Source organism: Eucyclogobius newberryi, unplaced genomic scaffold (assembly GCF_026437365.1).
Source record: "Eucyclogobius newberryi isolate DKJ021-1_F unplaced genomic scaffold, fEucNew1.0.hap1 SCAF_14, whole genome shotgun sequence".
Taxonomy (NCBI): domain Eukaryota; kingdom Metazoa; phylum Chordata; class Actinopteri; order Gobiiformes; family Gobiidae; genus Eucyclogobius; species Eucyclogobius newberryi.
Window position 1 is genome coordinate 16,880,444 of NW_027315768.1, and position 66,953 is coordinate 16,947,396.

General features: G+C 39.7%; 5 protein-coding genes across 8 annotated transcripts; 1 reads left to right on the forward strand and 4 right to left on the reverse strand.

Annotated features, from left to right (window-relative positions):
* Positions 1-2,556: 2,556 nt before the first annotated feature.
* On the reverse strand, positions 2,557-3,434 carry tmsb4x (thymosin beta 4 X-linked). Its single transcript, XM_072444576.1, has 3 exons — positions 3,357-3,434; positions 2,964-3,075; positions 2,557-2,845 (listed from the first exon to the last, which is right to left on the reverse strand). Exons 2-3 carry the CDS (start codon positions 3,061-3,063, stop codon positions 2,820-2,822), a joined length of 126 nt encoding a protein of 41 aa, XP_072300677.1. The 5' UTR covers positions 3,064-3,075; positions 3,357-3,434; the 3' UTR covers positions 2,557-2,819.
* Positions 3,435-4,659: 1,225 nt separating this feature from the next.
* On the reverse strand, positions 4,660-7,750 carry LOC140359582 (toll-like receptor 8). Its single transcript, XM_072444573.1, has one exon. It carries the CDS (start codon positions 7,666-7,668, stop codon positions 4,678-4,680), a length of 2,991 nt encoding a protein of 996 aa, XP_072300674.1. The 5' UTR covers positions 7,669-7,750; the 3' UTR covers positions 4,660-4,677.
* Positions 7,751-8,300: 550 nt separating this feature from the next.
* Positions 8,301-11,746, reverse strand: tlr7 (toll-like receptor 7). Its single transcript, XM_072444572.1, has 2 exons — positions 11,557-11,746; positions 8,301-11,450 (listed from the first exon to the last, which is right to left on the reverse strand). The coding sequence occupies exons 1-2, from the start codon at positions 11,575-11,577 to the stop codon at positions 8,310-8,312; spliced, it is 3,162 nt and encodes a 1,053-aa protein (XP_072300673.1). The 5' UTR covers positions 11,578-11,746; the 3' UTR covers positions 8,301-8,309.
* A 362-nt stretch (positions 11,747-12,108) lies between these two features.
* frmpd4 (FERM and PDZ domain containing 4) lies at positions 12,109-43,007 on the reverse strand. 4 transcript variants are annotated; one of them, XM_072444567.1, is made up of 17 exons: positions 42,902-43,007; positions 24,164-24,280; positions 20,508-20,668; positions 20,111-20,213; positions 19,764-19,809; positions 19,065-19,169; positions 18,797-18,904; positions 18,590-18,721; positions 18,174-18,293; positions 17,908-18,044; positions 17,524-17,650; positions 17,061-17,150; positions 16,799-16,981; positions 16,521-16,653; positions 15,470-16,441; positions 13,910-15,037; positions 12,109-13,707 (listed from the first exon to the last, which is right to left on the reverse strand). In XM_072444567.1, exons 1-17 carry the CDS (start codon positions 42,970-42,972, stop codon positions 12,581-12,583), a joined length of 4,860 nt encoding a protein of 1,619 aa, XP_072300668.1. In that variant the 5' UTR covers positions 42,973-43,007; the 3' UTR covers positions 12,109-12,580. The 4 variants fall into 4 exon arrangements, with proteins under 4 accessions (XP_072300668.1, XP_072300669.1, XP_072300670.1 ...); XM_072444568.1 differs by lacking the exon at positions 42,902-43,007 and adding an exon at positions 38,726-38,916; XM_072444569.1 differs by lacking the exon at positions 42,902-43,007 and adding an exon at positions 33,505-33,937.
* Positions 43,008-46,449: 3,442 nt separating this feature from the next.
* LOC140359585 (rho GTPase-activating protein 6-like) lies at positions 46,450-62,317 on the forward strand. The gene is made up of 13 exons (XM_072444577.1): positions 46,450-46,734; positions 53,483-53,642; positions 54,053-54,124; positions 55,114-55,376; positions 56,686-56,869; positions 56,950-57,005; positions 57,100-57,250; positions 57,332-57,480; positions 58,562-58,741; positions 60,188-60,285; positions 60,354-60,583; positions 61,138-61,209; positions 61,291-62,317. The coding sequence occupies exons 1-13, from the start codon at positions 46,510-46,512 to the stop codon at positions 61,866-61,868; spliced, it is 2,418 nt and encodes an 805-aa protein (XP_072300678.1). The 5' UTR covers positions 46,450-46,509; the 3' UTR covers positions 61,869-62,317.
* Positions 62,318-66,953: the final 4,636 nt, after the last annotated feature.

Here is a 66,953-nt window from a genome sequence, read left to right on the forward strand (position 1 = left end):
TCTAAACCCTCACTAGAAAACATCAAATAAATGATTGACCTTTAAAGGGCGACAAAGCCGTTTTACTACAACTCTTTTGTGGATTTTAGAGACAAAGGGAAGATTTGAAATAGGTCTGTAATTTACCAATAGGTCAGGATCTAGATTATGCTTTTTCAAAAACTGTTTAATGACTGCATGTTTGAAGGACTGTGGAACATAACCACTTTCTAATAAAGTATTGATCATATTAAGAATAGAGGAGTCTATAATGGATGTCTTTGAGGAGTCTGCTTGGAATCGGGTCTAGGATACAAGTGAGGACATAATGGCTGAAGTTATCTCTACTTGATCAACAGCAGTGACCCTTTCTAGTGTTACTTATGGATTTTATATTTATATGGGACACTAGCTTTACAGCTTGGTCTTGTTCAGGGCTGGTAGTTGAGTAATTTCTAATATCTAATTTATCTCTGATTGTTTTTATTTTATTGTTAAAAAAAGAAGAAAATCATCAGGGCTGAGAGTAGCTGGGATTGGGGCTCTACAGTGCTATAGTGCTGAAAATAAATCCAGTGCTATTTTTGTTGACTTCTATTAAATTTTAATAGTATCTGGTTTGGAAAATTTGAAAAACAAGCTTCTGGATTTGTTGTCCAGATCACATCATCATCCTTGTAGAGGAGGTGACTGATCATGGCCCCATTCCTGAGTCTGTACCCATTGCCAGTCTTGTTGATTATTTGGCTCAAAGGGTTCAGACCTATGCAGAACAGCAGTGGGGACAGGGCGTCTCCTTGGTATATGCCACATTTGATGGACACTTGTGCAAGTGGTTTATCATCGGTCTCAAGGGTGGTTTTCCACAGCCGCATCAAGTTTGCAGTCAAGGCTATTGATGGGGCGTCTCGGAGGGCAGGATACAGAACGTTTTTTGGGGAAGATTATTCCTGAGCTCCTTCATTATCGAAAGAGCACATTGTCTGTGCAAACCAAGAACAGCAGCTGATAAATCACGAGGCCTGATAGTGAGGTTTCTGAATGATCGTGTGAAGGAACGTGTCTTAAAGGCTGCAAGAGTTAAAGGAGTCCTCCCAAGTTTCGTCAACAACGGCAAAAGTTCCACCACATCTGTGAGGAGCTCTCTTCTCATTCCCTGCAACTTTTCTGGTGACGTTTGAAGGTAAAAAACACATGCTCAGAACACCAGGAGAAGCAGAGGTGCTCCTGAGGAAGATGCAAAACACTGAGAACTAAACAATATGAGAGATGGAGCCACCAGCGTGGGGCATGTGAGTTCGGGTTGTGGTCACATGGTGATACATTTCTGTTAATTTGAAGAGACTGATGACATGACTAATTTGTTTTTAACTTCAGACCCATGTTGGCTGTCTGCTTTAGTACATGAACTTTGTGTTTAAGTACATTCCCTCATCGATGTACCAAATGTAGGAGATTGGATTTGTGGGAAATTGGAAAATACATGCATGGTGTGGTGTGCTAAGCAGGTCAAATATCCAGTTCCTCCTGAGGATTGGTTTCGGGAGTGCCTGGGAAGTTTCTTGGGGGGCCCTTCATTACGATTGGACTTCCCTCCCTTTTACAATCTTTTTTTGATCAGGTTTTGGGTTTGATGCCTCTTTCCAGCATGAACCCATTTGTTTTTCTTTTTACACTTGGTTTTGTGTTCCTATAGTTCTTGTGTATGTTTGTTGTTTTCGACCAGAGATTAAAAACATTCAAGAGTTATCAACGGTAGTACGGTATGAACAATACTATCAACCCAATGGCCAAAGGCATGATTTTATTTGTTCAATCATTTTTTCTTTCATTTCTTGGATGTCTGCTGCTTTTATCTATTTTTGTTAAATATGTTCTTTAATAAAACTAAATACATTTTAAAAAGTACAATGTACATGATAGGACACGTTACAGGTTTTTATGATTTCCCAGAGGCAACAATTCCTGCATTCTCTTGAAATTCTTTTCTCTCTTCAAACCACCATTATACATCATACGTATCATTGCTACGACAGGCAACTTTGAGGTGCTGGGATTGATTACAGCAAGGACAAGATTGTGCAAATGAGATGGATGCAGATAGATGGTTCTGGTATTGTAGGGATTGCTCAAACATGCTTTGTTTTCCGCTGCATAGTTCCCTTTTAGAAGATAGAAGGGTTTGCGTTGTTAAAGATGTTTAATGAATATTTTAATTTAGCTTTCTACCCCAAGAGTATGATATTAGAATAGGCAGTTTTATACAGAAGTTGCAATATGTCACTTTAACCCAAGAAGTTGTGACATTTCCTATTGACAAAAACCTTGTACTTTGCACAGATTCCTTTAACTGTTTTCATGCCTCATGTCATTACCTGGCTCAAATCCTTTTCCCACACTTGTGCATGTCCTGAGCCACTTGTATATGAACATACTTGCGTAATCCTCACTCTCCACTCCAGTGTTTTTATTTGAAGCTAGCAAATTATAGTGTTGCATTCAAATTATGGAGCCAAGCTGCAAGTTTCGGCAGGTTGTAAACAAAACATTTCCATACAAAAAAAAAAAAAAAAAAAACATTGTTCAATGCATTTATTTTATTTGCGTATACAACATGTGCATTCCAAAGAATAGAACTCTACAAAATGGCTTGCTTGTGGCCAGAATGCTACATCTCATTGAGTGTAGGTCCTCTGAAGTGTTAGACTCAAGTCCCAGCCACACTTCCCCTTCTGCACAGCGCGGAGAAGAGGAAGACGTAGAGCAGATTTGGACACTCTGCGACGTGATGAAACATGGTGAGGAGGTCGGGGAACAGCAGTCTGGAATGTTTAGTCACTTTATGCCGACTTCTCCTGTTCGATTGCTGCAAACGAGAGGAGTAATTTAATCCTCATCATTTACACCTGGGGTCAGTTCTAATGCATGGACAGACATTTTATTTTAAAAAAAAAAAAAAAAAAAAAAAAACACACATGACGTACTTTCTTTGGTTGGGAGCGTGTTCTTTTCGTTCGTTTCAGTTTTCTTAAGCTTCGTCTTGTCGAAGTTTTCCACTTCCTTCACGTCGGGTTTGTCAGCCATTTTTGATGAGTACTAGAAAAAGGAGCAAAGAAGCATATTTAAAAAGACATTTACAAGAAATTTATGTTCGTGAGCTTTGACTGGCTTAGTTTAAGGAATTTAGCGATTGAAAACGGAAGAACCCACGCCCTGACTTGAGCTCTACTTCAGGTGGTGCGCACGTTAAAACGATCACACTAATGAGCTTTGACTGCAGCGCTAATCACGCACATTTCCCCCCAACGACAAAGTTGTTGTTGTGACGCATTTAAAAACAAGATTGGAACAGTTCAATTGGTTTTGCGTAGGCTTACCAGACGTGGGCTGCGGCGATGCGGACCGACGTCTCGAGGACCAAGTTACAGAGTGACGTACGGTCTCGCCCGCAGACTTTAAATAGCGTGCTGTATGCAAATGAGCTGATATGACACGCCCAATGTTGAAAAAAAAACTAGTTCCTAAAAGTTTCGCCCCTTCAAATATGTAACATACTTGACGGAGAGGGTTGAGTTTTGGTTGAAAAAGGCAAACTCAGGAAGCCATTCTGTCCATCATAACAGAGCTATCATAAGATTTGAAGACAAAGCTCACTCTGCGTAAGCTAATGTAGCAGGCCTAATGTGTTATGAGGTCACAGCGACACCAAGTGGCCAAACAATATAATAAAATGACAATAATAAAATATTGTTGTTGTTGTTGTTGGCATCCAAGTGTTGCATTACCGCCAGACTTTATTCTTCAGACTTCATTTTCCCGAGTCCGACCGACTTCATTCCAGGACTGACTCTTCTTCATCTTCCTCTCCTTCTTTGATGTTCGGTGCTTCCGCTGTACAGCTTTATTCTTCATTCTTTAGGCTTAATTCTTTAGGCTTTATTCTTTAGGCTTTATTCTTTAAGGCTTGATTCTTTAGGCTTTATTCTTAAGGTTTTATTCTTTAGGCTTGATTCTTAAGGCTTTATTCTTTATGCTTGATTCTTTAGGCTTTATTCTTTAGGCTTGATTCTTAGGCTATTATATTATCGACTATTAAAGGGGACATATTATGCTAAATCGACATTAATGAGCTTTTTACCTTTTTACCTTTAACAGTGTTTCCTCATCATTCGTTTACTCAAAGCTGTATTTTTGTTTAATTTACATGTTTGAGTAAACCTGTATCATCCTGCAAATGAGGCTTGGAGGCTCAGAATATTATTATTATTATTATTATTATTTGCCGCCTAAGGCCCGAAGTCACTGGGAGTCACCCGCGACCCCGAAAGGGAACAAGCGGTAGAAAATGGATGGATGGAATTATTATTTGAAAAAATTAAGACTCAAAATGACACATAGAGTTCTGAAATGTCATGTAGCTGCTTTTCAATAATACAAATCTAATTATGTTATGGTTTAATACAAACTATCTGAAAAAAGCACAATATGTCTCCTTTCAAATGAAGTGTATACCATAACAGTTGTAAATGATATGGTCTAGACTCTAGGGTTTTATTCTATCATGTTTATTATCCATGCTGTGTGATTGTAGGCAGTAGTCAATTAGAAAACCACAATAAATCTGTACATTATTTTATTGGAGCAAATACACAGTTACACAAATTTACAATTTTCAAATCTTCTGGAATTCCCCAAACACTATCTGCTGGTGAAGTAGTTGGTGTATGTTCTGTTGTACAGAACCTCATTGTCTACTGTGATTATATTCTTCAGATTCTGCCAGAACCAGGACTGGGCCGCTGCAGTTTTGGGCCACTCCAGGACACTTTTGTCACACAGCCTTTTCCTCAGGCGCAGGAAATGAGAATGTTGCAACACTGGCTCCAGCATCAAGACCAAGATAACATCAACATTCTCATCCAGTAATCTTTGGTGAGCGAGATATATGGCCAGTTTGAACATCCCAGTCTTCACATAATCCTCTGTTAAAACAAAGAGAGTTTTCCGACTGTTTCTGATGCTGCGACTTAGGTTCTCCAGAACTGGTGTTCCCGGACACCAGTCCCGCTCCTCCAGACACAAAGGATGGTCTTTCATTCCTTCCCCCTCCAGTTTCACCTGCAGTTTCTCCATCACCCACTTGGAGACATATGGGTCACTCGTGTCATAGGCCACAAAAGCATCATAAGCACTTTCAGGTGAGTGCAGACGGCTGTATCCCTTTAGTTTAGCTTTTAAAATGTACAGAATGTAGAACGCATCCCAGTAGAACAAATGGGAACCCATGGTCACAAACAAGAAAACAAATATAAAGAGGGTAGTGACAATATAGAACTTAGAAGCCTCATTGTCGTTTACACATTGCTGAATGTCAAAATAGATTAAAAGTGGACTTTTTGGCATCTTTGGCGTGTCACACTTCACATCAGTCAAAAGTTTGGGTATTTTTACAGTGCTGCTTTCTAACCACAAAATGAAATCTAAAGAATCACAGGTGCATTGAAAAGGATTATTATCTATGTACAACGTTTCCACCTCACTTTGTTGATCGGACTGAGATTGGTTGATTATAGTTAACTCGTTGTTGTTCAGATAAAGAGTCTTAAGGTTATTCCCGGCTGCTAAAAGCCCTTTGTCCAGTTTCACAATCTGATTGTAGCTCAGGTCAAGCACTTTCAACAAAGGAGCTTTGTCTGAGTTGAATGTTAACGTAGATAAAGAATTGTGACTTAAGTTTAAGATTTGAAGTTGTTTCAAAAGATTAAGATTGTCCCATGCGTAATCTGTAAGCAAATTGTAGCTGATGATTAGCTGAGTAAGGTTTTTTGGCAAGTTTTCATACATTTTCGGAGGAATCACTTCAATGCCATTGTACGATATGTCCAATATGCTCAAATTAGTCAGATGAGTGAAAATATTATGGTACTCATCATCTTCCCAAAGCTCCCCAAGATTATTATGTTGAAACTGTAGTTCTGATAGTGAGTGACTAAGCATCTTTTTTGTTGTTAATGATATAATGTTGTTAAAACTCATGTTTAAAACTCGCAAAACAGGCAGGTTTACTGTGAAGTGCAGATTATGTGTTATTCCAACTGCTTCAAAATAATGCGAATTGTAGCTTATGTCTAATACTTCTAGTTTGGGCAGATCTTTGAATGCCCAGTTATAAACCAGATCAATTTTATTGAAAGACAAATCCAGGTAGGTGAGATTGGGCAACAAGGAGAATTCAGTCCCATTAAGTGCCACGGAAAATCCATTATGTGAGAGGTCCAAGCATGCTATGTCTTTGTAACCTTTGAATTGTTCCTTAGAGATAAAGAAAAGATTGTTTCTGCTTATAATAAGAACGTTCCCGGCGTTATAGCATCCCTCTTTGACATGCCTATGTACTTTATAGTCTGGAACTCTTCTAGTGGGAAGTGAAGTGGACATGCTCGCTGACATTTGATCATACTGAGTGTCAATACACTCTGGGGGATTGTTGTCCACAGAGACTGGATAGAGCCGATTTTCAGAAAGTAATATCAATTTCATCGGTGGAAATTTGTTGAAAACATCAGGGGCAAGGTGAATAATAAAGTTAGTCGCCAAGTTTAGCGATGAGAGAGTTTTGATTTGATATAAAGGTTCAAGGGTATGAGGACAAATTTGTTTAAAAACCGCTGCTTCCAAATGCAGAGTGACAAGTGACTTAAGATAGACAAAATCCCCAGAGAGATTCAGTGTCGGAGGATATAACATCAGCCCATAGTTAAATGAGAGGTCCAGTATGTTTAGTTTTGGAAGCCATTTTAACCACTCTTGTTCCCCTGTAATAGAGTTGAGCAAGAAGTTAAACGGTAGCAGAAGTGTTTTGAGATTTGACATATTTTTAAACCAACCATAATGCAAATACTTGAGAGAATTCCCTCCCAAGTTAAGTGTGTGCAGCATTTTAAGATCTCTGAATGCACGAGGATGAATTTGAAGAGAAATGTTTTTGCACGGGACACAAGGATAAGGAGAATTCCCACACCTTGGGCAGTTTCCTTGTATCATTAGGTGTGTTAGATTATGTAGTCCACAAAAATCTTTCTCATATATATACTCTATGCGGTTGGTCTCCAAGTCTAATTTCAAAAGAGAATTGGGTAGATTTTGAGGAACTCTGCTTAAGTTATTGAAGGCCAAATCCAACTGCTCCAACTTTCTCATAGTTTCAAAAGCATCGTCCGTGATTTTGAAATATTGACCACATTGATTACCGCTGAAGCAGTTTTTGGATAACCATAGTGTTGTGATGTTTTCCAAGGCAGAGAGTTGGTGTCGGTTCAGAGAAAAAATGTGATTATAATTGAGCACAAGGATTTTCAAACTGACCGGCAAGTTTGCAGGAATATGATCTAGTTCAATACCATCCAGTTTCAGCACTTGCAGATTTTTCAGCTCCTTGAATGTATTTTCATCAATGATCACTCTTTTGTTTCCGTTGACCCATCTGAGATCCAAAACTGAGAGGTTCAGCAACTTTGAGAATGTATCTTGTGAAATGTTTGGAATGGCATTTTTTGTCAGATTGAGCTCAGTTGCATTTGGAAAGAAGTGTTCTAAAATGTCGGATATGTTCTTCAGATTCCTCATTGAACAATCAAATGTGACGTTAGATCCACACTCAGTTACATCGCAGGGAAATTTCCGTGGCATCCAGATGGTTTTACATGTCTGGTTTCCATCATGGCACTCATATGCTGCAATTAGACCGATCAATAAGTAGAGCCAAACAATCACTGCCTGTAAATGGATGAGATGAACAGTATTAATAATATATCCACTAGGGGGCAGTCTCCATTTAGTTACACTGCGTTAGAGCGTTACATTTTATGCAATTTATTCTGTTGCAAGATTGAATTTAACAATGTTGATTGTGTTGAATTTAAATTTTCCTACCAAATGTACAAACACATTGTAACTACATTGTCATAAAATAACATACATTTTAAAGATGTTTGGTTCACATTTATGTTTTGTCTAATTGAACTAGTGTAGTTATGTTAAAACTATATTTTAAGATCAAATCTACAAAACCTACCATTGTTGCAACGTATCGGTGTCCGTCGCCAAGTGTTGTTCGGAGTTTATACCTGCCAGACTGACATTTGGCGTTTGAAAGAAGTTCATGTGAATATAAAGAAGTCAAACAGTTTCACTTCCACATTTTATTTGACACGTTTCAGGAGTTACTTTCAAACTTTTCCGTACAGCCCACAACCAATACATTTGACTAGAATGGAATATATGACTCTATTTTAAGTAGAAATACAAGTTTTATTGTTAGGTATAAAATGTCACAAAGTCTCTTTAAAGAGGTTGTTGTATTGTTTGTGACTTTCCGTTGCCAGCACGTTTCTTAGACAAAACCAGAAATAGGGCTGAGCCAGAGGATTATTGGGCCAGTCGAGCACGGACCTGCTGTACAGTCTTTTCCTCAATCTCAAGTATTTCGAATTACATGCCACTTTCTCCAAGAAGATCAGCACTATAACATCATCCTTTTCATCCATGAGTCTTTGATTGGCCATGTAGAAAGCTGTTTTGAAATTCCCACTTTTGATGTATTTGTTAGTGAGAATAAACACGGTCCTCTTGCTCTTGTGGATGCTCTGGGAGAGGTTATCGATGAGCGGACATCCAGGTATCCAGTCTCTCTCCTCCAGGCACAGCGTGAGCCTGCGATCCCCGCGACTCTCCAGCTGAACGCACATCTCCTTCATGACCCACTCAATCACGGCCGTGTCCTCTTTGTCGTAGATGACAAAAGCGTCATAAACAGAGCTCGGGGAGGACAAGCGCCTGTAGCCTTTGAGTTTAGCCCTGCAGAAGTGGTAGATGTACCACACGTCCCATAGGAAGAGGTGGCTGGAGACAGGGAGGGTGATGCAGCACAGCATGAAGGATGTCATGAGTATATAGAGGATGATGGACAGGGAACTGTGCTGGCAGGCTGACAAGTTCACTGAAATAACCAGGTTGCCATATTGTGCCTCTGGAAGGACACACTTTACATCTGTAGCCAGCTTGGGAATTGTCACCAATGTCTCGTTGAGCCATTTAATAAACCTGGTTGCATTACACGTACAGGTAAATCTATTATTGTGCAAAAGCAGCCTATCCATCTTATTTACCACATCATCTGGAAAGCTTGATACCTCAACATGCTCAATAGAATTAAAACTAAGATCGAGATATTTTAAATTGATAGCGTCTTTGAGAAAATTTACCGACAGTCTCACTATTTTGTTCTTGTGTAAAATAAGCTTGGTAAGAGAGCCACTGCAGTTTGACAGGACATTTGGCACTGTAGTTAAGCTGTTCCCACTCAGATCTAAAACCTGCAGTGAATGCAGATGCTGTAGCTCCTTCCAGTTAAAAGATTTGAGCTCATTGCCTTTTAAGTAAAGTTCGGACAATATGCCAGGCAGACCCTCGAACAGACCAGGAGGGAGAGAGCGGAGGTTGTTGTGGGAGATGTCAAGGACTTCCAGATTGACTAGTTTACTAAAATAATTAACATATCTTGTGTCACCATCCCTCCACATAAGGTCCAAACGGTTATGTCTGAACTCTAACCTCGCCAGAGATTCACTTTCTAACTCTGTGTTTGTGGAAGTCGAGATCTGATTGTTGTTCATCAGCAGAGTGGTCAGATTCTTCAGGTTTTTGGTAAAATTTAGCATGTGCGTTAAGCCTTCCGATTCAAAGTAATGATTGTTATTACTTATATCTAAAATCTCAAGGTTTTGTAGCTCTTGGAAGGCAGTTGGATAGAGCAGGTCTAGGCGGTTTGAGGAAAAGTCGAGGTATTGTAAATTGGGGAGGTTAGAGAATTCAGAGCCGTTTAGACTTTGGCTCATCAGGTTATTGGACAAATTAAGGCACCTCAGCTCCACAAGATTTAAAAAGCGAGAATGCAAAAAGAAAATGTTGTTTCTAGACACGTCCAGAGTCTTTCCAAACTTGCTGCACCTTTTGTCCACTAAAGAGGTGACCGTCCCTAGTTCTTTGTCTTTGTGTTTGCAGCTGCGCGCATACTCGTCAAACCTGAAATAGTGGATTTCTCTTTCGTCAGTGCTGTCGTACTCAGCAGCAGACGACATAGGAGACCAACCTCCTGATTCAGCCACAGACACGCCCAGGGCCCCATCAGAGGGGGACGAGATTTTATTATCAGCCAAATTGATTATTTTAACGCTTTGTAATTCCATCAGGATGCTTAGATTTGTGATTTTAATAAAGTTTGTTCCAAAATCAACAACCTCTAAATTTTGTAAAGATTTTAAAGGTGCAATGCTCGCCCTTATTAGCTGCTGGAAAATGAAACCCCTCATTCGGAGAACTCTTAAAGATTTCAGTTTAGAAAAGTGTTGGCTTAAATGCAGAGTCTGAGGATATCTCTGCAAGTCATAGTTAAACGAAAGGTCCAGTTCTTCTAATTTGCCAAGAAAAAGGGGAAACTCAAAGTAACCCACAGCCTTGGATAAAAAGTTTGATGAAAGATCTAATACTCTGAGATTCTTAGTAGAGGAAAACCACTCTTTGGAAACACTTGTCAAAGAGTTGCTATGGAGACGCAAGATTGTTAGTTTTGTCTGCATTTTAAATGTATTTTGGTGGATTTTTAGAGGGGAGTTGTTTGGGCACGGAGTGCAAGGAAAAGGTGCATTGTAACAGCGAGGACAGTTGCCGCTTATATCTAAAGTCTCCAGATTGGTTAAGTTTTGGAAATCCTCTTCTGTGACTTCTCTTATGTTATTATTGTATAGGTACAATTCTTTCAGATGAGTGGGTAACTGGTGTGGTATATAGGATAAATTATTAGACTTCAGAGATAAAAGCGTTAACTTGTTTAGTTGAAAAAACGCCCCGTCCTCTATGTAATAAGAATTGTTGCAGGGGTTTCGAAAGTAGCAATTTTGACCAAGATACAGAATCTCAACATTCGAGAGGCCGGTGAGGTTTACTGTATGAATACTATAAATGTGGTTTACTTCCAAGCTGAGCAACGACAGGTTTGGTGGCAGGTCTTTAGGTATCGTGTAGAGCTGATTACCATCAAGATACAATGCTTTGAGATTTCCAAGGTCTGAAAAGGTGCGGTCTTCAATTGCCACACTGCTAATGCAAATGTTGTCCTTGGGGCCGATTTTGATGGGCACACAGTTGCACCTGAAGTCTAGCTCCGTCAGATTATCCAGTCCGTGAAAGGAGGAGGAGTTCAAGCTATGGATGTGGTTTATGGTGAGCGTCAGGTTGGTGGTCTCTGGTGGGATGCCCAGTGGGATATGTTTGAGATTCGTCTCGGTGCAGTCTACAGCCACCTCACTGCTGTTGCTGGGCTCCGTGACTTGACATGGCAACGTCTTAGGATATACAACCTTAGCTGTCGACTTGGAGATTGAACACCACAGGCCCAGAACAACCACGTGTATCTACACAAAACGCATGGAGCAAAATCAAAAATCATAAGCAGTAATGAATGAATGGTACTGGATACTTCAATAAACACTTCATAGTACAATAAATATCTTAACTTACCAGCTGAGAGAACATTTTCATAAAAGCATTGTACAAACACGATCTTGTCTACTTGTAGGGCTCAAAGCATTATAAAAGTGATGCAGAGGTTTATGATGCTGGACGTTTGTATGAAAGTAACATCTGCTTAAGTATATTAATAACAAGCACCACTTCCCCTTTATCACACGACAGAGATGTGTAATTGAAACTTATCAAGCATGGGAATAATTCTTGTGTCTCATCCGATTTTTCATTTCATTCACATCGGTATTGTGATGCCATTTTATGAATTACTTATTGAATACAGATTGCTGTAAACATATTCAAATAGCTTCTTCTCCGTTATAAAGCGCCTTCCTATTTTACAGAAACAATTTTGTGCAGTAAAATGGGCCACGGTCATCCTTACCGACTCACAGCTAAAATATGAAAATCATGAATTATTAAAACATACTTCTAAACGCAGGTCAAGCTACTTTTCTGAATGAATAATTTACTTTTTAAGAGAATGCCACTCAGAAAGTAAGCACCTTAAAAAAAAAAAAGTGAAATAGTGAAATCAGACCAAGGCTGTGTTAACACTCTTTAGATTTTAATGTTGTTGACAAAATAACAGGAAAATACTCAGTGGTAAACTGCCAGACTGAACCCAGCAAAACTGAGACTCGTAGGCATCTCTTTTGTTTGACCATAACGTGTCCTGTGCAATGATTTGTCAGTAGCAAATAAAGTGTTCCCAACATAATATCTTACAAATTATAAACAGATTAATCTGAATAATTATTACATTAACAATAAATAGAATGTATAAATAAATATGCAATAATTTACTTTGATGATATACTTCAGAGGTGAGGGTTGTGTGTGTGGGGGGTACTTAATAGAGCGTATTTAAAGCTTGAATAATTGATATAATTTCTTTTTGCTTTATATATTAAAATACTGTATACACAAGGCAATCTTTTTTCACAGCAGTCAGCTCATTAGTTCGTTTATATGTCTCTTATGTATGGCTTTAAAAACAATACTTAGGTTACAGTTTTTATTTGTTAAGTCGTGTGGTCAGTGAGTGAGTCAGTGCGTTGATAACAGCGGACATGGTGGCAGAGTGATGTGTCAATGCGTCCACACTTTGGTCACTCGAGGATCGTCCTGAAGCCGCCTCTGCAGCTTTCAGCAGATTCACATAGCTCATGACCACCTCGTCCACTTGGGCCACCAGCTCACGACGCTGGGTCTCACTGCTCACACTGTCCACCAGAGACATGCAGGCCTGGGCCAGACAGCACAGGGTGTGGAAGCTGTGGGTCAGGGTGAGCAGCAGCTCCTCCGGGCTTCCGTACTCGTCTACCATCCGACTACAGGCGCTGCTCAGCACTTTGGCCTGCATTATGAGCAGCTGGGAGAACGTGTCTGTGTCTGCCTCGCTCCCCCCTGGGCTCTCTGCTCGCTCACCTGAGTGACCTAAACTGGCACGCAGCAAAGTAATCATATCTAAGGCATCCTTTCGTGCCAGTGCAAACCCTGTGTGAAGGCTATATGTTTTTCCTTTCATTGAATTTACACAGGCCAGCCTTGCTTTGAGGCTCGTGTCATTCATAACACTTTTCGCTTCTTCCTGCCTAAGGGACGAGTCTTCTTCATCTTGACTGAGCTCTTTTTTCCTCAAAAAGCAGTGACTAAGGGGTCCATGACACCTCAATGTACTCATATCCATCTGTGGCAGCAGAAAAGAAGCTCCTCTCAATAGCTTGCTACCTGAAGAGTTCAAAGTGACTGAGCCCTGGGAACAGCTCTTGGGTAATGTATTGTCGGACCGCTGGACTTTCAGGTGATCCTCGGACTGACCACCACTCCTTCCTGTCAGCGTAGCTTTGGTCTTCTCAAACAGTGCTTCAAAGCTCTTGGCGCCTGGCACTGTGGTGCTCCAGCTCCTCCTGAGTGCCCGGACCTTGTGTGATCTCCTGAGGCTGCCTGCTTTATGGGCACACGTACATGAGCCGCTCGAGGGGAAGGCCGTGGCGTGCGGGTCGGGCTCCGGACTGGCCGCTGTTAACCCCATGTGCTCTGTGCTACTTATTGATGATGATGGTGACATGGCTGTGTTGGTGGTCTCAGTACAGAGAGCTAAAGATGACTCCGCTTCAACCTTCTTCAGCTGTGTGCAAGCTACACTAGGGGTAGTAGGAGAACACAGAGAATTGTTAAGCATCTCCCTGATACAAAACTTATATTTGCCCATTCATTCAACCATTTACTCAGACACTCATTAATCATGTTGTTTTAAAAATAAAATAGATGTATATGAAAGGTAAAGTAAGATCAGAGCATGTCATACATATTATATATATACTGTTCTGTCAGGCTTTACCTGTGGTTTCTTTTATCTTGGCCATTCTGTGAGCTCCATCCCTTGTAATCGAAAATCCTGGCTCAGCACTTGTTGCTGCATGGATCTTCCTCAGCAGAGTGGGGTCCATGGGGTGACCTGCCTTAAACGGGCTTGGGTAACTCTTCTCTTCAACAGCTCCGTAGCCCACACCCTTAACTGTGCTCTCCGACATGATGTGTACGTTCTCTGCGATGCAAAGGGGTGAGTCCATGGGAGTGACACAGCTGCTGCTCCCTGTGCTACAACCGGCGTCTATAGAAGAACACTGCGAGCTCTGGAGCGAATGGATGCCCTCACTCTGCAAAGAAGACATCCGCTTATTCACATAGAAATCATGCAACCGGGCCACTTCTTGCTCTGATGTTTTCTCGTTTTCTTGTGCGGTGGGACTTTCAGTTGGGACCGGCCCTTTAGATGGCGCGTGATTTCTTTCTACCAAGTCTTGTTTGTCTCCTTTTATTGTCACTCTGGCGCCGTGGGAGGCTTGTGAGTCATTCCCACAATCTGGAGAAAGATTCTCTGCCATTTTGTCTACAGGTGCTAGTGGCCATTTTTGGTTCTTGTCTTTTAAGTGGGTTCGCCCAAGGTCGAGCTGGTTCACGTAATAAGCGTCTCTCACAGTGAAAGCCTGGTATTTGCCGACAAGATGAGGGGTTTCTTCTCTTGGCGAGTCTTGGGTTGATGGATGGGGAGTTTCGGGAGTTTCACAGGTATCTCTTTGCTCCAAATCCCGCTTCTTACCTCTCTGCCGACTCATCACTGGCCCCATGTGCATCTTCGTAAAGTATTCACTCACAGATTTGATCTCCATAGTTTCTGGCTCCATCTCACCACCATCTGAGTGGAAAATCTGTGAAGAGGCAACAGGAGCAGATTTGTCCTCTATCTCAGGCCTGACTCTTGTTCCACTGTCACATGCGGATGAGGCCTCAGTCTGGTCCTCGTGAGCAACATGGTACCCCTCTGCCAGCGCAGTATGGAACCTCAGGTGACTGTCCGTGTGCCTGTGAGCGGACGCCTGCTCTGAGCTCTCCGTCATTTCAGAGGAGTTTGTCTCGTTGCCAGAATCAGACGACTCTGGACTAAATGCTCGTGATATTTCAACACCTGTGTGCCACAAAGAGACAGAAAGCAGGTTAACATTGCCAAATTAAAGATCAAACACTATTTGAATGGTGAGGTTGATGGAGTAATGAGTGTAACGGATGTTTATGATGAACACATGCCTAAGCTGACAAAGCCATTTCTAGGTAGTGTTTGAAATGTGGTGAAACATGTAAATTATTGAATGTAAAATTATGAATAACTCTCTTAAGAGGCCATAAGCAAAAGCAACATGAAATATAAAACAGTATAAACTCATAAATGTCAACCAAAAATACACAATGGCAAGAAAAACTTGATGCATAAAATGAAAACAAGACAAAGATACAAATGGAAACTGATCAAAAGGGCTTTATTGAAAAACAAAAATAAACAATGAATGAATGAATCTGAATGGCTGTTAATGGATGAATGTAACAATAGTGTAAGGAGAACCTGTGCTGTTTTCTGACTGGGCAGGACTCTGTTCTTCAGAGGCAGCGAGGGCCTCAAGGGCCTGTAAAGTAGATACTACTGCATCGTCCAGTGGTGCCCCTTGGGCTCCTGCTCCATGTGTGGGCACTGAATCTATGAGGGAGACTGGGATGTCACTGCCCGGGGCTCCACTCCCGGAGCCCGGATGCTCCTCTTCGTCTGAGCTGTCCCTGAAGCCTGGGGGAGGGGCAGCGATCGCCATGTTAAGTGAATGAAGTAGCGTGTCATTGTCCTCCTCATTGTTACCCTCTGGTGGCGGAGGGAGGGAGGTCAGGTCGATGATGTCGTCACTTGACCCTGAGAGTGAGAGCAGCATGGGTTTGTCTATGTCACTCATCACCAAGTCTTCCTCACAGCTGATGTCATCTTCATCCTCTGCGTCGTCAGTGGTCTCGGCGTAGCAGATATCATGCAGCAGAGGCTCCTCGATGCATTCAGTGTGACCAAAGATTTTTGTGGCATATTGATATCCGTCTCCATCTTCTATGGCATCCATCAACTTATAGTCCTCCTCGAGACGTCTGTACATGTGGCTATGATTGTCTAGAATCTCTGGGTTGTCCTCCATAAGTCTCTGATAGCCCAGATTTTGGGGGTTCACACTGTCCAAGGGCGGGTCTCCAAAAATAAAGGAAACTTTTGCATTTCTTGAGGAATCTTGGGATTTGGATCTTGGGACATTGAGGTAAGTTTGGGTGCAAGGTATTCGGCAACACTCTGCTCTTTCCACTGTATGCATTGTGTGATGAGTCTGGTGGATTTCAGTGACGTAGACTGGCTGGCCTTCACACCGAGCATGATTGAGGTATTCACAATCCTGGTCTGAAAAATCTTGGCTGTACCTCTGGCTGTTTCTCTCTGCACATCCTTTATGAGGTGTGCTGTAGGTATATTCTATAGACTGGAAGCTCTGCTTTATCTTTGCAGCATGACCTGTAACGAGAGAGAAAAAAAAGGATTTCTGTTGGTATACTCAACGTATACATAAGTTAATTGAAAGGTGCTGACATACTTTTATCCAGTGTGTCTGTGTTTTTGGCCACGTTGAAGATAGAACGGCGAGAGTCCACCAGTAATCTGTAGTAGCCAGCAGTCAAACAGGCCAGATTCATTGCGTCCACAGACTCCATTAAGAGAGTGATGGGCTGTGAAACACACAGATAAGCAAACCACAAAAGCACAAAATAAATGGACTGCAGAATGAGGTGGCAATGTCTGATGTTTCTACAAAATAAACACTGATTTTACTCGAACAATCTATGCAGCAATGACATATTTAACATTGCTGACCTTCACGTCGAGGACATGCAGCTCCACTCGGACTCTTTTCTCGTCCTCTGTGTACATCTCAATGCGATTGACATGGCTGAAATCCGCCAACAGTGCTACCAGATTAGTCTTGGTGTTAATCACATGACTAATTCCATATTTGGGGCCCACCAACAGCGTCACCTCTGTGTGCTTTTCACCTTGCTGTAAATATCAAGTAAATTGTTGTATTTAATTTACAAGGCAGTATATTAAATAGGTACTGCAGGATGACAATACTTACAACAAGTGTGGATTTAAAAACCCGACCACCATATAGTCTTAAGTCACTGAGATATTTGAGATAATGTACTTTTGCTTGCAAGGCAGTCAACTGGAATAAAAAGAGAAAAAATATTACAGCTAGCTTGGATATGCCGACTGGAAACAGAAGATACTACACATTAGTTGTTTGAGTATAGAATAGAATAGGAAATAGTTCTGTAGAATCAATTCAATCTTTAAACAATGACCATCCACTAGGTGGTAGAGTGGAGCCAATAGAAATTGCAGGATCATAATACAACCAATACAAGTTAAGACAAACAAAATCTACCAGTTAATGATACATTTAGTGATATTATATTATGTTATGTTGCATTGTTTTGGAAAAAAAATATATACAGTCATCAATTTGTAGTGTGCAATATCTTAGAATTATAAGGCAAGCGTGTGAAACAATACACACACAAAAGGGGAAGTGATACCTTTTTACCAGGAGGCACCAAGTTCTGGTTGGTTTTGAGGATGTGAGTAAGAGCTTTTTTGATGTTTTTCTCTTTCATGCTTGAAAGCACAGCGGGAGGCAGAAACAATCCCAGACCCCACTCCTTCCTATGGTAACATAATTCATAAACATTAGTCGTTGCCCCTCAGTCACACATGTTCTAATTCCAGTAATATTACAAAAACTGAATCAATATACTGTAGTTTGATCAGGGGTGCTAAAGTGACAATGTTCAAATGACTCATTAAGCAGCCGCATGGGGGAATATTCAGTAATGGCAGAAATACTTTATTTTACACTGATGGAAAGTAAACAATGGTTTCACAAAAGAAATGTTCAAGTTAATAAAATCTAGTGTACTTACTCAATGTACTTTAGAGAGACTTTTTGGGACTGCTTGGTGTTGATGGTTAGAATATACATTTGCAATGCGGCCAATCGTAGGGCAGTGTCGTATTTCAGCTCCGACCCAAATCTCTCCAATACCACGTCATTACAGCTCTAGAGGAGACAGACACAGATAAGTTACACTGCACTTTACCTAGCAGCAGTAACAATAACAAACACCCTTAGCATGTTGGTCATCATCACTCACATATTGTACCATTGTTTTTCTCTTCAGATACTAACCTGCACATAGAGGTACTCAAATGCCACAGCATCTCGTCTTAGCAGCTCTATAGGGTCTTTTGGGACAAACGTGATGCGGAAAAAGCACTTCATTTTGTGTGACCCTGGCCTCTGCGTCACCTTGAGCGCATAAATGAGATAAATGGAAAGCCATCACTCAACGTTCCTATCAGCCAAGTGCCTACACAAGCCTGTTTTATAAGTCACACCTTATATTTTGTATTTTGGCTTTTGTTCAACATTATAGCAGCTGTAATATAATTACACTAAAATATCTCTTCCTATAGAACAGTTATACCCATTTAACCTATTGTGACTTGGCGAGCGCTCCCAGTAATTCTCAGTATGTAACTGTTGTAACATGTTGGCTTTTTTATAACGTATTACTATGGTGACCGAAGGCAGATTTGTCCTACCTGAAATAACATCTCCTGCTCATGGAGGAGCATGAGTTTGCTTGCTGTTCCTTCTGCTCTTTGCTCCAGCATAAGAGAGAAGTGCTCAATGCTTTTTATGGATAGTTTTTCTTGCAGGGTCAAGATGACATCCTTCCAAAAAGAATAAACATGGACCATTTGAACATGAAAATGAGGTGAACACAATATATATAATTTGCTGCCTACCTTAATGGATGTGTTGGTGTCAAATTTAAAAGATTTAGTTTGCCCATTCTCCAGATACACCTTCAGAACATTAGGCATAAAAAGAAGAGCATTGTCCTTCACAGTTTCCTGGAGTTAGAGGGAAAAATGTTTTACCACTTGTAGGACATACCATCTTATTACTTCATTGTAAATTGAACCCTAACCCAGATGAAATAAAACCTTTTTCATCTTTGAGAGTTTGTTGTCCATTGAGAAAACTCAACAGACAAATGACATGGTGTCTTACCGGCATCTGTCCATTGATGATGACCTCTTCTGCAAAACGCACTTTGACTGGATTAGACTTTAATTTGGCCTTCTTTGCTGCACTGATGAACGCTGATTTTGGGGACTTTTGAAAAGAAGAGAATAGAATAGTAAAGAAGATTTCATTTATAAATATTGGATACGTGGATATTTTTTCAAGGGCATGTTCCCCTCTTGAAACCTGGCAACCCCCTTGTATAACTCTTATAACTGTGCCCCAAAAATACAAACACTATATTTTTTCTTTCTTTTAAATAAACCAAATAAATTCTCTTAACCCACAAACATGTAGTTTTATCTCTCTACAGTGTTGTGATGGTGCAGCCTATTTTTGGAAGGAATTCAAGCATAACCCTATTTGTTCTGACTTTTATGTAGACTGTAAACAAAAGCCGAATATATGCTTTGGGCAATGTGCACCACCATCTGGTTCTCTTGTGAATTTTAAGTCGGAAAGTGCACGTGGAGTCTGCTGAGGCTCTAACAAACGTGGAGATCTCCCCTGTTTTGTGTTAGCCAAGCACTTACTCTCAGAAATGGCCTTGCTTTAGCAGTAACAGCATTAGCATATGGTGTGATTAATGAGTTGTCTTTGCACAGTCAACAAAGTAATCAGATCCAAATAAACCCAAACAATCTCTAACAATGCATTTCATTCATAGAGAAAAAGGGGACCTACTGGATACGGCTGGATCACGGTCAGCATTATGGATTCTTTACAGCTTCTACAAAATAATAATATTAAAGCAGATTTTAGTCTAAAGTGATTAATAACTGTTGGATGGTTTATGTATAATGTCACAGTGTTAAATTCTCAATAAAATGCTAACTATACAGTTAGGGAGGTGACTGATAAATTCAGCAATTACAAAATGTACAACGATGTTAGCATTGGACTATAGACAATATTATCAATAGAGCAAGTGATACTCTCTGAGAAATGCATTACTCTTGTATTTCCATAATTTGTCATAAATTACTACTCCTTTTGGTGGTGCCAGTTGGCTCTGTTGAATGCTGTCATACCTGACGAGGTCGATGACCTTCTCCCTGGCTGCAGAACTGACCGGTTCATCATTGATCATGATGATTTCGTCCCCTGGGAACAGTTTGCCTTCTGACGGACCACCTGACGTCACACCAATAAAAGAGTTGAGTGCGGCACACTACCCGTTAAATCATTTTTCTTGATTATCCATCTTTCCAGTGTTGTGGCTCACAGCACTAATGAATGCTTACTCATTGAGCACAGTTAAAATCAATGAATCATCAACGTAAGCTGTTCACTGAGTGGGCTTCCCCCCTCTTTCCTGATCTTACTTTAGGAGGATTTAAACTCCTCTGGGGGTGTGTGGGCACTGGCCATGGATTAAATAAACCACTGTTGAACATTAAAGTGTTGAGAACAGCTGGATCACTTTACCTGGTGTGACTGAACGCACCACCACAGGTTTCTCGCTTCCTGCTACAAAGCCAAAGCCAAGCACCGGATCCCGTCGCATCTCCACCTTACGGGGCGTAGGTGCCACAAACCTATCCCCTTCAAAACGCACCTCCTCCAGGGAGCTGCTCTGGGACACGTGGCTGGAGACAATGAAAGAAAAAACAGTTTAGGATCACATTTGATTAGTTAAAAACACATACAAAAAGTACATACAAAAAATGTAAATCTTAATACACCAGTCACAATTAGTCAGGGGAAGGAAAAACTTTTGGTTTCGAATTTTCTTGAATATGCTCTCTGAACCATGTTGAAGAAAATGTCATTAATCCTAATATAATTTAATATTCAGTCCTCCATATGAACACGGAGAATGCTGCCATTCCTATTTGCAGTGTGAATCTGAACCCTATTTGACCCTTTACTTACCCTTGCAATTTACTCTGACAGTGCATTTCCCCCCATCCTTGCAATTCAATTACTCTTCCTTGCTGTCCACTGATAAAAAATGCGCATATCTTGTGTTGTTCTCACATACTCAGTCCTTTGCTGCTTCCTCTCAGTGTCTTTCACTTATTCCTCTCCGGCTGCAAAAGCATCGACAGCGCCGTATGGCGCCTGCACTGTTGGGTTGATTCGAGCCGTGGGCAGACAATGGGTAATTTGACAGATATTCTCCAAGCATGTACTATTTGTGCACAAATACTAACAATTAATCTTTCATAGCACAGAGACACAGTGTGATCTGTCAGTCACAATCCCAGCGCTTTGACAAAACCAGCCAGGGAATCAAGATGTTCAAAGATAACTGTCAAACGACAGCTTGGAAAGGATTCAGTCACTGTTTCAGCTATTGACAGCTATTACAAAAATGAAGAACATGTTGTTGTCTATAAATGCGGCGTTTAAAGGCAATTTCGGAATAAAACCCCTTTTGAGTAGGTGTAAACAACCTGTAGTACTGAGCATTCAAACCTTTACTTTGCTGTAATGTGTCCAAATAAACTTTTTTTTTTTTTGAAGATAAAGCTTTGAAAAGACCTGTCATTTAAAAAAAAAACATTATTTTCATCACAAAGCTATAATTTGGGGAGACTGCGTTCAAAAGAATATTGTTGAAATCGTTCACATGTAATTTTTCATTTTGGCCCTGATTTATCCACGTTATTGCAAATACAGTAAATAATTTGATTTTATATTTTTAGTGTCTGTCTAATCATCGGCTAACCAAATTATATATCACAAACAACACAAAAACACAACAAATTGTAACTTATCTTTGTTTTTTGGTTAAATACTGAACATTCCTTCCAATCATGGACAAATATAGCAACAAACATAACCTTGATGGATCAAAATTGGAGACTATTGGAAACCACGCTGAAGGAAAGCCCATGCAGGAGCCGAGATCTGCACCTAGCTTACTCATAAAATATTTTGCACGTTGTGCCATTTCTGAAGGATCTGAATATATGAATAACATACCATACAATGCTCTGGTTCTAAACAGCATCTGCTGCTACCTTTCAAAGCTTTAGTTTTAAAATAGGTCTGATTTTTAAAGATTCAACACTTTAGTTGAAGATGGAATACCGCACCATTAGCACATGAAATCCACATGATTCTAAAGCAATTTTGAGATTCCAATTCACATTGCATTTAATTAAATAATATTAATGCCATATTGTGCCGTTTCAAAAAATTATAGAACCAAAATTCTTGAGTCAACCGCTTTTGGACTTTTTTTTGCCACAGCTGTCGTTTGGTGTTTTTCCACATTCTATAATATGTTGATAGCCGTAATTCTATAAAAGAGTATATAAATACTTGAACGTGATTGTCTCTATTACTGGTGTGACCAGTGACCAACTATATTACAACCAAAATCTGCAGATTATCAACAGTAATTTTTGATGGCTCCAATTTTCATTAAATTGTTGGCCTTTCTAATGTTACATCATCTCACCGAACAATTCAATTACAGCAAACCATGTTAATCTAATTATGCAAATGGTTACCAGTCACCTCTAAACATCTCCAAACCTCGTGGGCCTTCAGTCTAATTCCTGTGGCTTGGTCCTGGATTTGTGTTTTGCATCTCCAACATTGAGTCCAACAGCTTGGGTACAAATCACAGCCATATGGACCTGTACATTCAGGAAGAATACAGTCTCCTCTCCACTCAGCCACCTGCTAAACATGGCCACATTCCCATTGTGCGGACAACCATGTATCTAATGGTGCCTAATCATACTCATTAGCTGCTAGTGTAGCTCCACAACAATTTATACAGCAATCCCAAGAGTCACACTCTGTTGAGTACATAGGCAAATTTGAAAGTCTTCATGCGCATTTTGAACGGACAGAGAGAGAAGCTTGTTAGCCGCAGTGTTATCCAGTTATTTTGACTTCTCAAGTATCGCACACAAATTAGCCAAACTGTGTGGTCATATCTGCTTTTCCCTGAACATTGACCTCCTTAAATTGCACAATTAGTGGCATCATTTTGTAGGCGCTGCTTCTCTCAAGAATAGCAGAGAGAGAACCAGCTGTGGACCTGCCAGACCCCCCAGGTGGTAATCAGGCTCTGCCGGCTCATTTGTAAATGTTGTGATGAAGTCAATCAGATGAGAGCAATGTCAAATGACGCACAATGCAATGATGTATAGGATTAAGTTAAACATTTGGACAGAAGTTTCCCCTCAAACATAGATGGATGCATACAAACCCTGACAGATGATTCTATTACATCATATATTACGCACTGTCACATTGTAAATATTAAAGACATACTGGTTTATTCATGTGTCCCTGTCACGCTGATCAAACATGTGTTACATTTAGAATATTTTGGCTTCCAGCATTGCAGAGCTCGACTGCTGACAATCACACAAACAGACAGTAGATTATTTATGAGTCTCTTTCAAATTTAGCAAAGCACGGTGGCGTCACAGCCCTCTCCTCCAGCAGACATGCTCCTCTGCCAGCACTTTCCCCGCTCCTTACTTCTTATGTAACTCCTCTGACATCACGCTCCTCATGCTCCAACCCATGTGTGACACCGCCAGCATCAGTAAACCACCAATTATGACAAATAGACAACAACTAAAATAGAAAGAGGTGTCCATAACAACAGCTAATCAGATTTCACGTGTGACAATTAAAAAGATGCAATATACTCCGCTACATCCAAACTTTGCATCGAGCCACACACACAACCAGTTGATTATTCCCTGTACCTGGTCCAGAAGTGCCCGTCAGTGAGGATCAGTTAAACTCCCGAAGAGGAGAACGCAGCCCCGAACAGGTCTTCTTCATGGTGCGCAGAGCAGCACTCTCCTAGCCCCTTGTTGTGCATTTGGAGCGCTGCATGAGTAGTAATGTGGGTGTGCAGGAGTGTGAGAGCAAGATAGAACCAGAGAGAAGAGAGAAGACAGCTCCCTCTCTTGTCTCTGTGGGAAGGGAGTGCGCAGCGGCAGAATCAGTATTCTGAATGCACAGATGGAGACAGTGTCAAGGCTGTGACGCGGCTGGAATAATCACGGGTTAGAAGTGAAGTCTAAAACATCTGGGACTAAGAGAACTCCCCTCTACCGCTACCCGTGACAAGCCTCTCTCTTTAAACATAGGGCACTTACTTGATGTAGCAGTCACGGCCCTCTCTATTGGTGTCCATGTCCCACCCATTGGGGGGTCCCTGCGAAGCACTCCAAGTCCCTGAAGGGGGCGGCCAGCCGGACGACTTTGTCCTGTGGCTGTAGAGACAGAAAGCATAACATTAAGTAGCGTGCCTTTTGCTTGTACAACTAAATGAGTTACGTGCTTGTTTATTTTTAAAGAATATATAACATAAAAGAGATTAACATTAATTTAAACTTTCTTCTGATAATATTTTCTCGAACCCTCCACTAAGAGAACATACTGTTAATTCACTATATTGACTGGGAATAGGTACAAAAAAGGTTTGTGCTTCAGCTTTCTCTTTTTAGGCACTGCCTCATTGCTGTGTAATGATGTACATTATTAATGTACAAAATAATCTAAACAGCAATTATTGTTGATATAGTGGACCCAGATCCAAAAGTAAACAATTTTTACTTTTTCATTCACAATCACAATCTTTCTGAAATAAATGTTCAACGAAAATTCAGTTAATACAATTTTACATTTCCCTTGTTTATAACCCACTAATTCTCAACAACATGAAAAAACATGTTGGCAAACATATTCTTCTGGGCAAACAGTGATCATAGAAGTATGATATGATCATGTTATCCATGGCAGATATACAAAGAACATTGTGAACATTTATGCCTCAACTGTAATTACCTTTTAGAGAAAAAAAACCGTATCAATTAATAGGCCTATTAGGTTCAATAGGTCTTCAGGTTTTTATAGTTGTAGAATTTCTTATAGCCAGACCTGTATTTTAGTTTTGTGTCTTAAGTTTTGGCTGCACTGATTTAAACAGATTTAGGTTTTGTTTTGGTTGATTAAATCAACTGACCAGACACATCACAGCAACAGCGGTAACACGTCTGAGGAAGTGCCACTAAAATACAGATCTAACTGTAAGAAATTCTAAAACTATACCATCTGTTAAGTTATTTCTCTGTGAGTAAACATCAACTATGTAACTGAGACTTTTAGTGCTACACAGTGCATATCATACGTATTTCATTCTAGCAGTTACTTTTGCAGGTCAGTAACATGTCCAAACATCAGCATGTAAGTCAAAATGGTATGAAAACAGTGATCATGGGGGGTGTTTGATTCTAGCGTGATAAACAATGTTCTGAAGCCACTGTTCACTCATGGAATACAAATCACATTAATTACGTAAGCTCCACACTCGGCTCGACTTGTCATGGCTCTCTCCAGTGCTTTGAGAGGCATGAAATTGTTTTAGTTTGGAGATGACAGTAGATTGCATAATAAAAAAAATAAAGAAAAAACATTTTTTAATTAATTGGTTGTACAGAGTAACAACTATTAAAAAATAGGACATTTACTCCTGAAAAGAGATCTACATAAGAAATACATTTCAAAATATCATTGTGCAATATTAAAGCAATCTCAATACTTATTACCATGTTCACACACTACAAAACCCTGATAAATCTACCAGACAATAACTTATTCTGCATCTTCTACTAACTAACCTTGACCCTCCCACAGTGAACGATAAAGAACTACATATATACCATACATGTCATGTCTAAGCCATCCTTTTCACCTTGTACTGTATTTAACACTACCACTTGTATATAGACTAGATATATTTTATATTCACTGTATTGTATGCTATTTACTTACACAGATTTATTTTTGTATCTTATTTTGACATGTATTTTCCTATCTTTTTTAAAAATAAATAGTTTTTTGTCCTCTGTCATTATGCTTTCAATAGTACACACATTGCTCATCACTTTCCAGTTTAACAATTCTATTATACAATATCATTGTATCTTATCGTGACAAATGTTTGTGTATAAAAAGCTTCCTCTATGCACAGGTTATTTGGGTGCAGTTTTTTAAAAAGCCCAATAATAGGTTGAAATTTCTCATCACCATGTCTGTTTGCCAAGCACCACCCTTTATCTTGGTCTTTGTGTCTGGGCTCTGGGTGATGCTATGGAAGCAGTGGCAGTAAGTTATGTTACATCAAAGCCGTGTCTGCTGTGTAACAGGGCTCTTCACATTCATTATTCAAAGCCTCTCTTCCTCTCCCTCTAAATGTTTCCCCAGTTACTGTACCGCCAATAATAAATTGCATTGCAGTGTTTATCAGGACTGGTGCGTTTACATTGTCGCTATGGGTTAGTACATGCCCCTTTGTGAAGAATCGCATCATAGTTGTATAAGCTCAGGAAAAAGTGACACACGTACATAGCCTGTGAATACAAAGAGTAAGAGAGTTTGTCCTCTACTTTGTAAAATAACACAAGGCATGATTGGGTATGGGTAAATGGTTAACTTGTACTATAACTATTAGCACAACGATTGTCTAAAAAATACAGGAGCATATTCAAAATCTAACATCACACTTTTAACAAACTAAAACTGAGCACTGATTTTTTACCAAGGAACTATCACTGTCAATCAATGTTATACCATACATGGATGGTCTCCAGATTAAGAGCTGCATTTTTCCCAATGGACCTCAAAACCCTGTTGTGAATTAGTTTTGTTCATTGCCTCATTTATGTGTTAGCCTCTAACAAAGTAAACAACCAACACAACTATACCAACCAAACATATAACTGAACAAAAACACTGTTCAAAGCTGAAATGTTGGACCCATTCAAAAAAGATTTGAATATCCCCACGACTTTAAAATGCCTATTAGAGTTTACTACCAGGAACTGTAAAGGGAAGCTTAATATGTTAATATGTCTGTTTTCAGTCTTTACACTAGAACAAAGGGTGAATGTGGAACTTTAGTTGGCTGTAACTAGAACTCAGAAATGGAAACAATACAGAGCCTTGTTGTATATTAGTCTTTCCACACAGAAACCATACAGGAACCACACAGAAACCATACAGGTATAGTTTCTGTATGGTTCCTGTATGGTTTCTGTATGGTTCATACAGAAACCATACAGGAACCATACAGAAACCATACAGAAACCATACAGAAACCATACAGAAACCATACAGGAACCATACAGGAACCACACAGAAACCATACAGCAACCATACAGGAACCACACAGAAACCATACAGAAACCATACAGAAACCATACAGAAACCATACAGGAACCATACAGAAACCATACAGGAACCATACAGGAACCATACAGGAACCATACAGAAACCATACAGGAACCATACAGAAACCATACAGGAACCATACAGGAACCATACAGAAACCTTCCTCCAACTCCATTGATGGAAAAAATAAACTGCCTGACAAGTTTTGATCAATGTTCACGTCATTGATTAGCCTACACATGGCCAACCTGTTGGCTTTTTAAAACATATACAACTTTTGTGTGAATACAACACTGGCGCATACTCACACGATCTGGAGCTGTGCCTCTTGTCTCTAAACAACCCTGATCCATTTTGTGCGTGTCTCCCGGCCACAGCGTTTCGTCTCATTCATAACAGTGATCTTTGATTTCTATTGTTTGCCAGTGGCAGAGGCATTATCCCATTGAGTCACAGCGCGCATAACTCTCACAACAACAGCAGTAGAGCAGGTCTGTTCATCCAGTAGTGGACAGTGAAACCGATATTGCTTAGTTTGCATTAATAAATAATGGCTGTGCCGTCACATTGGACTAAGTAATTGAGCGCAAAGTGAGCAAGCTATGCTACACAATTCATGACCAGGTTGAACAAGAGTCAGAGGGAGGACAAGAATTTTAGTGCCTCAAATTATTTTATACATTTTATTCATTAAAAACGGCTGTATATTTTTTGGCCAGTATATTTTACGCAATAAAACAGTGTTTTAGTAGGTAAATATATATTATTAAAATAGCATGATTTATTAGTGAGGATCATTATCACAATGTTTTATAATTTTTTTCACAAATTTCATCTCAAGCTACTATTTTATTTTCGATTGGAGTAAAGTAGGTGAGCAGTAAAGAGCACTTGTTAGTCCTTAATAAAAATTGCATGACCAAAGTGATCCTTTCTTTATCTGAGCTTCACTTTTGCTTTCATTCCAGTCAGTGCAGAACTGTACAGTGAGCTACTCTGGATCAAGAAGTCCAGCTCCGTCCTGGGCTGTGCTCTGGACTCGGTGCAGGAGGTGGGGGACAGGAGGGTCCTGGCTAGATTCACATCTATGCTGGACCATGAGTGTCACCCCCTGCAGGACACTCTGTCCGCTCTGGAGAGCAGCTTCAGTGAGAGACTGATCCACCCTCGATGTGCGAAGGAAAGGTTCCGTAGGTCTTTCCTTCCTGCTGCTGTCAGACTTTATAACAAAAACTGTTAGTACTGAACACTCGCAATACTGACCTAACCTAATACTGATGTGCAATTCTGTCATATGTGCAATTACTGTGAAATTCATGTGCAATTACTGTGAAATTCATGTGCAATCTATGTGCTGTCGTGACACATATTCATGTGCAATTACTATCGTGATCACATGCAATGGTATTTATGTATTTATTTATTTATTTATTTGTCTATGGGAGTTTTTATTTATTTATAGGAGATCTTCTACTGAAAGCGTTTTTCAGACTTCCTATAAGTGATCTGTTCTTCTGTATCTACCTCTGTATCTACCTGCGTTGCACCAATGACATTTCCCCATGTGGGACAATAAAGGAAAATCTTATCTTATCTTATCTTACTGAGGAAGCTGAGGAAACTGTTAATGTGGGAAGTAACTATGCATTATGAACAAGCTGCAGCTCAGAGGAACATTCCTACACAGACACTCACTAAGTCTAAATTATTTACATCAACAATCTGCATCGAGAACGCTACTTGAAACCACAGGCTGGCGCCACGTGGCTGCCATTAGCCATATTGAGGATTATAGTCATTCAAATCTATTTACTATCATGTCATATGTAAATCGACATTTCATCTGCAGGAATGGCATTAGGTTATTGCTTCAACAATCTCCAATGTACTCAAGTGCAACCACACGCCGCAACTGCATTTATGAAAAAACATTGTCTATCTAAAAGATATGTGACACTGCTCCAGCATCCAATTAAAATGTTTGGAGCAGTTATTAATCAATGAATATATTAAAATGGTGCATTTTTACAAGAATGAGGTGAGAACAGTGAAGAGACTCTTGTATGAAACACAGATAGGCTTCTAATTTGATTCTACTTGGATTTGAGATCTGTAGAGAGAGGCGCAGTGAGGGAGTAGAGGAGATGACCAGCTCCAGAGGGAAGACTGCAGCAGACACAGAGGAACCTGTCTGATTAACAGCCTCTCTTCACTGCACTGCATTAAGTGCCTCAGACATGCACAGCCCCAGCACTGCTCCTGCTCTCTGTGTGAGGACACATTTACCCCCGTGTCACTCCAAACATTTGATCGCTGGAGCACTGAGATGAAACAGGTCATGTGTTTTGAAGTCAGTGTTTTGAAGTCAGTCTAATTTCTTTTTCACTTTTTTTTTTACCATTACTAGTGTACTCAAAGCAATGCTGAAACCCCTTGTTGTAATCACTGTGACCATTGTTTCAGTTCATTTCATTGCTGCTTTTGAGCAAACAGGTTAGCACCAGTGCGAGCCCATAGGTGACTACAAATCACCCTCTTTATCAGTTACCAAAATACCACCCAAGAGGACTTGCTCAGGGAGAACAGAGTTTATTTCTCCCTATTACTCTAACTGAATATTGTATACCTACATTTGTCTTTGGAACCACTGATATTGTTGCTACTGGCAACAGCAGCACTGTCCAAAGTAGCTCGCTCTTTTCTCTCTCTCTCTCTCTCTCTCTCTCTCTCTCTTGCTCTCTCTCTCTCTCTCTCTCTCTCTCTATTTTCTCTCTCACTCTCTCTTTCTTTTCTCTCTCTTCCCTTTCTCTCTGTCTCTATCTCTCTTCTCTCCCTCCCTCCTTCCTTCTTTCTCTCTCTCTCTCTCTCTCTCTCTCTTTCTTTTCTCTCTCTATTTTCTTTCTGTCTATCGCTCTTCTCTCTCTCTCTCGCCCTCCTTCCTTCTTTCTCTCTCTCTTTCTTTTATCTCTATTTTCTTTCTGTCTCTCTCTCTCCCTCCCTTCTCTCTCTCTCTCTCTCTTTTCTTTCTGTCTCTCTCTCTTTTCTCTCTCTTTTCTCTCTCTCTCACTCTCCCTCTCCCTCCCTCTTTCTCTCTCGCTCGTCTCGATACGGAGTGGTTTGGGTTTGTTAATCTACTTTGGGTAAGAATAAAACAGCATCTGGGAAACAGCCACCCACCCACCATGAGGCTCGTGCTATTTTACACTAGCAGCTCCTATTCACCTGCTCCATACGACACTTACACAATCCACAACAGTGTCTGTCTGTGTGGTTTAGCACGCAGACTGCAGCAGGGCACACAGCACAACTGTTACACAAGTGTGCTCTCAACCACAACAGAAAAAGTAACATTTTGTAACCAAAATAGGAATATGGTAGGCTATAAATCCAATATTGGGCTGAGCAATTTGTGGGAAATGTACAATATGTATGAAAAAAAGGTTTTCCTTTCATTAAGTAATGGTCACAGGCTAAGAACTTTCTTTGGTGACAGGACAGGACATTTTGTTGTTAACTGATTTGCGATTACATTATATCATGTACATATTTAGCAATTGGCTAATTGTGGACATGTACGTTTTTAAAAAAAAAAATATTACTCCCTCTGTGTCGCCCAAGTCCTTTTTATGCAGTTTTCATGTTTCTTTCTGTGTCTTTGTGGGTTTCCTTTGGGCACTACGGTTTCTCCAATCATTCTAATACATGCAGAATAGGTAAAAAATCCCCCAGCTACGGTTTAGACCAAGGCTCCAGATCTGGAGATGGGTCCCCTGGGTTATGCACTGTGACAGGTTGCCTCAGAGACATTGAAGGATGGGTCAAATGTAGAGAGTACATTTCCCTCAGGACAATAAATTGTACCTTAACTATTACTCTTAGCCCTCCAATACAAAACATTAACCAAGCTTTTATAATGCACTTACCCTGCATCCATTGATTTTCCAAGACTGTACAAAGCACAGTTAAAAGCTCTGAAGAATAAAAACAAAAAAATCTTAGCTCATATCTGGGCTCTGGTCCAAAACACTCTTTGTCAAGAACAGTAATGTAACTATGGCATCTCTTTTGTGGGCAGCACACTGATGAATATTCAGGCTAATCAATGTGTCTGCATACTGTGACTTTGGTACAAATATTGTTAACAGGCAAAAGCCCCTCGGCAAAAACAACAGCACACAAAAGTACAATAAATCAATGTTGGCTTGAATACGGCACAGTTTCCTCTTTTAAGAACAGTTTAGGCACAAAACAAAAGCCCAAGGTATGACTGTTGGGAACTAGTGTAAATTTGCATTTTATTTACGTTACATTGAAGATATATTGCACATACTTTGTTTATATTGCACATACTGTATCAAGGAAGTGCTCCCATTGTAACTAAAAAAAAGGTGTGAAAAAAGGGTTGCCTTCTCTATTTAAAAAGAAAAGGAAAATATAAATGCCTTTCAGATATAAGGCTTTAGCTACTTGCTTCAAATAGGGTTAGCATTATATAATAATTGGCTTATAAATGATACGTTTAGTAAGATTATCTATAAATTTAAATAATTGGCCATACTTATAATTTTTCATGCGGAGCTGGAACAACATACAACACATGTACAATATACTAGAGATTGACCGATTTCATGACCAAATCCAATTGTCTAAAATCCAGGAAAAAAATACTATAGCTGAAAAACTCTATGTTGGGACATTTTGGTAATTTTCTCCAAATTATGTTATCTAAATTTACAGCAACCTCTGAGAGAGCAGGACAAGGCCGTTTTGTGCAATGCTCGCTCTGTACTTGAGTGTTTGGATAAAGGTTTATGCATATTCTTTAGGCAGCTGCTCAGCCAAATCAAAATCTCTTGAATTTCACTGAATTAAGGCTGATTGCTTTGCAAAAATGGGCTTGTTTGATCAAGCAAACCATCACCATGGTTTATCAATCAATCCTGTGGCAGTAAAAGTTGGAGATGAGTTCAGGTTTTGGATAATACATTTGATTTTGTTTGTGTTTGTGTTACTTCAATATAAGAATAAGATTAAATGTATTTTTCATATTTGATATGAAAACATCTATACATGATTAACCTTTTACGCCATATCACCCAGCCCCAAACCACAATTCTATGTAGTCTAAGCATTCTATTTAAAGATGTGCCTTGACGTCTCTTTCTTTGCTTCTAACACAGAACAAGAACCTCCAAAGTGAGGAACTGCGGGATTCACACAGCACAAAGACGGAGGCAAACGGAGGATCTTTGTTTCCAGCAGCAGCAGGCCACATCTTGGGGGCGTCACAAGGCAGCGGAGGAGGAACCAACTCTCAGATACACACAGTTTGTTCAGTAAAATGTTCTATCAAGTTAAGCAAAAGCATTTCCTGCTGACTTGAAATCCTGTTGGCAGCTGTGAGGGAAGAATACAATACAAAAAAGCGCAGCAGCGGGGCAGTGATAACTTGTAATCACAGATAGCATTGTGTGGCGTTATTAACAGTGACAGCATGCAGTGATGTTTGTATTCCACTGGGAGCCCCATCATAAACCAAGCAACACTGAACAGGAAAACATCTGAGCCCTCACATGCTTACTTTCCTAACGCACAGTAAAATTAAAGAATGTTCTAACTATATCTGACACTTAACGCATCTGATTTAATAATTCCCCATTTACCCAAATCCCCTGAGGATTACTGTCCACGGGCACATCAAACCAATCCAGCAGGTCCAGGAGTGTGCGAGGTGAGTTATGTTTCCTGCTAATACGCACTCCTCAACCTATTGCCGGCATTATTATCTTTGCACTAAAATATGACGGATGAGTCAAATCTTCTTTACGTTTGCTACACTTGGCATTTTACAATTTAACACTACGCGCAAGCAGTATGTGAACTCAGCTTACATCAACATAAATTACTATAGGAGCGATCGATAATATTTCAAATCAAATGTTGGTATCACGCTGCCAGCATATGAGTGATTCCTCCACATTGCCATTGATTTTATGGTAAACTTCACCAGCATCTGTTGGCCAGAGTGGAATATTTCGTGAAATTACAACACAATTCCAAAGGAATGAGTCAACTTTGAATGAGCCTACTGCCTGCATCCACCCCCACTCATATTCATGTGGCATCATACATGACTGCACAAGTTGTCACAGTAAGTCAGCAATTTTAACCCACGCTGCATGTGTATCCTAAGGGTAGAAAGATGCTCAACATGCTAATATTACAGTAACACATAATGTAATACACAGCCAAATGTAAGACTCACCCAGGCAGCTTTGGCATCTTAACGAAGCTGAAAACATCCATATGTGCTGCACGCCGCAATCAAATGCTACCAATTTGCACAATTCATCCCAGGACCATTGTCTGATAAAATGATTATCAGAGGGGGAAAATAAGTGTAATTTCTCTCCCAAGTCTTGTGGAGAGATTTAGTCCTGTTGTCTCAGCTTGGGCATGGTTGAGTGGTTGCTGTATCTGCGCCTTGCAAATCCACAGCCTATTGGAAGAGGGAATCTGGCAGTCCGGCAGTTTTCCCCCCACCCTCTCGCCGTTACATCCTTCAAAGCATGCCTGTGTTTAGCCTGCGTTAAGCCACCTTTCATTTAATTTCCATCGCGGCGGAATGATGCGCGAGAGCCGCACTGTAAGCACACGGCTTTGGGAGAGGAGCGGTGAGCGAGGGGAGAGGGGAGAGGGGTGAGAGAGGAGGAGAAGGAGAGAGGGAGAGACGGTGGGAGATGGAAGTGGACAGGGAAGTAAGATTCTATGTGCACCGAGGTAACACGAGCCACTACTCAAAGGACAGCCGCGCGGAATACCCGAGAGGCAGGTCTCAGCTCCCAAATGGAAAAGGGTGGAAGGGATCGGGGGACAAACAGTGACATAGTGTGCTAAATGGAGTCCGTGTGAACAGGTTTGCTCTGACTAGTAACTGACTAGTAAAGTTCGAGTATATTCAGTATGTAAGCAGGTACATTTACCTTTATAGATGTTTTGCTTTTAGAATTTTTCATTTTGATGCTTTTCTTTTTGACCATTTTTGAGGACATGGTTGCCTATTAATATCATATTATTTACAAGACATAACCATTTTGCATTCATCCATTTCCCCCTCATAACTCAAATAAAATACATTTTAAATAATTTATTTTGAACTATAAGGCTTGACTAAATTGACTAAATGTGACTACTCGACTATAAATCATTTGAACAATTGTAATAGTTTTCTTGACTATGGAGACTGTAAAACACATACTAAAATGCTTTTTATAACAAAAACAGTGGCATGATTTAATCCAAATGTGAAAGAATATTAAACTATTTCAGATTCACTATACAATATACTCTATCTGGTAGTCTTCAGTCACTTTAGTTAATTGTTAGTGACAGCTCTATTTTGAACTAAGTTACTTAGTGCCAATTAGTTGATATATGTTTTTGAATCACTGGAAATGTATATAAATCCACAAAAAAAAAAAAAAAGCCACATACTATACATACATTACATCTTGCGTTTGCTTATGCTGAAACCTTATCCTATGGCTGTCTATAACACACACTGCTGTGCTTTTCATTATCCGTTCAAAGATAGCGAAAAGAAATTAAAGAGTTTCCCCTTAGGGTTCAATAAAAGTAATTCTGATTCAAGCTAATCATGAAATTTTAAAGATCATTACTCCCAAAGTGCTGCATTCATTTTAAATTATCTTTGTATTAATTGTATTCAAACTCTAATGGCAATTTGAAATCACCATCTCAATATTTCTCCGCTGTGACGAAGGGCCGTGCAGATAATGTGTTCCCTTTCCAGCTGAGGCCTGCTTTCTCCACACTGCTTCACATTTGGTTGCCCACTCTGTATTTGTGACCTTTCAAAAACACTGCCGCTAAATGCTCCTGCAATTCACAAGAGGGATTCAAAAGATTTCTGCTTAAAAATATTAGCTCACGATGGCATTCCACAGTCGACGGTAACAACCTCCAGTGAATGTCTGTGTGATTAATCAATGTCCATGGGAGGAAGACAAAGGCTGTGATTCATTGTGTTTGAAGTTGCCCCGCCGCGTGCTAACAGATGTTTCAAGCCTTCTAATTTCCTCTCTGGTATTTCTATGAAGGCAAATACATCTTCAAACGTTTTCATATCTCAAGTCAACTCATTAGCAAAGATGTTGGGTCATTTCTCATGCCTTTTCCCACATGCAATAACGATGGAGTTTTTGGCAACGGATAAATTACCTGTATGAGCCTGAAACTGAAAATGATGATCGCACATATGCAGAAGAAATGTAAATATTTATAATTAACTGGAAGCACCCAACACAATGATGAAACATTTCCCTGATAAAAAAAAAGTCAACACAGGCCGGCGTCCCAAAGAGAGGAAAACGTCCTCCATAAATCAAACCACCTGAAAAACCGCCAAATGTCAATTAACCTCTTTTCTCATCCAAGGAGGTGGGCAATTACTCTTGTGTCCCAGATTATTGGGGAATGGGGAACGTTAATTTATCCTTCCAGAGATGGGAAAGGAAAATATCCACTATTTGTTTTTTAAATAAATGTCCTATAGTATGTTTTATTTAGGCCTGTTACTTTTGGACACTGTATGGAAAACAATTTGGAATATAAAAACTGATGTAAGAGGTTCTGACATTTGTTGGTCTGCTGTCCAGTGCAATTGTAGAAATAATCAGAATGAGTTTACTGAAGATATATGGACTTTTTAAAAAACTCTTAAGTACTTCCTGTATTACCACCAGATGACATCATGGAGTGGGACCAATCATGAGTTCTTAGTTAAAGGTGGTATGGACGATTTTTTTCAGCAAATTTTTTATCATATTTCCTCGTGGCGTGGATAAATCATTTGTCCTGCCACATATCAATCATAAAACGCACCTACCGCTCACCTGCAGCCGCGTGCGGTTCGTCCCCACGTTTCCGCGTGACTAAGCGCATGGATCTATCATAATATAGTTCCCTCAGTGTACGGGGCAAAATGAAGACGGAGAAAGACAGTTCGAGCTGACGCAGAAGTGGACAGAAATCTATGGGAGACGAGCGATGCGATGCGATCCGTTGCGCTAATAAACAAACGCACGTGTGTGTTGTATCAGTCCACACGGGGGAGGGCGCATGTGCACTTCCGCCTGCGTTCTCAAATCGACGAAAAATCGTCCATACCGCCTTTAAGAATTCATTGAGAATACAGAACCTTACATTTAATATAATATGACACTCTTTATTCCTACTGCACAGAGTACAAATATTGCTCAAATTTTAAGCAGCTTCCACATTGGACCTGCACAAGGAACATTAAAATGCCAGAGTTCATCAGCCTCTGCGGGGTGAGTCAATGTGCCTTTGCTACGAGTGATCCGTGCAATAAAGAATGTTGTCACTTCCACTCAGGGTCACTTTTACCCTGCTCTCTACCATATATACAATGTCCCACGTCCATGTCCAACCTCTTGATTTTGCCAGACAGATCTACATTTTATTTGATCGTGGCTTTCAAACATCCAGGGAGAGTGCTGTAGATGCAAGCCTTGTGGATGTTGGCCAGGATTGGGAGACTCAGTGTATCGTGTGGGCAGTTGTGTTTGTTCATTTGGGTTGGCAGCCTGGAGGTTAGAGTGAGGGACAAGGGATATTAGGGTCAGACAGGAGCATGATTTAAGAAGACTATGGATGGTGCATTTGCCTGGTAAACCCTGGCTGACCCACTGATTCTCCTCTGATTGTCTCTTTCCAAAGAGCTGATTTCAGTTATTTCACATCTGGCCACTTAAAACCTTAAGAAAAAGTGCTGTAAATGGTGTGTAGGATGAAGTTACCGTATTCTTGCATTTGAATTGCTTGGATCTTAACAAAGTTTATTTTGTAATAGCTTCTGTTGCTATTACATGCTGATCACTTCTATTGTTGATTCCAACAACAATGTACTGCTAAATTTAGAAAATAATAAATTTGATATTAAACATATCAGTTATTATTCAATAAAGTTACTGTCCAGCTACAAATGTTTGTTACTGTCCAACTACAACATTTTTATACATTTAACTGGTTGATACTTACTTCATCCCATACAGCTCAGATGACCCTTTGACCTCAGCCTGCTTTGTGCTGGCTCTTTCAAAGCAATGTATCCACCAATCCATATAACATGCTAACTGTCCAAATCTGCACACCTCTAATTATGCCGGTACTGAGGCTGAATTATTCAGTGAATTAAACAGCTTTCAGGAGTGCAGTTTGAGCTTGCATATTCAACCCTGTGACTAATTGGAATGAGAAGTGAAGTGTTACCTGGCTAGATGATGCTATGCTTTAAAAAGATTAGTGATTTATTTTGCCAGTTGTGCTCCATACCTTCTGATCAAGTTCAAAGCACTAAGGGAGGATGTAACCTATTCTGTTTGAGAAATATAGAGAAGAGTGCACAGAAACACTGCCAAAAGAGGAGCCTGCAGGTTGGTGCCTATTTAACACTAAGCATGCCCCTGTGGCTCTTTACAAGTGTACTCCATCCATCTATCCATTTATTTCCTCCATCCGCTTAAGCCATTCGGAGCTGCCTAGAAATTATGTCCCAGCGTGCACTGGGCAAGAGGCCGGCTCGTTCCTGGACACTGGCCACGTCCATAACGCATAACAACTCACTCAGCAAGTAACTATGGGTGAACTAAACAGCCTAATGCCCCATCTCTCTGTCTATCAATGATTTAACATGACACTAATCAAGGACTAAGACAAACACTGTTTCTGACATTTAAAAGGCATGTACAGATTTCCCCTAAAGACGGTCAAAGGGGATCGTGGGAAAATGCTAAAGGCCAAGCAGACAAATTTGAACATAAATGTTGTACATTAGGGTGCTTTTATTGTCAATGACAAATGACATTTCAAATGTCAGTGCGTGTGCCTGTAAACCCATAAGAAGCTAATGTATGTATGTGGTAAGGAGCTGAGCTGTGTCGTGTGTACATTCACAACTGTAGGATAACAAATCATGGTAATTATTTTTAATTTGTATAAATTATGGGTAGATAGTTTAAATAGATTATCTCTGCTTTTGGGATGAATAATGTTGATCAATGAGATCGAGCATTCATATAATTATTAAAATAGCCTCTTTGGCCTCTTTGACATTACCTTACTAGGATGTGACATTTTATTGAACCTATATGTTTTATTTACTGCCATGGGCCAACAATAATATATTTTAATGTTGCCGGTGATGGGCTGAATAAAATCTGTCGTTGTGACACTGTTGGTCCATAGTTCAAGCTTTGAACTAAATCAATATTTGCACTGTTCACTACAAACAACACAAAATGTAAAACTGCTGTCCAGCCTTTGAGTTTTGACCAATCCCTCTCCGCTCTTCCGCCCATTGCCTACCCTTTTGTTACATCAGAGTCTCAATTCTATTGCTGATAAATTATATAACTTGAGGTAAAAAATCACAAGTTACTCACTGAATGACAGTGAAGATGCCTAGATCACTGTCGTCTGAGTCCATTGTTGACATCCGGCCGTAAAGAGCTACTTGCTGTTTTTCCAGATGCACGCCCTGGAGCCCTTTCACTGATGAGCTTCCCTTTTCTTCAGGATTCCAGTGTTTCTTCTACTCGATTTAGACTTTCCATAAGCAAGTTTCTGACTAAGGCATTCAGCACTTATGATTACATACAGTGTGGCTGCACTAGTGAGCGTCCAGTGCCCGGGGGAGGAGAGTAATGAAATAACATCAGATTCCAGGCCAGTGCATCAGAAAACACACAGGGATCAATGAAGAGAAGCTGGACACCCATGACAGTGTGCTGGTAAGGACTGCTCCATTGAACAATATACAAAATGTAGAAAATCATATAACTGAACAGTCACAGCAATGCAACATTACAAATATACTTGAAATATAAAAACACAAAAAGGCTATAATTTGCAAGGTTGCTACTACAGTCGTACAGACTCCTGCTCAGGTTGTTTGGAAATGGCATGTGTTTTGCCATCCATCAGAGCTTAAAATAAATCTAAAACCATAATCCTAGCTCTATCACTCACTGCCTGCCAACTGTCACCCATAACCAGCTGCACCAAATCCCATATAAACCTGAAAATTAGATCTTAACCCCAATGCCACTGTGGCACTGGCTATTTTACATCATATTCATATTATACTGTACACACTATAGTAGCTTTAATTTAACCTAAACATTTGTGTATTTTTACGTCATGATTGTTCATGTTGGATTATGCCATGCAGAGTCACTCATGCAGGAATGGCACACACACTCTTCCATTAGTTATGAACTGAGCACGTGTCTTTGCCTCTGTGAGCAAAGAGAGATGCTTGCATAACACATCCCACTGCGTAGCCAGCTAAACTTGGGTTTATAAAATGAAGGGGTGCACACCTGCCTAATTTGTAACATTCACAGTGAAAAAGAGTGACAACAAGTGTCCAAATGCTCTTATTTATGTTATACTGTATTTAGCTGATGTCATGGACTATTAGCGTCACACTGATTCAGAACTAACACCTATCTCATGTCCACTGTAAATTACTCTGTTAGGTTTGCACACTGATTCACAATTGAAGATCAAAATATTATAGGAATTATAGTTTTTTTTGGACAAACAATTACTTTATAAGCAATGCTATTACAGACCTTGACAATTTTCAGCTTTACAGTGCTACACATTCACTAAAATGTAGTGAACATCATTATATTTCAGATTTGACTAAACATTTTAGTAGATGTCCCCAGTTTCACCATTTTTGTAAAGTTTACAATGTTACTTCCTGGGTGGACAAGGGCAGCAAATATGACATAGGTGAAGGTAATTCCATAACCGTTACCTAGCAACTACACTAAAAACATGAGCCAGAATCCATATAAATTACACAACAGTTATGATTTGACAGTAAATACTAATGACATCTTTATTTTGTTGAATGATTGTTTAAACTGTCAGAAGATTGTGTCAGTCGTGGTTCTCTAGCACTAAGACATAATTAGAAAAACAAGAGAAGCTGTCACCTAGATTTTAGATCTTAAATGTGCCTTGTGTCAATTCTATGTCACTAACCTTAAGGTGGGATTGTGTCATCATACATCATAGAATTTTGAATTAGCCTAATGTTAAACAAATAGAGTTTATGAGATGCTAAATTTTAAACTCTCTATCCCTCAAAAGTATTCTGACACTAAAGTATGATGTTTTTACCTGTAGTGACGGCTTTTTTACGCAATCTTTTTCTATGGACACTTTGCACGTCTAGCCAATAATGTAACGTTTTTGACTATTGTGCCTTTGGGCAGGGAACTGAATGACTGTACACACTTATAAATAACAAGGAAACTCAGATAATTATTATTTCCTTCTCTCCTGCATTGAGGAACCACATTGTAGAGTATTATTGTGTAAATACATTACTTCTCTTTAATCCTACCTCTGCCCATAACTGACCTGTGGCCTGTGTGTAGCCCGGCCTGCCCTGTCTGTGACAGCTGAGTGGTGACTAAAACAGACAAAGGTGGCCTCTCTGTGCGATAATGCCACACGAGTCTGTCACGTGGCCTATCGCGCCCCTCGGGCCACTGTACACTGTGACTGTGCCCGGTTTTTTCTACACATATACAAACCACACATAAGCAGCCTTTTCGAGAACTGAAGGATCAGCACAACAAGCATCACTAGGGATCACGTTTAGCATGTCATCTTAGGGTCACAGCTGATAGGCAAGACTCATTCATCTCTGCATGGATGGACAGCTCATTTATTCACATGAACAATTATTCTTTGAAAAATTGCTTTGACAGCATGCATGAGCCTAAATATATGTATTAATTAACAAAATCACTTAAGGGCAGATGAAAGTTATATCATCTGGAATAGAATGGGCAGAACCTAACTGAACCAACAGAGGCAAAACCTGAGGCAAAGCATTGGATAATGATGGGAAAGTGCATGTTGCATGTTGTGCCACACATAACACCAGGAGGAAGTCATTTTTCTTTACATGTTCTTCTGGCTCACTTCCTGGGGCGGAAACCAGAAGATGAACGCGTTTGCATAAAAAGATGGGAGATGTTAAATGCAGAACAAGATGTGTGAACAGTTTGAAAAGCTACTGCCTGGCTAATAACTAAAGGTTACAAGAGGATTTGTAAATGCAATTGCCGCCTTTATATAACAGCGTTACAATATTCAGTATTCAGGATAATTATGTTTTACATCGACGTCAAAAAGGCTATTAATCATGACTAAATAGATCACAAAGCAATTAACCCAGCTGGACAAAACTCTTAAGATTCTTTTAAAAATGAACAACTCACATTTTAATCAAACCACTTCCTCATTCATCCTATCAATCAACCATGAAAGCAGAAACAACTAGTCCAGATTGCACCAACACAGAGTTAAATATACCCATAGACAGGAAGTACAAAGAAGAAGTCAATTGCTGTCAATAGGATTGCAGGATATCGCATTCCTCAAATCAGATAGGCCCTCTCTCTCTCTTTCTCTCTCTCTCTCTCTCTGTCTCTCTCTCTCCCTCTCTCCCGTCAGCACGCACACATAACACACAGGCTCCACCCCCTCCCCTCTGCTCCGGGAGGATAGGATTCACAGCATCCAGCAATTATCTGTAATGTGGGAGAAAAATCAATGCGCCCATGGAAAGCTGCTAAGGTCACCAAGCCGGCTTTGGCGTTCAGAATGAGGCTTGTTAGGCTTGAGGGGCAGGAGCTCGGAGCCTCTATCAAGTCAAGAAGCTGTGAAAAATGTGTAAAAACGAGGGATTACGATAATTATAAGCTTGTTCAGAGAGATAATTGGCTTTGGAAAGTTGAAAAAGGGCTGTGATAATCTATTAATATACATAGGAGGGCAGACATCTGAAATGGCAACTAGCTTTAAGGATTGAGAACCAAACAGATACAGAAATGCAAATGCATGGGGACAAGGTACTCATTACAATACTTAAAGTTTAAGTTAACACACTCACCATTAATAAGGATTTGTACATAGATGATAAAAAAGGTTATTACTATTTTATACTGGTGCACTTCTGGTAAGGCTCTGCCACTTGTTTGTCTCCAAGGAGCTATTATTGCTTCACTTGAAATGTCCCACCGTATGATATTAGAGTTGTCAAAAGTATCAATACTCGGATACTAATCTATACTAAAACTAATATTGAAAGTAGATACTAATTAATAAACAAGAATTGATTCTAAAGAAAAGAAAAGAGAAAATGTAACCTTTTCTGGATAGTTTGGATAGACAAGACCACATGGTAACATTTATCAAACTACTATTATTTCATGTTAAATTTAGAGTGATGTGTTAAAATTGTCCTATCAAAATCAGCATTAAGTTTCGTGCCTTTTCCTTTTTGAGTGGGGAATGTTAATATTGTGACAACACTATATGGCATTCAAACAACAAACAACATTTTAATTGAATGAATAAATCCAAGATGGACAAATTGAATGCCATGATGTGAAACATTAGGAAAAGCGATAACATCTCCATGGAGACCAACATGTTGCAAAGCTCCAGATTTGTTACAACTGAAACTGGTATTGACCGTAAAAATAAAAGTAGTAATAAAGTTAGCTGATACAAGTTCTATAGCTCACCTTGGTTCCTCCTGGTTTGCCTCCACTTCCCCAGCACAGCTCTCTGCACTCTCTCCGCTCGCCTCGTCCATGTCCTCTCCATCCAGGTAGATTGTGACTGCGACTAAAGTCTGTACCACAAAAACAAAATCCGCTCAGATACAGTAAAGGGAGGGGAGAGACCAGCTTGAAACATTGATAGTCTGGTGTAAATTCTATTAATGGCAATAGGATATGGAGAAGAATGAAAAATCAATATTGCGGGCCCAGTAATGTTTGACAGATGAGCTTTGAGTGGCAACCTGAGATGCGTTGCCTTTCCTCTGCTTCTGTAAGTGGTTAATCAAGTGCTTGTCTGACATCTAGATTGCATTTTCTTCTCACCATTACTCTCCATTTTGATGCAGGGATACGCTATCAAATGTAGGAGATGGCAATGTGAGTAATCATAGAAGCCAACGATCTGATAGAGAGGCGCTGGTGGAAAACAGATAGAATATCGTGTTCGGTTTTAATGTCTGCGTTTGCCAAAGATAAATGTAATGCACTTGCTTAGAGCTGCTCTGTGTCTCCACATGGGCTCGATGGGAGTGACACAACATGTTTATGCTGGAAACTGTAATCTTGTGTTCGGCTATAAGTAATCGTGAGTGAGTTTAAGTGGATATGGTGTCTTTGTGTAAACCCTACAGTGAAAAAGGACAAAAGATGGGATATAAAAGCCTATTAAACAATTGCAGCTGTTGTTATGGAGATGTGCAAAGTTAGAATATCAAGTATGTTTTCTATAATACTGTTTTTCGATGGCTGCACAAATAGCTGACTTTTCCAAACAAGAGAATACCATTCTATTTCTGAACATTTACAGACATGTTTAAGTACAGTTTTGATGCATAGTTGTAATATTGTCTTCACTTCAACATCACTTTTGTCCATGTTGTCCACCCCTTGTGAAGATAGTAATATACGTTAAAAACAAACAGGTAATTCCAGTAATAGGCTGAGGCAAATTTTCAGGTTTTGACTGTAGTCTGTAGTCTGCAGAGTGGGAACTAGACAGTCTAATACATGGAAGGGGCCTCCTGAAATAACACCCAGTTTCTATTTACCAGTAATTTTGGTTATAGGAAACAAGAAAGTCTAATATTGGCTGTATTATAAGTACTTGAAAGGAACATTCATTTTGGTTTCTTGTGTGCCACAGCTGATAAACCACAACAGAAAACCGACAAGCTAAAATAAAAATGCATGGTAAGTTTGGTTTAGTGGTACTTTCTAACTGGAAATCCCCCATTACATCCCCATTCCAGAATCTCACATGGTCCATGGTCAAATATTAGGTGTCCTCTACTGACATCTAGTGGACTACACTAAAGTCGCACATAGAAAATGTTGGCCAGATGTTGAAAGTATGCTTTGACTTGGAGAAACAAGACTTTCATAGGTATTTACAAATAAAGAGTGATTACAATAAACCGCAGTTACTCTTTGACTGAAATATGTATTAAAGCTTATTAATGAGAACTTACATAATATCTAAATTATATAAATGTATTAACAGTTTAGACAGCCACTCAGATATGTGTACATCTCAGTGGAGAGCCACGGGATCACATGTCCAGAGGGAATTCTGTTGGGAAAATGTGTCACTTTTTTTTCACAACACCATGTCAATGTGCCCATTATTCACAAGGAGACTCAAACGGTTGGAGAAACTGTGGCAGGCAGGACTGTTTTGGGACTGTCCTGTTGCTCAGAAATATTGGACTGAGATCAATCAAGTTTTACAGACAATTTATAACTCCATTATCCCACAAGATTTCAGCTGTATCTGGATATATATATATATATATATATATATATATATATATATATATATATATATATATAATCTCCTCGCAGCAGCGATCAAGACCCTAACAAAAAAATGGATGATACAAAGTGCATCGACAAATGGAAAAAGTTACATTAAGTCAACTTAAATTGAAAATTGACAAAATTGACAGTTCATGGATGAAATGGGACGATTATTTTGGTTAATATGTGCCTTGATTTAGCTTTTTGTTGGATGTCTACTGATTTTGATTTATGTCTATTGTTCTCTCTCTGGTCTTGTTTTGCTTCTCTTTGTTTGTTTCTTTGTGTTCTTTAAAATTTTGGGGAAGAAAAAATTAAAATTAACTATTGACCAGAAGTAGGCCAACAAGAATTCAGTTGTATTATGTATTATGTGATATATTATAAAATAGCCTAGAGATTTATTTCAATAAAAGTATTTTTTGTGAAAAATAAAATACAAAATTATTGCTCTACAAAATTGCCAATCCAGTACTCAACCAGAATTAAACTGGACTAACCAACCAGGTCTGGCCCAGAAACCCAGAAACCCAAAATTAAGCGCTAAACCAGGACCAAATCTGGACTAAAACTAACAACAGTAAACAACAACATTTTTTTAAATATTTGGAAGATGGGCAGCAGGCCAGATCAGGTTGTTTGAAGGGCCCTGATCTAGCCTGCGGGCATTACATTGAATATGCCTGCTGTAGAGCACCCATGACCAGCTGGTTTGGTGGACATCAAGCTGCTGTGGCATGTCTCCCCACAGAGACATGCCACATCAGGGGAAGTGGGATGAGATGTCTCTGACGGAGGAGTCTTTTCTCTAAACCTCAGCTCGACCAAATAAGTGGATCAAACAGTGAGCCAGGCCTTATCTCCACTTCCCCTGACTGTTTGTTGGACTGCTGTATCTGATTAAGCCTTATCGAGGCCCTGCACTGCTGGTTCACATGTCATGTTATCACCCAGGTCCTTTCCCGAGGGCGCCCACAGGAAGAGTGCGCTCCCTGGGCACTACACGACAAGTATCCCCCTGCCCTGCAGACCTGCCACTCCACTGAAATGCACTGCAATCAAGGCAAGGAATAAGAAATTGTTGGACTCTTCGTCTAAATAGAGCACAGTCTACATTTAAATGTGGATTATTACACCTGGAATTTAACCTGTGACAACAATACAAAAGACGACAGCCCAAGGCCTATGCCTAACCTTAGTCTATAGGAGAAACAGGTTATAGGTTTGCATTTTCCACCCACTTTGTTTGGATTGTTGATCTAAAACATGGTCTAATTGCAAGTAAAATGAATATGGCCCCATATTATTAACTCGCCTGCTGTATTCAGTAAGTTCCATGAGAAGAACATAAGATATGCTATACAAATAAAAAACGACAACAGCAGGTATTCGAAAACAAACAAAAAACGTATAACCTATAGGTTAAACTGAAGCATGGCCATTTTAAGGTTTTGTCCATGAAGAAAAAACAAAACACAACTTATCTGCACACATGCACATTTTGCTTCCAATTAAATCTTAATCCGGTTTTAAAGTAAGTTGATTCGCTTTCACTAACATTGGTTAATTAGTTGAGGCTTTATTTAGGTGTTGATTTAATTGGGGGAGTAAACCAGAATAACTGGAGCGTAAAAGTAGGAGGAAGTAGTGGAGGAGCGCGTGAGGAGGGGGAGTTTGCGCACGAGCGCGCGTTTCCCAACAGCCGACTCCACATGGATGACGCGCTCAGACGCTCACAGACGCTCCTGTCCGCCCGGACTTGTGGCTAAGTTATGAAACCAAACTTGGCCTACTTTTATGCCAAACGCACACAGGCACCACAAGAGACGCGCAATATGTCGGCACAAGGATTGTTGAGTAGCGTCTTTTCCTGCTCGTTGAGCCCAAAGATTATGTCCCGAAGGAGACTGAGGCAGACCCGGAGTTTGGACCCGGCTCTGATGCGACACTTCGGGAATGAGGATGAGGAGAAGCCGAAGGAGCGCTACACGATCAAGGTGAAACAAAACAAAACATTGCACTGCTTTCAAAGTGTGTCTGATCTGTGCGCGCGGGGGGAAGATGCGTCACTGCGCTGTCAACACCTCAACAATTAAAGCGCATCTTTCAAGGGCATTTGAAGAATCTTTAATAAGTTTAGAAGCTGTTCTTTAAAACTTAATGCCACCAATGCCAAACTTTTCCATATGAATGTTTCGTCATCGTTGGACTGATTCAGTGCATTCTTATGGATGGAACGACGTCAGACTGAGCGCAGCGTGTGGTAACTTGCAGGTTTATGTTTGTGCTGTTTCTCTGTCACATTCTGATTCACTCGTAAAACACACATCACCAGGAGGGCGTGGCTATGGGAACGCTAACCTCTGTGCCAAAGCAGATGATGATGGATTCACTGTTTATTTGTGTTGTTCACTCTTCATTCCTTTTACTTCACTGTGTTCTGTTGAGTGGATATAGGATTTCAACTATTTCAGCTCATCGGAAGAGTAAAATAACAAGTTACAATGTGTTTTTTTCTGTATTTTTCTGCAAGTAATTGTTGTAATTAGGATTAATGATGGGAATAGTTGTAAGTTATCTGTAAGTTTGGTAGTAGAACTTTCACTTCAGTCTAGTGTGTGTTTCTATTTAAACAGTCTGGATTGTAGGCCTGCAATTCTCCTTTTGTATTGTCAGATAGGGCCAAAAACACACAGGATTTTTCACTGAATTGGTCAAAATGTGGCATAAACAGTGTTATGTTTTTGTTTCACCATTTGTTCTGAATGTATCACAAGATGGAAAAATTACACACACCGCAATATTTGTTATGCTTTCCCACTAATTGTCAAAATTAAATGATCAAATACCGTAATGTTTACCTTTAATTTGAGGAAAATAACGGTATTCTGAATACCACCAAATGAAAGAGTAAAGTATTGGACTACAGTTTCTCAAACTGTGTATTCTGCAAGTTATGTCCCAACACCGTTTAAAACACTGAAGTCATTGAGTGCAAACCGGATGACATCACTATGTCCAAGAAGCTTGACTGCGATTCGCCAAAATCTGTTCTGCTATTCTTATTCTGGTTGCCATAGACACTGTTTGTTTAATGGAAATATATTACATACAGTATAATAGGCAGTTAATGAATACCAGGTATCTGTTCTCTGTTACAGCCATCAGCACTGGCCCCTCTCTGCTGCCAGAGCCTTTAGAAATGTAATCACAGTAAATCTGCCTGAGGTTGATTAATACTGAAGCCAGCTGTGTACCACTGAGCATATCTAATACAATTTATGACTTTTAGGGTGCGCTTGTCCTCAATACTGCTGCGCCCGGTGTCATGCCATGCACTGTCATGTTCAGCAGATCACAATCTTTCTCAAAATAAAGTGCCACCACATTTTGTCGAGTTAAAAAACGAACTTGGAATAAGGTAATAAAGTTCACTATTACTTCAAGAGGTGCTCCAGCCAACCTTTGCTATGAGGTGAAGGCGTAAGATTCTAGCTGGACACTCGCTTTTACTCACTTTTACAGCATAAACAAGCACCTGACCCTATGCAATGCCAATTCCAAACCACCAAGCTTCTGTGGTGATGACATTTTGGCCATGAGATCATTGAGAACATAAGTCAGCTAAAGTTCACTGTATTACCATTTTATGAGCTAAGCTTTTGCACATTCACCCAGTCCAGGAGCCAGCTGTACACTATAGGACTCTTAAACATGTTATGCAACTCTTGGAATACTGGCATTTGGAGTTCTACACTGTGATTTATGCTCCACTAAGCATAAATCACAATGTAGGTTAAGTGTCAGTCAGTGCAGTTTGAGCTGGTGCCAAAGTTGTTTTAAGGCAACAGATGTAAAACAAGCAATTAAATGGTGCATGTATTGGGACTAAATTAACTTAAAAGTCCAAACTGTCTCCCAAATAATGAATCTGTTTCACTTGTGTAAAGAAAGGCATTCATATTAGTAATATTCATACATTTTGCAAAACCTGTTAATATTGCAACTAATGCCCTACTACTCTAATAGGTTAGTAATATATCAAATATTAGATAATATTGTGACGGTTGTTTTGCAGATGTGCAACATGTAAGTCTTGAGTATATCGGTTATAGTTAAACTTTCAAATAGTTGTATATGGTGATACATTTCTGCACTTTTGTCTGATAATAAAACCTAATCTAATATGTTAAAGAAATGTTTGAATACATTTCTGTTGGATCGACATAATATCGTCTGAATAATAATAATTAATAATAATAATTATTTATTAATTATTGTCACAAAAAATATCCAGGTATTCATTGTTGTCAATATTGCGCATCCCTACCTCTGCTACCACAGCTCCAAATGCTTTAGACAGATAAGACACATATTCATAGCTTTCAGTTTCCTGTTATAGGCGCAATTTTGAGGACTTTTGGCCAATCACAGGATGGAATATATTGCGTGTTATGTCAACAGTCCTAGTTTCCCCTCACTAAGAAACCCATGGAACCACGAAAAAAAAAAAAAAAAAAAAAAAGATGAATGATATTTTGGACAACTTGACACCATCATTGCCGTATTCATTTTTGCATATAGTGAAACATTAGTTGCGTTGCGTTTTGGTTTACCTCCCATAGACTGAACAAGGCTCTGTATTAGAGGTGTGCTCACTGAGGACCGGGGTGAGCTGAGATGGAAAACAGGGACATCTGGTTTACATGAAGAAAGCCTTCACTCTCATTTCTCACAGTTGAGCAGCATGACCTGATCCTTGGCTACAGTCCCTCAGGCGCATACTTCTTCCCACTGGAGAGCCTTCATGTGCATGGCAAGACACTAAACACGCTGGCCACTGCGGAGTGTCCACTTTGAGCCTGATAATGAATAAAGAACATATAAAAGCGTTCACTTCGGTAGGTCACTGTTTGGTATTGATTGACTGAGAACTCATTGTTGCACGTCTTTACATTGTTATTTAACTCTGCGTGACCTACTTGTGCATGTCAAAGCTTTCTCCAGTGCTTTATAAATGACTGTCTCAAATAACCACATCGAGGAAAAAAAGCTATGTCCAAATTAAAAACACCACTTTGTAAAACTGTGTTACGTGTGTTCTCAATTAGTCATCCAGTGTAATAGGTCCAAGCCGTTACCCGATTCTCCTCTGTTTGTTTCTTTTTGCCAAATATCTGATGATGTAGAGACACAACTGACAGATACTGTTGGCTTGTTGGGACTAAATGTCACAGGCATTCTTCCGGGCTCCATGAAGGAACAGCCTGAAGGTCCAACATTTTACAAAGCCATGTGGATAACACCAGAGAGAATTAATTGAGAAGAAAGCAGAAGGATTTTATATTAAATTAGATTGTTTCAATTAATTACAAAATACTTGAGATAGAATTGGTAATTATGTTCAACAAAGTAGTTTGTGTGCTATTTTAGCCATTTATAGAAACACAGAATCAAGTAGTATTTGTTGTCAGAAGGAATATGCCTACCCAACCCCATAACATGAAATCAATTGGCAACATCAATTAATGATATAACTTTTAGGGCAGTCACTTATACTCAGATGGTGTAACAAACTATCTTATGCATTCTTTTGCCACACATGTTGGGACTTTTGTGTGTTAATCTAGACTAAAATCCTTCTCAAGTCTCCAGTGAATGGAGAGTACTCCACCCTCTACTGTCTTCAAAACGATTTGTTTTCTGCATGCTTCCTGTTTATCACTGCTCTGACTACAGTGCAGTGATAAATATGCTCATTTGAGCTTCCCAAGAACAGCTACTCAGTTACACAAGTGATTGTAAGGCCACCTCAAAAAAGTAGTGTGTCCTGTATTCACATTATTACACGTGTTACGTGTGCACACCAGCTGTGTGTATATTAGCAATTTGGTAGATTTGAGCAGCACTATTCACATCGATCTGCAGGTCTGTAAAGTTACTTTGCTTTTTTGTTTCGTTTATTTATTTATTTTTCGCAGAAAACAAAACATTTATGTTCACAATACATTAGGGACAATAATGATTTTTATAATTAGAAAAATATATATTTTCATATTTATATAATTGACAAACCATAAGACATAAGAGATAACCTTTATTTGTTCCACAATGGGTAATTTTCGATGTTGCAACACAGATTAGACAGATTAGGAACAGAAGAACTTAGAAAAAGTAACTTATTCATAATAATAACACTATTATTTACAGCTGTTATATGGACAATAAATAGTGGAAATATTGCACCAGGGATGATTGACATGATGTCACAGTAATGTATGAATAGGCCTGCCTGTGTTAAGTTACATGTGGTATTGTGCTGGAACAGCTTCTTTACAGAAACACATAATGCAGTAAAGCCTCTAAGTGTATTATACCAATATAACTTGAATAGCCCCTGATATGAAGTATGAACAGAATAACTGCGCACTAGCGTGGCACGCAACATCACGTAAAAGGATACGCTCAGTCAGTCCAAAGTCCCTTTGTTACTGACCTGACACTTTAGTCCGCTGACCCCACCCGAATAAACCACTCCCAGGTCATTTGTCAGTGCCAGAGCCGGGGCCAGAGCTAATGTTATTCAGAGCGCTGTACAGTCTGGTCGTGGTTTCATCACTCTGACGCGGTGTCTCCTCCGTGCGCTGTGGCTGTGAGCGCAGGATGCATTCTGGGTAATTGGTCCGAAGCTGGGCGCGTCTGAAGTTATGATGGAAAAGTTTTAGGACGTTGGACTTGTCCACATCATGGGGCAACCTTTTTTTTTACGAAACTTCTCCTACTATGTGAGTAACAGCTGCTTCCGGCGGCTTCTTCGGTTTATCATATTATTCTAGTCGTCCCGAGGAAAAACCTGAATATTCTATAACGCATTGATGCTTGACTTGAGAGCGTAAAAGTGCGTATTTCATCTAATTTACAGCCCTGCATCTTATATATACTTATCTATATTTTATGTCCAATTTTGATTAAGTTTTGAATTGTATGATATGATATCTAAACTAAAAATGTCCATTGAGTGTGTGGGTGGGTTCTATTTAGCCTATGACAAAGAGTGTGCTTTGGAAAGTTTGTTATGTACTGCGCCATTGAATAGTTTCCTGAACTCTGAAGAATATGCTTCATTCACTTCACTGGGTGAAGTTCAAGTTGGCTTTATTTGTGTAATCTAACATTTCAATCTCTCCATTCTGTGAGAGCTACCTTGTGAGTTTCCTCTTATTGTGTGCTGCAAAAACGCATTGTTGTGTCAGCTTTGAATTAGGTTTTGCTAGGGCGCAACTCAAGGCAATTACACATTTTTGATGTCCTGAAAAGTAACAAATGCACTGTGAATAAACTGAAGCTTGAGCCTTTGTGCATTTCTACAAAGCAAAAGTATCTGTGTCAATCGTGACACATTCTATTTAAATATAAATTGAAAATTGTAGGCCTATTGTTTGTTTTGTTTTGTAAGAAATACAAGTTCATCCTAGTTTTTTGACAATAAATAGGCTGTTGGGCTATATTTCAGTTGTCTGCAGAGACTGTATTCACACTTCAAATGCTAAATTGTCATCATTGAATTAAGAGTTTATTTTGGGGAGTGACTCACTAAAAGACAAACTGTGGGAGCCAGGCTCACTCTTGCATCAGATAAAAGCTTCCTCTATGGTCAGGCAAGTGGAATGTCAGAAGATACAAGTTTCACAATATAGTATAAGAACACAGACATACTGCTGTCTCATCAGTATGATTAAACAGTTATGGAACACCTTTTATTATTTATTTTATAATACTTTTATTATCTCTAAACCATACCAATATTCTCCCTTAATCTGCATTTCCTCCTCATTTTATCTCGAGTTATCTTGGAGCACCCTGGCTTCCTCCCAACATCCAGACACATGTGTTAAGTCAATAGGAGACTTTATGACGCCCGAAATTGGGTGTCTGTCAGTGTCTGGGTCACGTCTTCAACTTGCTGCCAAGACTGTGGAGCGTTACCTACCTTAGGCCAGGAGGTGTTGAAGTATACACCAGCTACCTGCAAAAGAAAATGAAAAACATAAAGAAAATGAATTATATTTCCACATACAATCTCTTACCAAGGCCTCATAAGTATAATTGTGTCCAGTCTTGTGTATACTATAAATCATGCTTCTATGGCAAAGTCCTAATCCTAATTTAATAGGAGCAAACCATTAAAGTGTAAGCCTTATCCTGATAATGACCTACTAAGCCTCTTTGGTACATGGCTCATATGATTGGCTTGACTTTACTGGATCAAAGCCCTGTAATCTCCGTCAGGAAGACACACAGAGGTAGAGGCCTTCGCGTCAGATGTTTCCACCCATTATTGGTACTTGTCCCCCCAGAAAATGCGCTTGGCTAACTGTATTTACCGTCACCAATAAACAAGCCTTATGAGCTGTGTGCCATCTTCTGCTGATGATGAATAATGCAGAATCGAATGGAGAGCAAAACTAAATTAAATGCTGCCGGCAAATTAGTGATGTAGAAAATAGTAAAATGGAAAACTATTTAATTTAGAACAAATCATTCCCATGATTATTAACAGCATAATAAATAGGAAAATATAAGAAACAGTAAGTTAAACGTTAGTAAAGTGAACATTCTGCATCATTTAGTAGATACTGTGTAATAAAATCCACAAATTAGCTGTTTGATATAGTACAGCAAGGCATGGCATTGATTAATTGATGCTACTGATATAATTGAATTTATTATTGGGTGTCTGTTCAGGACGACTTCACCTGGAACAGCGTGTCAGGACGGAGCGTTGGCCTGAAGCCAGTCCCACTGCAAAGCCTCTCGGAGCTGGAGCGGGTTCGTCTGCAGAAAGTGGCCTTCAGGAGACTGCTGCAGGACTGTGACCTTGGCTGCCACATCACCATACCCAAATGTATTCATTCACACACACCGCACACGAGTCCAGCTGGGTTATTACTGGGCAGTTTCAGGCAAAATGCAGACGCTTCCTTCATTATTATGTTTGCAATGTCATAAAGCTGGAACAGTTTCAAAACCACGTTTGTTGGTGATTTTATGACACTCCTTTGGTAATAGCCAAGACAAATTTCCTGGTGACACTCGACTAATTGTTTACAGTACATAGCATCTAAATATAGATGTAAGATACATATAATTTAAAAATATATTTTGTCCTAAGTACATGTCAAGACTTCAATTAGGGCTAATCAATCAAATGAAAAAGTACAAATGTGAGAGGTCATTTGAGAAAAAAGTTTTAAAAAATGAGACAAAATTGATTGAAAAAAGATTGTTATTTATTTACACCTGTTTGCCGTTCAGATGACCAGAAGCACAAGAAGTCCTTGAGGCAGAAACTGGACTCATTATCCAAAGAAAAAAACAAGGATAAAGGTAACTTGGACTTTTGAAGCATGTTTAATTTAGCATCAATTTATTTTCGCATAATATATTCCTGTTTCATGTCTTATGTTCAAAGGATGTTCGAAATACTTCCTTTTTGTACTATTTCTGGCACCTCTGACTTTTGCAAGACTCCTTCCCACTTCTAGTTTGCAGCCCTAGCCTACCTGCTAACACTTGAAAGACACTTTGATCCTTTTGGCTAAGGCACTATAAAATCACCAAAGCTGACATTCTCCACATTTTAGCCCCACTGCACTTTAAATCTCAGTACAGTAAAAGATGTCTCAGAGGGGCTCAGAGTTGCCTACGTCAGTATCGTGCAGGAAAGTGATGTTTCTGTCAGACAAGCAGCCGGGGGAAATAACCAAAACAATCTTAAGTGGTGGTTCATTCATTACGGGCCGCTCCTCTGCTTTGGCCAGCCCTCTCTTTCCTCTGCAGCGCCTTTGTTTACAAAGTCACTTCTAAAACTATGCGAGCTCTCTGAGACTGCAAAGCAACAATACGTCTTACATTGATATGCCAGAATTACTGGATTATTTTATTATGTTGTGTATGTTATGTTTATATTCAATTACAAAGTTAGTACAAACAGAGACTGACACAATTTATTTTCCGTCTTGAAAAAAATGTCTGGCCATAATTTAAACCTGGTTCAACCTCAGTTCTGTCCTTATTCAGTAAGATTTTTTTTTGTGTTATCCATCTTTTATCTCTTGATTTAAACCTGGCTTAAATCAAGAACCACTGCACACTCATCTGATACAGTATGCTACTTGGAAAGCTACATAAAATGATTCTTGTGAAAACGTTGATGTGTAGTAGTAGTAGTAGTCAAAGAACGTGTAATAATCTTTATGGCCTCTAGTTAAAATGTGGCATATTATGTTTTACACTCTAATTCGTATTCAACAACCCTCAAAGGACCTACAGCTACAACATGATCTTTAAACTCCTCTTGCCCTTTTCGCTCACAGAGTCTTCGCCCCAAGCGTTTGGTATTGCGCTGTCCCAGGTCATAGCCAACGACCGCATACACAAACAGCGGCACGATCCCCTGAGGACCGAGCACAGTGATCCCAGTGAATTGATGCTCTCCTTCCTTCACTTCACGTCCAGCTTCAAAAGGGCCAACAAAGACCTTTCCAGCAGCAACTCATCTCTGAGCTCCACATGTGAGACCCCTAATGAGTCTCCCCTACACGGCACGCCTGACCCCGCTCCGAGGACACGCAGGAGGGTAAGGCTACTCCTGTCAGTAACACATACAAGCCTGTCCAGGAGCAGCAGGGGCAGTGTCGGATTACACTTGATGGAGTGTAGTGACCTTTTGGCATAATCACTTGGAATATATTATGCTTTGTGAATTACTTTTTGAAATGGTTGTAGACTTAAGAGTGGGCTCAAACAATATGGCCTGAAACACTCTTTGTCCGAACCCAATATGGACATGAATCATTCTCTGCATGTCTGGACCCGGCCTAACCCAGGCCCACGCACTCAGAGAACTAAAGTTACTTGAAGTAACTTGAGTTTTATTGGCAGAATAAGTGTGCCTGATAAGGCTTCATGAGTCCACATGCTTTTGTGTTCTACCTCGCCTGTACCAGATGCTCTAGTCCCCGGCCGCTGACCCTCTTCTTTAGCCTTTTAGTCAAACGGTCTCAAAATCTAAACGTTATCAAGATAAAACTAGGACTAAGACATTTTGGATCAAATATACTGTTGAAAGATATTGACCTAAACTATAAACCACCTTTTTGATAAGTAAATTTCCTGGTGGAGGGTCCGTGAGCTGCTTGTTTCTATGGGGATGTTATTGTTTTGCCTCTAATAGAGACAAGTGCCAGGCCAAGTTACAGGTCAGATCTGTGTAAAGGCTCACAGTAAGAATGCATCCTTTTCAAGATATTGAAAACTTGTAATTGAGTAAATGCAAATAAATGCTACACCGTGGAACATTTCATGCAAAGCAATAACATCTCCATGCAGATGAGCAAGGGGGTCCCTCACCACAAACTTCAAAGTACCCCTTTAACATGTTACACAATCGTTCCATTTTAGGTTCTTAAAGGATTTCTAACATGTCTTTCATTATGATATTGCCTATATTTATTGCAGTGTATTGTGCAGCCTTAGTGTCTACAACCACCACCAATTACATCTGTTACACTTCCACCTACATACACCTGGAGAAATGCCAAAGAAAACCACAGCCAATGCAGAGCTGGTTGGCAGGAATCAATCTACCAACCCTAAAATTTCTGGGCAAGCAGCTCTTTCTCCTCAGCTTCTGCTGAAAAGTAGCTTGTAAATAAATTATGAGTCTCAAGACACATAAATATTATTATAGCAGTACACTTTTACTTCATTACATTCAAGCACTGCATAAATCACCACACAGTGTTGCAGAGCAGTAGGGGATGTGTCTGATTACATTTGCACTTTTGATTTCTATGTGACCTTTTTGGATAATCTCTTGGTGTGGGGATTTGCTTCTCCCCCTTCATGTTCATTCACTGTTTTTGCGGTCACCCCTTCATTGACAGGGTGGAGTGTCTGTGGATTGCATCACTGACCTTGATGATAACCAGTCCCGTGTACTGGAGGCGCTGCAGCTGTCTCTGCCTGTGGAGAGGAAGGAGCCCCGTGACAAAAAGCTCAGCCTCAACCCCATTTACAGACAGGTGCCCCGAGTGGTTGATCTCTGCTGCCAACACTTGGAAAAATATGGTACACTTTTACTTTGAGGATTTAAAGGAACAGATATAGTTTGAACTTTGCACACTCAACTTTCCCAATCTCTCCTAAAGGCCTCCACACTGTGGGAATATTTCGTGTTGGAAGTTCAAAGAAAAGAGTAAGACAGGTAAGGTTTCAAGGACAATTTGGAAAGCATATTTTTCATTCCCTACCTCTGACCACTATTGATTTCTTGGTTTGTGGTGGTTTAAACCCCCCAGCTTCGTGAGGATTTTGATCAAGGGTGGGAGGTCAATTTAGACGAGGATCACAGTGCCCACGATGTCGCCGCGTTGCTAAAAGAATTTCTCAGGGACATGCCAGACCCACTTCTGACAAGAGAGCTCTACGCAGCGTTTATCCATACGACGAGTGAGTTCTGCAGACAAAACATTACTCTATTTTTGCTTGATTGTTTTCTCTAATTGTTTGCTTTCCTTCCATTGTCCACAGTGCTGGATTTTTCAGATCAGGACCGAGTCATTCAGCTCTTGCTCTTTCTTCTCCCACCTTGTAACAGTGACACGTTACAGCGGCTGATTTGTTTGTTGTCCACTGTGGAAAAACATTCAAAAGACACTGTGGACAAAGAGGGGCTAGAGGTAAACAAGAAAAACATGTCAAATAATACACATTGTCCAGGGTGAACGTGTAATTGTTGTCGTTAAATTGAAGAAATTATACAAATGAGATACAAAAGAGTGAATATGTGTGTCAGTCAGTATGTTTACAGGCAGCACATGGGGACAACTTAATATTTACCCAACTTCAATTATAACAAGAATGTCCTCTGGAGACTGGGGAGAAGGGGTCGTTATTCATATGTCTCTTATCCAAAACGTACAGCTGTTCTGCTGCATAAAATGTACTACCCTAAGACAGAAATTCAACTTCAATGGGCAAAAAACAGCCAATTACCGTAGTTATGTGCCAACAGTCGCAGTAATTTGGCTTTCTGAACTGTAAACTGGGACAAGACCAGTTCTCTGGATAAATCTGATTGATATAATCGAGTGTTGAGGATGTAAAAGTAGCATGTGTCCCCTGTTCGCTGTGTACTCCACCCAAGGCCCTAAGTTAATGGACTAGGCTCCGGTAATCTCTGATCCAAAACGCTCTCTGGAAAAATATGATGGCATGAAACAATAACAGTAAAGCCAATGATTTCCGGGATTGTATTTTATTAGAAAAACATTGCTTTATTTCAAGCTTCCAAACACAATCCAGAGCAGTACATAATGTAATTCCAAGCTTTTAAATCAATAGAAGCAAAGTTCAATATGGGTTTCATATTAACCTTCAAACGTTAAACAGCCCCATAACCCAACATAATAGTTTCCCACGGTTATGAAAGAGGTTTATTCTTGGCCTCGGTCCTGGAGCATACATATTGTACCAGGGCACTTGGAGTCTCAGAGCACTCAGCACTATTTAACAACTCGTCTCATTGATAGTGGCAGATATTTGTTAGGCACACATTACCAGGGAAATAAACAGCCTGTCTTTCACAAACCCTCTTGTGCCATTCAACTTGATCGTGTTAAGCTCTCAAACTGAAAGCGAAAGACAATATAGTTCAATTATCTTTTGAATCACATCTTCTCATAAATTATTTCCAACTGCCGCCAGGAACAAAGTAAATCACAATTGTCATGGTGAATTAGTCTGTCGTCTTCTGTCTAGGTAACGGGAAACAAGATGACGTCGCTCAATTTAGCCACCATATTTGGACCCAATCTCTTACATAAGCTCAAGAGCTCGGACAAGGAGTTTGTGGTGGAGAGTTTGGCCCGAGTGGAGGAGAGCACAGCCATCATCAGCCTGGTGCAAAGGATGATCGATGCATGTGACACTCTATTTACGGTAAGGGCTCTACAGCGTAAATGTGTCGATTTATGTTAGACAGAAGGCGATAAAACCCAACTGGGCCAAAGAAAGGCCTGGTATTGTCTGCTGAATGCTGCTATACACGCTGCATCATTTGTATTCTCACAGTATGAACAGTTTTATAGGTCGTGTCTGGGCTTAACAAAGTGGGACCATCTAATGAAATGTGAAATGAGCTTCATAGGCCATTACTACCATGCTTATAGAATCACTTATAAACCAAGTAAAAATAATGAAAACTAAGTATGCATGCAGTTAATTTACATTCTACCCATTATAACATTTAATTCAGAAAACTGACCACGGAGTGAATACCCCGTAAAAATCCAGACTGTTTAAACACAGACGTTTGTTCATAAGCACCAACTGTGTGCAAGGTCGGACTCCTCGTCTTCATTGCCCTCTGTGTCGTTGAGTAGAATCTAAAGTGCAGGCACGTTTTATTGGATGTCTGGAAATCTTCATTAACAATGCCAAAAGGCAGAACACACATTAGACACTATCTATGCATCATTAGTGTTGATGTCTAAGTGCCATTAAGTCCTTACTACTCTGTTTACTGCTCACATTCCACTGGGAGAGTTTATATTATAGTACAAGTTATTGTTCAAGATTTGAGATGTGCTTTTTATGCCCTCTCGATGCCCTTCAATCAGCTTTAGCCTAAATAGTAGTTGTTAAAGCTGATTAATTGACTGTAAAATAAATTCAAATGACTTTACTTCAGCAACTTTACTACTACTACTACTTACTAATTATTACCACAACTGCAGCAAAAGACGTCTCTTACAGCTATTATTTAAAGGTGCACCATGTAACCTTTCTGGTGGAGGATCTGCCATCTCGTTTTGCCTGGAATATTCCAATGTTTGGCATTAAACAGGTGAGCCAGGCCAAGCCACAGGTCAGAACTGTGTAGATCACAATAAGAAAGCAAGTTTTAAAGCTTTTTTTCTGCAAAAGTAACACTGTAATAAATAAATTCTAAATACATTACTTTAGGCCATACTGTAGAACATTCTAGGCAAAGCAAGAACATCTCAAAGGAGACAAGAATGAGGTAGATCCTCCACCTGAAAACTTATAGTTCAGTAAATACTGCAATTCGATTGCTGTTAAGTTGACTGTTTTCCCCCACACATTTTGTAGCTGAAGTAGTACAAAAACAAACTTTCAAAATTTAAATTGACTAGGTTTTATCTGTCATGTTGCACTGCCAAATGTGTTGCCCTGAATAGACAGACTAAATTGGTTCCAACAAGACCATTTCACGGTTTATTTCAGGCATTTGGGGAAGTCATCAAATTTTACTACTAAATTCTTCACAGTGTACTTGTAACGATGTCTTTGTTGTGTCATTAAATCACAGTAAACACAATTTAGTTCTTTATACAGCCAATAAAATGACACTTTTCTTCCCAGGTCCCAGCTGACCTGCAGAATGAAGTGCTGAAGAGTTTGCTTGAAACGGATCCTGATGTTGTTGATTACCTTTTGAGAAGAAAAGCCTCACACAAATCGTAAGGTTTGGACAAATTGCACTCTTTCTGATTCTACATGCATTTTAAACTCATTTCTTGTCTTTTAGAAATCCAGATCTCATTAGACCGGAGGAGCACTTATGTCTGACTGGCAGGTGCTTATCCAGTGACTCTATCAAAGCGTCGAGTGGAGAAGTGTCTCCCTATGACAACAACTCTCCCATCTTCTCCAATCACCTGATGTGTGAATACACCGGTGACAGCAGCTCACTCTCATCCAAGCCCAGAGACCATTCCTCTGGCAACAGCTCCCCTACACTTTCAACACACAAGCTAGGTACACAGACCAAATTACTTTTTTACTTTCATATGAAAACTCTAGCAGAACTTGTTCCTCCTACAGTTTTAGACCCATACAAGGTTGTTTTCTGATTCGATTTTGGAATGCAGTTGTAGGTCAGGTTTTCTGTATTGATTTTATTGTAATTTTATAATATCAAAAAGGACAGTCCACAAAGTATGAAACAGGTAATACAAATGAGTGATTATGTCACAATCACTACACCACAAATCATAAAACATACAACAATCATAATTTAGTCCATCCCCATCTCAATTAAACATTGTAGAAGGTTAGGATAAAAAACGTTGCAATGTACCGACTTTAGGTTGTAGTGGTACTATTTATACTGTATATTTTTATGTGTATTTTGATTTGTTTGCGGGAAATTACCTCTTTCTACCACTATTTACAAATACTACTGCCATTACTATCATTCCTACAGTGCTACAGGTCATTGTACTTTATCCTTTAGTGCTTTAGAGAGCATTCACTTGTAGACTTTTAAATTAACCTCTTCTTACAAAATGTTTTGTAAACCTTCCTCCTAGGCACCAATGACCCTTTCTGGGACGACTGGCATGAATTGTTCCACCAGGACTTCAGAGGTCATGGCATCACTGGTGAGTCCGTCTGAGCGCGCCGCTGCAGATGTTCTGGAGAGGTGTAATGAATGCAGGACTTTAATTAGCGCTTTCTCCCAGGCTCTGCTGGAGACGCGTCGGAATGTGAGTCGTATGGATCATCCGAGGGGCTGAGCAGTCACCAAGGTAACAACAAGCAGCCCGTCACCACAACAAAAACCTTATTGGGTGAGCTGGAATGCAAGCCACACCTCCCAGTGACTCGAAGCAGCAGCGGGCCTCAAGACCTCAGAGGACAGAGACGAACAGAATCACTATTGCATCAAGGAGAAAGCGGCCAATCAGGAGCACTCAGTTCGGAAAACCTGGCAGAAAGGACAGGGCACTCAGCGGGGCCATTTTTTAAGGTCAGGACAGATGGCCACTCTCCTCTTTATCACTGTGGAGGGCTGAAAGAGAGCCACATTTCTCACTCCACATCTTCACTTGTTAAATATCAGCCACAAGGTCTTGACTTTCAGAGCCAGCAAATGTCCCAGCAGAGCACAGACTCCCAAACTGCTCCCACTGCCCATTTGCCGGAGCCAGGGCAGGAGGAAGCAGACCCCACTGCACTTGAATGTGACTCTGAGCGGTGGCATATTTGGAAAATATTGTCCAAGGAAAATGCAGATACCCTGCCGGAAACACTGGTGTGAAGCCCCTGTCACCAGAAGACAGAAAATAAGGGACTCAGCAACAAACATTTATTTTAGTATGAAGATGCAGTATTGAATCCAGTGAATGTTCCGCTCTATTGTTTTTTACAGTGGTCTTTAGCTGACCATATGAACAATGAATGTTTATTTTATGAAAATGTAATGCATGTTTCTATGCTCTCTGATGGTGAATGTAGACATTATTCTAATACTTTTGTACTTCCATTATTTCTCCTTGTTTCTATTCAATAACATGTTATTTACTTTGTATTTTAAAGTCTTCAATCAATCCTCAAATTATTTCATTTATATGTCTGTGCACAGTTATCTGAACAATATGTTAGTGTGAGTAATTCAGTATCTTTTAATTTATTCAGGGATTGTGTTGATACAGTTAATGCCTCTTATACATACAACGGTTTCATCTTTATTAAAATATATTTTCTTTTTTCATGTGTGATCAAGTCAAAACACCGATAATTATAATGTATGACAATGTAATGATGTGTTTTATATTCCTAAGTATATGCATTATTGTAGTCATTTCAAACGTGACCTGTGTGCAGTACCTAGAGCCAACACTAGATGTCAATGTAAGACCAGCATCTGAAGCACTTGGAGAGCTTGTGGCACTAGAAATGTGCTACTTATTGTACAATCCCTTTTAAATTTGATGTCCTTTATCATGTTAAACTATTATGAATCACGTTGATACAATAGTTTATAACATAGACTAATTAAATGAAGAAGTGCTAAAGGGCTGCACGTGTTGCTCCAGCGGTGAGGAATGGTAAGTGAGCTGATTGTAAGTGTGTAGAGTATTGTTGTTGAAGTATAAAAGCGTAACAATAAGTGCCATTAGCAAACTGTTATCTACTTGACCTGATAAATCACTTGCTCGCTCCGCAGGGGGATTTCCTCCAGACCCAGATTTGGTGGTTCTAGGTCAAGTCTGTTTCTCTCTCTGCAGTTGGCGCCAAGAGTCCATTTGGCCAGTGCTTGCTCCTTTAGACGGGCCCAAAGCGACAGAACAGGATGTCTGGATGTGTTTTACAGAGAACCCATGCCTCAGTTTCTCCCTTCAGTTCTCTCTGAGCTTCATTACAAAGGGCAGACTTCCTACGGTTCCCGTCTCCAAAAGCCAGAGACAGAGCCAGGAGTGAAGTGTCAGCGCGCCTTTCTTCTGTGCTGTTTAAGCAGTCTCCCTAAAAGGCGACCAACATCAAATATTTAATTTTGCGTGTTATCCGTGCAGCTCTGATGGCTGAAAGCTGATCCTTTGGCAGTGAGAACTCAACAGGGGGTCCAACTCGTCTGCCTCTCTGCTCTCTGCCATCAAGAGGCGCTCCAGGGAGGACAGAGCAAGGTCACACGGCCCAAAAGAGACTCCAAAGTCCGGTTACAAAAGAGCGCTGGCCCGGCTGTGTCAAGGTCGAGATGGACGCGTAAATCTCCAGGACCAAAATAGCCCCCAGTCAGACTCATTAGGGTTAGTGTTGTGTCCACTGAATACATTACATTTATTAAAATCAGGATCAAACCATTTGGGGCAATCTGTCAGGAGTAGTGGGCAACCTCAGTCCAGTTCCTTCCAGATCTTGAAGCTGTAAATCAGGAGGAGACGGAGAGTAGCTGGAGGAAGCCCACCACGACACAGGGAGAACATGCAAACTCCACACAGTTTGGCCTCTCACGTCAGGGGAAAACTACATTATTTTAGCAACAGCTTATTTATCCTTAAAGGCGGACTAGGTAACGTTTCTGTGAGAGCGTCTGCCACCTTCTTGTCTCCATGGAGATCTCTCGACCTGGAATGTTCCACAGAATGGCATTAAACACAATGGTTTCCATGGAGATAAACAGGTGACATCATCAGTGTAATAATACATGTTTTTCATTGTATTATTGAGCATTAAAACACCTATATTTCATTAGACAAGACAGCAAAGTTTAATGCCTTTCTATTGAACATTTCAGGCAATGCGATGGAGACAAGCAGGTGGCGGACCCTCCAACAGAAAAGTTACATAGGGACCCTTTAAAATGGATTATTCTTCTATACAAATGGCTTTACTGGTGACTTTGCTTTCTTCTTCAACTGGATTCATATACTTTTTAATACATTGTCACAATCTTACATTCGAACAGCAGTTTTCCATTTGCTCTGAGAGGACAAAAACAATCTATGGATATATAGTAACGTAATAATTAGTATAAACTGTGGCTTCTTGCATTCAGTTCTCAATAATGTCAGTAACTTTCAAAGCCATTGCATTCTGTTTGTTTCAATCTGCTCTAAAACCAATTGAGACGCCCGGTTCAAGAAGAGTTAAAAGCCTCCTGCGCTGAATTACAGTGAGTGATTTTGCCCATTGTTTTCGACCACCTTTAAGCAGCGTGCACACAACTATAACCACCGCATTTCCCTCACTGTTTCTTTCAGACTTCTGCTGTCTGCAACTTGTGGACCTCTGAGTCTTTGCTTTCTCCACCTACAGAGAGGTAATTATTTCCAGCACTGTCATTGCAGTGGACAAAAACAGTACTCTTTCTAAATACTGAAAACACCAATGTTTTAAATCCTCTCTTGTAACTATCGGGATTCAGAACGAACGCTGGACGGGGTGCAAGATCAACGCAGGTCAGATTCAATATGTCAAGTGGGTGTTATGGGAAATTAATGACTTACTGAGAGTGTTGTAAACTTCACAATCAAAAAGCACTTAAAAGTTGCCCTATGGTAACCATATCTGAAACACCCTCGTCTTTCCTTCTAAGCTTATTATTATAATCAGGTCTAGTTCATCTTTAATAACTGTGATTAAATTAGTCAAATTATGGCTGTCTGAACTTCTTTCTCGATGCATTTCTTAGTCTTTAAAATGTGCAGTTGTCAGTGTGCTGTAGGCTGGGATGGTTTAAAGTCGATAGATTTCCCCAGAGTGCAGTGACTGGAGTAGACAGCCGCTCCCCAGACACCCGCAAGGCTCATGAATCCTCAAAAAATGGCATTCATACTTTTTCAGGTATAAAGTACAAGCAGTCCCAAGACCACAGTTAAATAATTGCTTTAAAAAGAAGGCCGGATACCGCCAAACACAACTCAAACACATACAGAGCTATCGCCAAAAACAAAATACAATGATGAAGACATAATACTTTTTTGGCCCAAACTAAAGGGTCCACATCTTATTTAAATTTGCATACTGATACTTACAAATGCATAAAAATGTACTTAGCTCTTCCCTCTGACGTTCTGAATTTCCCAGATTTGTGACCTTGTAGGTAAAGATCTTCTAAGTCCATTAATCATCATCAGATTCATTCTGAGCATGTTTAAAGACCATTAACAATAAAAAATAATGTGCAATAATATGCTAGATCTTGCTTTCAGGTGTACATTTTCCATCTTTTTTTTTTGAGGAGTGAATACCTATTTCTTGTGTTAACTGGCAATGATTAAACGTTTATGTTCCTTAAAACCATTTTATTTATTTTTAATGAGAAAAAATATTATAATTATTTATCTAAATTGATCAATGGTCCAGTCCTGACAAAACCTTACACAATGAGTGTTAATGAGTTGACCTGCCCACTGTCACTGGACGCTTGTTGCAATGACATTACTTCATTTGGCATCAGGCATACTTATGGCATGTTATATTAGGAATCAACCTTAGATATCAAGGGAATGATGCCACTTAACTTAGAAGCAGTGATCAAAGATATGAAATTACTTCTGGATAACTGGAATAAACTGTTTATCTCCTTAATAGGAAGGATTAACCAGATTAAAATGACAATTATCTAATGTACATGCTGCCACTTCCCTTTACCAACTTATTACTAAAAAATATACAAATCATTAGTTGAAACATTTGTTGGCCCTTGCCTTATGTGGAATGGTACCAGCACACTTTTTTTTTACTTGCTCTACTATCTTAATGCAACCTAGCTATAAGTGAAAGCCGGGGATAGAGTTTAGATGATCAGCCACATATAATCCCATTGTAGATTTTTACTAAACAAGCACATAACATTACAAACATGATCCCAGCCTAACATCAGGCAGCTCTATATGGTTAATTCTGACATTACAATAGCTAAACAAAACAAACTCTTTGTGGGCAGAGGCAGGAATACTCCATCTTGGAGATCTCTACAAGAATGGCCCCCTAGTAGAATCTGAGCGTCTAAGGGAATACTAAAAGATACCAAAACAAGAATTTTGGAAGTGCTTGCAGTTTAGACACAGACACATCAGCCTTCATCTTAGGAATGTGAATGCTCCTCATCTCAATGGTCTGAAAGCTGCCTGGGAGAGAGATATAGGAACTTCTATAGAACAACTACTATTTCCAACTGGTTTCTGACATCGTATGAGATTGAAACACAATTAATTATTAATTACAAAATCCTAAACTGTTGTTACTGGACTCAAAGCAGAATGGCTTGACTGAATCTAAAAAATAATGACAAATGTTGGCGATGTTATCAACTTCCCGATACCATGATGCTACACATGTTATATCAATGTGACAAAGTCAAGGGCTTCTGGGAAAAATCTTGATGTTCATTAATGAGCTGTTCAGTGTTCCTTTGTGTACAAATCTTGGACTTTGTTTACAGGGAATTCCTCCAACAGAACAATTGACATATGAATAAACACTGTGGTGCAGAACAGCTCTCCTAACAGGAGGCGGCTAATTATTCAGGATTGGAAACATTAAACCTTCAATAAATGTCTGGAATGGATGACAAAAGAAAATAACTTAATTTGGTCTAAATAGTGCTGTAACTTGTGCAGAATTTTTTTGCTAAATGACAAATCAATGGCAGCCGAATACAACTTTCTCAACAAAGGTAACAACTTTGAGAAATAATTAAAACATGTGTTGCTGCCACAGAAGGTGAAATCATTATTTTAAAAAGTAGTTTTGTCAGAGTTGAGTACGTACTTAGCATTTCCAAATACTTGTGAATGAAGACTTGGCCTTCTACAATCTTGCTTTCATCTTTCATCAAGGCTGTAGCACCACATGAATTTCGTTGCATTTTTAGCTTCAGAAACTTTCCTTACTCGCT

Coding starts and splice junctions, on each gene's coding strand:
- tmsb4x (XM_072444576.1), bottom strand. CDS start 3,063: ATGGCTGACAAACCCGACGTGAAGGAAGTGGAAAACTTCGACAAGACG. Junction 2,846..2,963: donor CACGCTCCCAACCAAAGAAA/GTACGTCATGTG, acceptor TCTCGTTTGCAG/CAATCGAACAGGAGAAGTCG.
- LOC140359582 (XM_072444573.1), bottom strand. CDS start 7,668: ATGCCACGGAAATTTCCCTGCGATGTAACTGAGTGTGGATCTAACGTC.
- tlr7 (XM_072444572.1), bottom strand. CDS start 11,577: ATGAAAATGTTCTCTCAGCTG. Junction 11,451..11,556: donor TGAAAATGTTCTCTCAGCTG/GTAAGTTAAGAT, acceptor CGTTTTGTGTAG/ATACACGTGGTTGTTCTGGG.
- frmpd4 (XM_072444567.1), bottom strand. CDS start 42,972: ATGGACGAGGCGAGCGGAGAGAGTGCAGAGAGCTGTGCTGGGGAAGTG. Junction 19,170..19,763: donor CCGTGATCCAGCCGTATCCA/GTAGGTCCCCTT, acceptor TCTTTTCAAAAG/TCCCCAAAATCAGCGTTCAT. Junction 17,151..17,523: donor TGGTGCCTCCTGGTAAAAAG/GTATCACTTCCC, acceptor TTTTTATTCCAG/TTGACTGCCTTGCAAGCAAA.
- LOC140359585 (XM_072444577.1), top strand. CDS start 46,510: ATGAAACCAAACTTGGCCTACTTTTATGCCAAACGCACACAGGCACCA. Junction 56,870..56,949: donor CCAACACTTGGAAAAATATG/GTACACTTTTAC, acceptor TCTCTCCTAAAG/GCCTCCACACTGTGGGAATA. Junction 57,006..57,099: donor CAAAGAAAAGAGTAAGACAG/GTAAGGTTTCAA, acceptor TAAACCCCCCAG/CTTCGTGAGGATTTTGATCA.